Raw genomic sequence first — 72,089 nt, forward strand, 5'->3', positions numbered from 1 at the left:
CTTGATTGCCATTAAATTAATCTCACCGCTTTCATGTCGTGTACTTGGTGACCAATGCGAAATTCTGCCAAAATTTCGTTAAATTTAAGAAAAGATACTTAACCTTGATGTATGAATGATCGAAGACGTACCCGAATCAAATAAACATGAAAATGCAGTAACTAGGAAGTGATCCTAGGTCGTTTCCCAACGAGCAGTGACACACCAATTGTTCATAATATACTTGCAGTAACAGTAACGATTGGGGGGGGGGTTTGTTTGTTTTGTGATTAAAGAGCAGAACAAGTAAACTAGAATACGAAACTACTAACATTAAAAACGGGTTGTTTCCTTTGATTCAGAAGCCATTCTCTTATCCTGGGTTATGGAGAATTCGTCCCTAACAGTCAACCACTTAATCCAACCCTATTTCAATTTACTAAGCGAAAATCAACTTAGGGTTGTCAATACGTGATTAGGCACCACATACACCAGTTAGCCCTTCGTCCATTATGCATGAACGCAAGTTAGGCTCAGAGGCAATTAATCGAACACGAAGCGTGCACTGATTAATATTCACAAATTTGGGATAACTGGTGAAGGGAGAACTGCCAGGGAACCACATTACAAGAGAAACCTCAAAGAGAGTTGGGCTTCGTCCTCAAAAGGAAACAACACCAGAAAATCTAGCCTTCCATGGATCCAAGCAGAAAACGCAAATGAAACATGAAGCAGAAACGTAAATGAACAGAAACGTAAATGAGACAGAAACGTAAATGAAAGTAGAAGAAGAAGCAAGAATGAACTTGTAATTAGAAGCAGAAAATGGAAATTTGCATTAAGAACGAAAACCGTAACAAGGGAACAGAAAAACGTGAAAACCTAAAACCAAAGCTCTGAATAATGAAAATAGCATAACCGAATGCCCTGCACGAATCCCAAGGCAGCTATTTAAAAAGAGTCACTCAAAGTCATTGGGCCCTATTACAATACTCTGGCCCAAAACGAAATAAACATTGAACAACATAAAATAAAATTGCGAAATTTCCTAATTAGAAATTAACTAAGGTAAGCGCTGCTTTATTTGCTCTCTTCAAGTCCACAACCAAAATCCGGATTAAGCCCAATGTTTCATTAATTCCTGAAATTAGATTAAAAACATCAAATTAGCTAAATGAGCCCAAATAATAAAACTGCCTAATTAATTGACAATTAAGACCAATCAATAATTAAAATGGTGCAAAAAGGGTTTAGAAAATAGAAGAAAATGATGGCACATCAATGAATGTACTATAAAAATATGTCTTCCTGAATGGGATAGGGCCACACCTTTAATGAAAAAGTGAGATTTTCATGCATTGAAAAAGTGAGATTTTCAAAGAGTTAATAATTAAATGAACCGAAGCTGGGTGAACGCAAGTCACATGAGCCCTTTGTATGAGCAAGGCGTGGAATAGATCTTGGAATTCGCCTTCGAAAGAAGTCGACTAAATGAGGATGGAAAATATTTTTGTCCTTGTATCAACTGTTTGAACGGGAGACGACAACTACTTTACAACATACGAGAACATGCAGAGGGACATGGATATGACATGGTGAATTGATAAACATGCAGAGGGACTCCCAATCTGAACTGGTTGATGTAAAAATGGGAGATTGCTTAGAGGAAATGATTTGTGATCTTGGACAAGAATCTTTTCAGCAAGCACAAGCCCGTATGTATGATACATTGCAAAGTGATTCCAAGAAGCCTTTGTATTCAGGGTGCAAGAAATCTTTGTAGTCATTGACGAAATCTGGGAGCTTAATTATGTAAAATTTACTATATGTGTTTTCAAGTGTAAGTGGGTAGATAGTAATACCGGTGTGCGAGCCGAAGATTTTGAATTTACTTTGGTAGATCTGATGAAGCTTGCATGTCAGAATGAGCCTTTCATCATGGCTGAATAAGCTAAACAGGTATTTTATGTTGAAGGTCCTTGTGATGAAAGATGGTTAGTGGTTCTACACAGAAAAACAATTGGTGTTAATGTTGAAGATGATGATTCAACCCTTGAAAGTTGTCTCACTCTTTTCTCCAAAAAAATGTCGAGGAACGTCAACGGAGAAGAAGAAGTTGATGACATCCTCGCAAATCGTAATGATCATGATGAAGGAGAATTAATTAACATCGTGTAATCTAATTTATTTTATATTTACTTGGTTTGTTAATTTCAGTTACACAACTTAATATAGTTTTCATATGTTGTTTAGTTAATGTTGTTATTTTTTGATAGGCACATGGTTACACCACCCAGCTCACCTCCTCCTCCTCCTGAGTCAGCAACACCTTCTTCATCGTCTTCGTCAAAGAAGACTAGAAAAGCAACACAACTTAGATCATTGGCTACTAGACCAATTGAGGTGAAGAGAACAGTGGTTCATGTTGATCCTGTCACTAGGAAAGTCGATGGTCACAGAAAGAAATTAAAAACATATTTGGGAATTGTCATTTGTGATAAGATGGATGTTACATATGATAATTGTAAACAAGTCTCTATCACTCAAAAGGATCTTATCTAGGAGGATATTCAAATATTCCAATTAAATGTTGAATGTTGTTGTAATATGTTGTACTAAAAATCATAATTTGTAATTTACTAACTACAAAATGTATTTATTCTATCGCAAACTGAATTTGATATCCCTTAATCATCCGATTTGAGGACAGAAAAAATACTTTAGATCGTAGGAGAGCGATGGAGGCAGATTAAGTTAAATCTGACCTCCAAATGGGCCCTGACACATAGCAAGGAGGGCGAGGATGATAAAGTCTATGAGAAGTATGAAATAAGAAAAGAAATTGTAGCCAGTTTTGTTAGAGCCATAGAGATCCTTCATGGGAGGTTAGTGGATTTTCAATATTTTTAAATCCTCATATTTTTTTTATTATTGTCAACTAGACCAATTGTTGTTATGTGTTATTGTCAAAGAAAGCACAGGCCATTCAGGAACAAAACACTACACCTCAAGTGTTGTCTCGTAAGGGATATGATTTTCTAGAAATAAAAAGTTGGTGGAGGAGAAGCAAAAGAAACGATTGGAGGAAGTAACCCAATTCGGGAGCACTGACACAGTCATTGATCCTCCACCTCCCATCAGATGACACGTGAAGTAGAAGATGGTCCACATGAAGAAAACTGGTCAAATGACGTCTAAGGTTACATAGGAAATTATAGAGAGGATTGTAAGTCACTTTCATTTGTCAGTGGTCATTTTTTGTAACAATTGTTGGATGAGTAAACCAATATTTTTTTGTCTGTTGACTACAGGATTCATTGGAGGAGCAGGCCTCACAGGGAAGCTTTGTCACCCATGGACGTCAGGATGTACTGACAATTGCCATTAATCGACCAAAGCATCCTAGTCATGTCCATGCCACTGAAGCCAATGTGATGATCAAATACTACTTTGGACCGGCTCCAAGGGGCTCCCGCACCTCTTCCTCCATGGCTATTGAAGACCTAGAGCAGCTGACACAAAAGATCTGAGACCAACTAGAGGAATCGATCACACAAAAAGTGACTCAAATATTAATGATGTCATTCGACCAAATGCAATCACAGGGACTCGCACTGCCTCTTGAGGTTAAGGTTTATCCTTTTGTTGCTCGTGTCAGCATAAAAGAAAGTTGTGTCGATCCCACGGGTCAGGACCCAGAAACAGGAGACTCAGACAAATGTGGCTTGTATGTCGATGACAGTCCTCCCCGACTGGTTACTGTTGGAAGAGTTTATGAGGGGTCCACGACTATCCACAACATTCCTTTGGGCAATGATCAACTCAAGGTTGGAGCTAAGGAAGTCCGAGATGCTGATGCTCGCATTCTATACCCACTCAAGAGGTCAGTTAGTGGGGCAGACACTTAACACCTTCCTTGCTTGGCTGACACATCTTGTAAAACATTTTTCAGAACAGGTATTTCATTTTGTTTTTTAATAATTATTAATAAATTATTTGTTAAAAATCAAGTTTTGACTGTCATTTGCTTAATGTTTATTAACTGTGTAGGATAATCAGGTAGCTAAGTGACTGGCGAAACCTATAGATATGTCAGATCCTAGCGTCGATTCGTTGTACCTGATGACATTGACCATTCCACAGCTTTTCTTGAAGCCATTGCAGGTGTCATAGGATACTAGCGTGTTTGGGGTGTACAATGATATCTTCCCATTGTACATAAAGCATGAAGATCTTTTTGAAATAGCTCACGTTGGTCAATGTCTGAGCATCTCTGTTATACAATTATGGATTATGTAAGTTACTTTACATTATTGTAAATTACCTAACTGATTGTTTTATATTCATGCATAATGACCGAGACAACAATGTGAGCCGGGAATGCCGATGTGTATGGATTCCTCGAGCCACAGTCTATACAAAGATCTGGACAATCGCAATTTGAATCAGAAGATTATATTAAAAAATGGATGCAGAATTAACAAAGAGATGTGTACCTAGGAGCCTACTTGAATGGGTAAGTTGAATTGAAAAAATCAATTTAAATCATGTATGCTTTACAATAACATAATGTTCTCTAATGCAATGCACATTGGCAAATGGTTGTCATTTTGCCTAAGGATAATGTTGTCATCTGGTTTTGTTCCTTGCACAATAGGCCTGACAACTACTTGAAAGGAATTATTAACAAGTCAGTTATATTTTATAATACATTTACTTTATTATTACAATTTGACTTCAATATTTTTATCTTATAATACACATGAATGTTTCTCTTAATAAGTGCTTTGAAAGGATTCAATGATGTAGATGCAAATGTCTTTGGTGTTTTGATGATGATCATGATGAAGAAAAGCAAATGATGCAAATGATTCAAGAATACAAGCCACAACATCAAGATGATCACTAGTACATTAGGAAGGAAATTCCTAATTGATATAGCAAAAGGTTTGGCCAAGTAATGCATGTTAAAAAGTGTTTTTCAAGAGATTTACTCTCTGGTAATCGATTACCAGAGGATGTAATCGATTACCAGTGGCCAAAAATGCTTTACAACAGCTACTAAATATTTGAATTCAAATTTTAGACTGTGTAATCGATTACACCATATTGGTAATCGATTACCAGCAGTTAATAAACGTTTTAATTCAAATATTAAAGCCTGTAATCGATTACACAACTATTGTAATCGATTACCAGAGGAGATTTTCAGAAAATAACTTTCAAGGGTCACATCTATTCAAATGTTTTTATGAATGGCCATCAAAGGTCTATTTATATGTGACTTGGAAACACGAATATAGAGAGAGTTTTTGATTGCCCAAAAAGTTTTATCCTCTCAAAAGATTAAGAGAGTTTTTCTAAATTGAAATATCTTATCCTCTCAAAGATTCCTTGGTCAAACGCTTGCATATTCAAATAAGGAATTATGATTGATCTTCATTGTACAATCTGTCTCTTCCAAGAGAGATTTCTTCTTCTTTTCTTTTACTTCTGAAAAGGGGTTAAGAGACCGAGGGTCTCTTGTTGTAAAGGATTCCTGAACACAAGGGAAGGGTTGTCCCTGTGTGATTCAGACTTTGTAAAAGGATTTTACAAAGAGAGTGGAAAATCTCAAGTGGGTTGCTTGAGTACTGGACGTAGGCACAAGAAGTGACCGAACCAGTATAAATCAAGTTTGCATTTCTCTCTTCCCTTAAACTTCTTTTATTTATTGCTATTTATCTTTTGCCTTTAAAGAAGTTTATTCTGAATTATCTTTTGAGTAATTCATGTTAAGGATGCATTGTTAATCTAAAGAGAGAGAGCAAGATTTAAATTGGGGAATAGTTCTTGTTATCTTAATTCAACCCCCCCCCCCCCCTTCTTAAGATATCTGAGGCCACAAGGTCCAACAAGTGGTATCAGAGCAGGATTCTTGTATAAAGTTTAAAAACTTCAAGAATAGATATGGCCTCAACCAAATTTTCATTTCTTGAAGGAAATTTTATTAATAGGCCTCTTATGTTCAATGGCGAGGGTTATCACTATTGGAAAACCCGAATGCAGATTCTTATTGAAGCCATAGATTTAAATATATGGGATGCCATTGAAGTTGGTCCTTTTATTCCTACAAAGGTAGTGGGAAATGTAATTATAGAAAAACCAAGAGAAGAATGGAATGATGATGAAAGAAGAAAGGTTCAATACAATTTAAAGGCCAAAAATATAATCACTTCTGCATTAGGCATGGATGAATTTTTTAGAGTCTCAAATTGTAAAAATGCAAAAGAAATGTGGGATACTTTGCAAGTAACCTATGAAGGCACAACCGATGTCAAGAGATCTAGAATAAACATTCTTATACATGAATATGAAATGTTCAGAATGTTTCAATATGAGACCATAGAAGATATGCAGAAGAGATTTACTTGTATAGTTAATCATCTTGCATCTTTGGGAAAAATATTTCCTAATGAAGATCTGATTAACAAAGTGTTGAGATGTTTAAGCAGGCAATGGCAACCAAAAGTAACAGCAATTGCAGAATCAAGAAATCTCACTAATATGTCTCTTGCCACTCTCTTTGGAAAACTTCAACAACATGAAATGGAACTTATGAGACTTCATCACCATGAAGAGAATGATATAAAGAGAAAAGGAATAACACTCAGAACCTCATCATCTTTTATTCAAGAAGAAAGTGACAAAGAGGACTTGACTGAAACAGAAGAAGATGATGATGATTTCAGACTCTTTGTGAAAAGATTCAATAAATTTCTGAGAAACAAAAGAAATAAAAGGAAATCAAACATGAATACAAAGAAGAAAGAAGAAGACTCCTCCTTAGCCCCATCATGCTATGAAAGTAATCAACCTTGGCACATGAGATCCGATTATCTTGTCTTTGAAAGAAGAATTGAAAAATCCGACAAGAGGAATCTCAAAGAAAAGAAAGAAAAGAAAGCATAGATCACTTGGGAATGGCATACATCAAAGTTTATTCAACAAACAAAGGCCACGTGAGGTCACTTGTCATTGATTGATTACTTTGATGATTCTTGTCCATAATTGTTAACTTTTGATTGAGTTTTTTGATGCTTGTTTACTCCTTAAGTATTTGATTGTCATTAATGTTTTTGATTGATAGTTATGTGGATTGTTGTCTTTGATTATGTTTTGATGATTGCTTTTGTTTGACTGTGTTTAATTGTAAATATTTGATTATATTTGATTGGTGTGTGTTAATTGTTTGATTAATACTTGGTTGAATGAATTAAATACATATTAGTGATGATGATTGATAGTGTTAGATGTATTTAGCATAAACATAGGTTATTTTAGAGAAACTAGCCTAGGATAGGCTCTGGTAATCGATTACCAATCAGTGTAATCGATTACACATGAACAGGCCGCCTGTAATCGATTACAACATCCTGTAATCGATTACCAGAAGGCTTATTGGGCCTGTAATCGATTACCAATACCTGTAATCGATTACAATGCGTCATCTTCTATAAATACTCACGAAATCGGAGCTCGTGCGCAGCCAAAGCTTCCTCCACGTTTTCCTCCATACCTAGAACTTCAAACCTTCGATTCTCACTCGATTCTTCACCAAATCACGTCCCGTAAAGCCTAATCTTCCTCTTTTTCACTCCTCTTTCACTTCCACCGATCAAAATCCAGAAAAACTTCATCAAATGGCAGAGCCATCAAAGAAGAGAAAGGGATCATCTTCCACCGCCACCGCTGCTGCCCATCGCCGTCACGGCCCATCCGGAGCACCCACAGCACCTATTCCTCCTTCTTTGTCATCTCCAAGATCATCAACACTGTTTTCATCCGATGATCAACGTCTACGGTACCTTTCTCAGTTTTCTTCTAGAATAATCTTAGACCCTAAGTACCTAGACGTAGAGTTCTTTAATGATGAAACGTTTGATTGCTATCAAGTGTTTCAAAATTCTGGTCTTGTTGATTTCATGTCATTTAAATTGCCATATTATCCTGAACTTGTAAAGGTCTTCTACTGCAATTTAAAAATTCAGGATGGTATTATTATGTCTGAGGTGCATGGTACTTCTATGGTCATTGATCAGTCACTTTTCTTTTCTTTGACTCATTTACCCAGTCAAGGTGCACCTTTTGAGGGCACCATTGTTGATGACTGGAAATTCGATTATTCGAGTCATGATGCTCGTCGCATGGTCTGCAATGATCAAGCTGACATGACCGGTAGATTGTTGGCCGGGTCATTAACTTTTGATAATCGCATCATGCATTATATCATTGTTAGAATTTTGCTTCCTCGGTCTTCAAATTTAGCACAAGCCTCTGAGGAGGATTTGATTCTTATGTGGGCTTTTCTAACCGGTCGTCAGATCGACTGGGCCCATTTGGTTCGGTACCGAATGCATAAGGCATTACGGGCCAATGCACCTCTTCCTTATCCACACTTGATTACTCTGTTTTTGCGTCATTTTCAAATTCCGCTTGATGATGAACCCTTTGTTCAAGTCAAGCGTTCCTTTGCAATTGGTGCTGGTGCAGTGACCTCCTTTGGGTATCGTAAAGATCGGAATGGACAATGGCTGAAGAAGGATGCACTCCCTCCTCAAGATGAACGTACTCCTTCACCTCCTCCTCAACGTGAAGATTCCGCACTCATGAATGAAGTCCTCTCCGAATTACGGGGTCTTCGTTCGTATGTTGGTGACCGCTTTGACTCGTTAGATTCACGCTTTGCCGGTATGGACATTCGTCTTACACAGCTTGAAGAGGATGTCGGATACATTCGTCAGAGTTTCGATCTTCCACCACCTCCTCCGTCTTCTTAGCTTTAGATTCTGATTATTTATCTTTTATAAGCCGTGTATTTTGGCTTTTAGTTTCTTAGAATTTACATTATTATGCTAAGTACTTTGCTTATTTATCTTGTGGATTTTAAATTTCAGTCTTGGATGTTTTGTGGTTGTTGACATTTTCAGTTATTTGGATTCTGGTTTGATTATTTCTTGTTTGTGAGTTTGGCTTATTGTATTTAATACTCTGATGCTTATATCTTGCTACTCCATTGTTGTAACTATGATGATTTCCGAGATCTTTGGCTTTTTGATGTTGCCAAAGGGGGAGAGAACTTGGGTTAGAAATCAATTAAACTACTCATTATAGTTAGGCATAGGCATACATGCCAAAAGATAGGGGGAGTAAGGGCTGTTTGAACATGCTATCATCTTGTATATGGTTTGTCTTGATTTCAGGGATTGTCATCATCAAAAAGGGGGAGATTGTAGAAGATCTTTGGTGTTTTGATGATGATCAAAGAGCTTAGAAATCAAGTGATAAAAGTGATCATAAATTCCGAAATATAGGGGGAGTAAACGCACATTTTATCTATACACAATTGGTTGTTGCTTGCTTGAATCTTGATCTCAGGTATTGTATTGTCATCATCAAAAAGGGGGAGATTGTAGATGCAAATGTCTTTGGTGTTTTGATGATGATCATGATGAAGAAAAGCAAATGATGCAAATGATTCAAGAATACAAGCCACAACATCAAGATGATCACTAGTACATTAGGAAGGAAATTCCTAATTGATATAGCAAAAGGTTTGGCCAAGTAATGCATGTTAAAAAGTGTTTTTCAAGAGATTTACTCTCTGGTAATCGATTACCAGAGGATGTAATCGATTACCAGTGGCCAAAAATGCTTTACAACAGCTACTAAATATTTGAATTCAAATTTTAGACTGTGTAATCGATTACACCATATTGGTAATCGATTACCAGCAGTTAATAAACGTTTTAATTCAAATATTAAAGCCTGTAATCGATTACACAACTATTGTAATCGATTACCAGAGGAGATTTTCAGAAAATAACTTTCAAGGGTCACATCTATTCAAATGTTTTTATGAATGGCCATCAAAGGTCTATTTATATGTGACTTGGAAACACGAATATAGAGAGAGTTTTTGATTGCCCAAAAAGTTTTATCCTCTCAAAAGATTAAGAGAGTTTTTCTAAATTGAAATATCTTATCCTCTCAAAGATTCCTTGGTCAAACGCTTGCATATTCAAATAAGGAATTATGATTGATCTTCATTGTACAATCTGTCTCTTCCAAGAGAGATTTCTTCTTCTTTTCTTTTACTTCTGAAAAGGGGTTAAGAGACCGAGGGTCTCTTGTTGTAAAGGATTCCTGAACACAAGGGAAGGGTTGTCCCTGTGTGATTCAGACTTTGTAAAAGGATTTTACAAAGAGAGTGGAAAATCTCAAGTGGGTTGCTTGAGTACTGGACGTAGGCACAAGAAGTGACCGAACCAGTATAAATCAAGTTTGCATTTCTCTCTTCCCTTAAACTTCTTTTATTTATTGCTATTTATCTTTTGCCTTTAAAGAAGTTTATTCTGAATTATCTTTTGAGTAATTCATGTTAAGGATGCATTGTTAATCTAAAGAGAGAGAGCAAGATTTAAATTGGGGAATAGTTCTTGTTATCTTAATTCAACCCCCCCCTTCTTAAGATATCTGAGGCCACAAGGTCCAACAAATGACAGTCAAGGAAGTAAATCCAAGGCTGTTATTAGATGGATTGTAGTTAAAGTAAGTCATTTAAATAATGTTTCATGTCTTAAAAATTAAATTTTATTACACTTCAGTTAACTTTGAATATCTAAATATCTTATTGAATTTAGTGCAATAAGCAAAAAGGAAGCACTAAGTGTGGGTACTACGTAATTCATTGAATGTCAACAATGGTCCTAGGAGGTTTCAAGGATAACTGAGAAATGGTAATTATTTACTTCACAACTAATTCAACTTATTATAATTGTTATTATTTAGACTTATTTACTAACTTATGTGTTTTATTATATCATGCAGTATTTTACAGATCAAAGATCATTGGAACCAGAGAGAATGAAGACAATTCGCATTCAGTAGACAAGATAATTTTTAAAGTTAAAAATCAAACAATAGGAATTGAAGTGATTTTAGAATTGTAGTGTAGTTATTATGTTACAAATGATTTTATGTATTGACTTTCATTTTTCTTATAATTCATTGTAAATATTCAATTATTATATAGTGGACATAATTTAAACTAGTTGATAAAAACTGTGTGGTCTGGTTTTGCTTTTGAATTTACAAGTTAATTGGGGGTAATTACAAAAACAGATAGGATATTAAAAAAATACAAAAAACAACATTGGTTTTTTTATGAAAATTGATGTTGTTATTCAAAAACAACATCAATTTTTTTTTGAAAACTGATGTTGTTATTTTACTATGAAAACCGATGTGCACTTCTAAATATTTTTTGTTGTTTTTTATTATATGACATCAGTTTTGTATAAAATCGATGTTGTGTAATTTGCTTAACATCAGTTTTGGAAAACCGATGTTAATGTTGAGACTTTCAACGTCAGTAGTTTCAACATTGGTTAATAACCGATGTTGAAAGTTCTTAATAATCGATGTTAAAAATCTATTTTCCAGTAATGATTATGTTTAATATATGGAGCACCAATAATTTCCTCATACTCAGTAGCATCTAGTTCTTGAAGATGATTGGGTTTGAATATCTTTGGAAGCAAATGCTCTCTTATATTTATCAGAAGGAAAAAAGGTAATGGAAAAAGTATTCCTCCTACAGGTATCCATGTCACTCCAAAACGGATTAGAAAATACACAAACTGTAAGATTGTGAATACATCTATGGTCTTCAATGGTACTGACTCCATAAATGAGGAATGAGAACCTTCCAATATTATGCCCCAAAAGACATACATTAGAGCAATGGAAAAAATTAAACATGTAATTAGCTTTTAGAATTGAAAAAATAAAAGACCTACTCATTGGAATTTTTTTCTAGACTAAGCACCCCTAATGTTTTATTTTGTACTCTAATGTTTGATTATTAATTCTACTAATATACAAAGAAGTATTTCCATCACAAAGGAAAGAAAACTTTGAAATCCATGTGTAACATCCCATTTTTCGTGAATTAAATTAAAAAGGGTTTTTATTTAAAATAATTAGAGTTTTAAAAAATGATGAGGCTTTTGTAATTAAATAAATAAGGATAAATAACTTTATTAAAATAATGGTTTGAAAGAATAAAAATGATATTTGATTTATTCATTTGATAGGAAATAAAATAAAATATTTATTTATAAAATAATAAAAAAATAGAGTAAATAATAGACTAAGAGTATCTAGTTATAAATAGAGACATGCTAGGCTATTTGTAGGTAGTCTCTCTACGATTTCTCTTCCTCTCAGTTTCATTTTCCCTTCTCCTCCTCCCAAAACTTTCTCTTTTTCTTGCATACCACCAAACTTGTCTCAGAAAAATAAAGATCTTGGACTCATTCATCGTTGGATCATCGTGAAAATTGAGAACCAGGTTGGGAACTCATTTATGAACATTCTCACCGTTGGGAATTACGAGAAAATATCGGAGCTGAGAAAAAAAACCCTTTGCATCCTAGATTTTTCTTTTCCAGCAGAAACCCAAAACTGTCTCAGTAAAACTACGATCCCGGACTCGTTAACCGTTGGATTGTTGTGAAATTTGGATATTTGGTTCGTGATTCATTTCTACACATCTTTACTATTGGTATTTGCAAAATAACGTATGTGGAGGGAGAAATACTCATCGCATGTAGATAGTGGAATGGAGGCTTCAATCCCTTCTCCTTCTCTCTAACGTTTGGGAACCCTATCAGAGCAGTCAGAGAAAAAACTTGAGGAATCTCAACAAACTGCTAGAGATGTTGCTATCACTGTCACAATACACACATGAGCCCGCTTAGAGGTAAGGGATGAGTTATTCACAATTGGGGAGTAGTGAGAACATGTGTAGGGATCTTTAGAGTATCAATTAGAATGGGTTTTTGGGGGTGTTTTTGCAAATTTTGATTCTATCTTTATAATTATAACTATTAATTATATATGTTTGACTCTCGTTTTGAGTGCTCCTTGAAGCCTATGTTGATCCCATATGGTTAGAGCATTCTCGCAAAATAGAGTGGCCCTGACTGATCACCTTATGATTTTACTTAGTGAGAGTGACCTTATGATTTTAATTAGAATGGGTTTTTGGAGGCTTCAATCCCTTCTCCTTGCTAATTGTTTATTATGAAATTGATGAATGTTATTGCATCTTGAATAGAGTGTGTGATTCATGTGTAATGTGATTAGTGATTCAAAAATAAATTTTAAAGATAAAGTGGTGAAGTGACGTGGGTTGTATTAAGTTGAGTTATGTTATAAATATTTTCATAATTTATTTTGATTACGTCTTGTTTATTTGTTTTGTTATTTTTTTGTGTGATAACTCACTCCTTGTGTGCTATTTGTGTTTGGATCTTGTGATGATCTCAAACCTTGTGTTCGTGAGAGCAGATGACTAGGTGGATGACTTTAAAGAACCTTATGCCAGAGGACGTTGGGACACAATGCTCTGATAGGATGTGACATTGGGGATGAGTTTTTACTTTAATTGTATGATGTTATTTTATTTTAGTTTACCTCACTGATTTAACAAAACATTTTTTGTAAATTTTGACGACCTTGTTTTGAGTCGAATATGTTTTTAATAAGTCTTATTTGGTAATAGTGAAGTGAATGTGAACCTTTTACCCACATGAATTTGTTTATCAATATTTTTATATGTTTTATTTATTTACATGTATGTCAGGGTAGAAGGTGTCACACCATGAAGCAATACATCAATTTCAAAAGCATTATTTGTTGGTAAAAACCTTAATTGAAAGAATACTTACTTGTAGCACTGACTTGGTGGGATGAACAAAAGCAACATCCTTTCCCAGAATTGATTCCCTGGGAGACTATCAATTTCCATGTATGCAAAATATCCCTATTAAAGTGAAGTGGGTGTCATTTTGATTATAGAAACGAAAAAAATTGATAGGCCAATCAAAAGAGACTATAATAAGTTACTTATTCTTTGTTCATTAACTTTGATAGGTAGATATGCATCTGTGTGTTTATTAGGATCAAACTTTTCCTTTCCACCATTCTTATCATTTGATTTCATTACAACCTCCTTCAAATTCTTCAACTCTTTTGGCTGGACCAAATTTAAAATGTTAATAAATAAGTACTGATTGTTGGTGTTGTGTCCATTTCTACAAACATAGCTTGCATCTTTCCATATAATTCAGAGTTGCTTCCTTGTTGCTTAATGCATTCCTTTTCACTTTTTATCACCTTTTTTCGAATCAACTGCATATTGATACAAAAATATAAGAATATATTTTAGTTAGCATTTTAGGCTTAATGGTCTTGATGTAAAATTAAGATAATACTTACTGCCTCATAAGAACTGCCAAACTCTTTGTATGAGTGAGGGATTGAGGAAGAACTCCATTTGATGGAGGAAGGCCAAGGATACCGCAAATTAGAGTCGAAACATTAAAAGGATAGATATGTTAGACTACTAATGTAGTTTACACAGTAAAACTTTAGGTAGCAAGGTTTTAGAGAAAATAACATACTATTATTCCAAGCAGGAAAATATCATAATGGTAAAAAGATGGTTTTTGAAGATTAAATTCCTTCTATTGAGCCACCTTAGAAGCTACACTGTGATAAGAAAAAAAGTATGAAGCCGCTATCATCACAACTGGAATAAATGCCCCAAAGATATATGCCAAGGGTACCTTCCCCATATCCTTCACTTTGCAATCAACCATGTTAGATGTTTTCTAGGACAACCTAACATAAAATTAGCAATTATAGTTTACAAAGTTGAATACATGTCTTATCCAAGAACATGGTGCAAGATAGCAAGATGAAATCAACAAAAATAAGAAAACAGTATTGTGTTAAGCATCATGCACCATCAAATGAATTCATTTTGTTTCATAAGATAAAAAAAGTAAAATGTTATTTTAGGTCCTTCTAGATATGGTCAACAATAGTTTTAGTCACTACATTTTAAAAATGGTTATTTTAATCCTTTTATTTTTTGAAATGTGTAGGATTTCATCCCTAGTCAAATCAAAATAAAGTATAGGGTCAGGAACCATTTTTAAAATGCAAGAACTAAAACCAATTTTAACCATCAAAGGGCCTTATTCTATTTAATAAGAAGATAAAAGAAATTATATAATGCTTGTAATGTTACCTTTACTATTGTCCAATGTTAAGTAGATTCCTATGGAAGTGGACAAACTAGTCTTCTAGGAATAGCATATGGAATTTTTCCTTGTAGAGTATAAGATAGTCCAGTCCAAATCACTAACATCGTTGGAACCCCATAATTTGCAATGAAACCTTGTAGCCACCCTACATTGAATGAAACACGGAAGATAAAAATAAAGAAGAAGAAAATTAAGTCTCACATGAAAAGTTTAAAACATTATGTTTGGTCTTATTGGGTACATATAGATATTTCAAGTCATTTACCTGATCCATATATCCATGTTCTTGCTCCTGTTCATCATGGCAGTGAAAAGTATTCCAAAAGAGAAAATGATTGCAAGTAGTCCATTTGTATACCACCAATGGAATTGATTTTCCTCCAATGAAGGATTTCCAGCCTTGGAAATGCTTAACTCACCTATGATTCCCTGTGGATCAAATAGTTTTTAGCTTGAATCTTGAGGTGCAAAATTCACACTACTAAAAATTTAGCCTTTCACATCAGTGATTCTTGTGGAAGCAATGTCTTCCAAGGTTATTTTGATGATGCCAAAGAATCAAGAGTTAAGCAAAGTTTCCAAGCAAAGATTCAAGAATCAAGTTTCAAGATTCAAGACTCAAGAATCAAGATTCGAGAATAATCAAGATCAAGATTCAAGACTCAAGATTCAAGAATCAAGAGAAGAATCAATCAAGATAAGTATTAAAAAAGTTTTTCAAAACATTGAGTAGCACAACAAGTTTTCACAAAATCATTACCAAAGAGTTTTACTCTCTGTTAATCGATTACCAGAAGGTAGTAATCGATTACCAGTGTTTTAAAACGTTAAGATTTTCAAAATTCAAAATGAAGAGTCACATCTGTTGATGTGTAATTGATTACACCTTAATGGTAATCGATTACAAGTGACTATTTTCGAAAAAAAACATTTCCAAAAGTCACAATTCTTCAAGTGACTTGTTTTTGAAGATTTCTTCAAAAGTCACAACTTTTTAAGTGACTGGTTTTGTTAAAGAAATTGCCAAGAGTCACAAGTTTTGACTTGAGTCATCAAAAGATTATAAATATGTGACCATGACATGAATTTGAAAGACAATCAAATAATCTATCTTTCGATCTTCTCTCTCAACATCATTCAACTCTTTTCAACAGATTTTTTCTGATTCATCTTCTCTTCATCTTTCTAAAAGTTTTTGTTCAAAACTTTCTCTTTCAAGAAAAGTTCTTTAATCAAAAACTTGTGCTATTCATCTTTTTCATTCTCTTCTCCCTTTGCCAAAAGAACGAAGGACTAACCGCCTAAATTATTTTGTGTCTCTCTTCTCCCTTTCCAATAGAATTCAAAGGACCCCGCCTGAGAATTCTTTTGATTCTTCCCTTCCCTTAAGCAAAAGATTTCAAAGGAATAACCGCCTGAGATATCTTTTGTTTCCCCATACAAAGATTCAAAGGACTAACCGCCTGAGAATTCTTTGTCCCAACACATTGGAGGGTACATCCTTTGTGGTACAAGTAGAGGGTGCATCTACTTGGGAATTGTTATACTGAGAACAAGAGAGAGTACATCTCTTGTGGATCAGTTCAAGTGGAGGGTACATCCACTTGGGTTTTCAAAGAGAACAAGGGAGGGGACATCCCTTGTGGATCTTTGGCTTGTAAAGGATTTTACAAGGTTGAAAGAAATCTCAAGAACCGCAGGTTGCTTGGGGACTGGATGTAGGCACGGGTTGTTGCCGAACCAGTATAAAATTCTTGTGTTTGTCTTCTTCCCTACACTCTTTAATTTCCACTGTGTACTTTTCTTTTACACTTTACTTTTGTTTAAATTATATAACTTAGTAGTAAAGCCTAATTGAATCTAGTAACATTAAGAAGGATAAATATTTTAATTAGTCAGGGCACATAAATAATTAATTCAACCCCCCTTCTTAATTATTTCAAGGCCACTTGATCCAACAATTCTAAGACGGTTGTAAAGGATCGTCTTAGGAAGTGCGGCGGTGACATTTTTGTAATTAACAAGAACAAAACGATGATGTTTGCGCAAACTCGTCTTTGAATATTGTTCGATGGCAAACTTGTAAATTTTTTATTACCATACAAAGACAGTCTAGTCCCAAAAATCGTCTTTGTATGGTTAGTGATTACACATCATGAGTTCTCACCTAATTAAGTCTTTGAAATACTCTCGTGCCTTACCTTGCTTTAAACCTTGTCATATTGAACCTTTCATCGACGTCGTCTTCTCAAGATCATCGTGCCCCTATTGACATCAAAGACTAAACTCCTCCACCACATTACTCTCATCATTAGAAGGTATGAACCCCTCTCTTGCATTTTGATGTCTTCTTTGTTGAATTCCGTTGGGGTCAGAGTGAGTGTGGGTGTTGATGACATTGGGTTTGAGGTGTGGCAGAAGGAGCATTGGGGTTTGGGGTTGTGGTCTAGGCCATGGCAGAGGAGCATGGGGGTTTATGGTTAAAATGCACCATGCTAGCTTTAATATAGTATGAAACCATTCATGAGAGGGCACATTAAAGATTTAATATAGTATGAAACCATTCATGTGCCTTCACATAATAGCTTAAGCTTTTGGGATACTTGGTTCATAACAGTATGTTCTTTATCCTGAAATAATATTTTAGCAGCAATGTGATGCAGCTCTGGGATCTCTTGATTTCCTTGAGTTTCAATATTTGTTAGCATTTACTATTGTTTTGCATCAATTTTCTCTTCTGTGACCCCCTTATAATGTGGATTAATTGAGCAAATTTGTTTGTTTTATGCTTAACTTCTATAAGTCTTTTCATTTGCAGATATATTGTAATATTGTTACTGAGTTCTTGGTTTAAAACTAGTTATTGTTATTGTAGGTTTGTATCTACCCTTGATTTAAAACTAGTTAAATTTATGAGATACTTTAATTCAAAAGGGAAGATAGATCTAGACTTGATACACATTTTCACTTGAGAGAATCCAAGTTTGTGTGTAATCATTGCCTTGCCTTTGAATGGGATTAGGTGATGGTTTTTACTCATGTTTATGACTGCTATTATAAAACTACAATCAAATAATGTTGGTATGATACAACTCATAGAGTTTGGAATCAAATAAAAGCAGTGTTAACTAAATGCTCTATCTACTGCAATGCACCCTCATTTTATTGCCAAAACAGAAAAATATATGGGGCAATGATATTGGTTAATTAATTTTTATATGGGTAAGGGCTTAACTAAGGCTAGCTAGTTGTAGCAGAGAAATGCCAATATGGGGGAGAGTGTACACTTATTTTTTTTTTACTTTTAGTGCCATTGATTGAGTGTGTTGTGGATGGTCCCCAACCATAAGGTAAGAAAAAGAAAAGCAAATGGCTAAACTAAGAGAAAATGAAAAACAGACCCTGCCCTGCAAGCTCTCTCCTGCCACTGCCTTCTCTCTATATAATATAACCTCAACTGCCCATACCTTCCTTTCAATTCCCTCCCTTTTTCTTTCAATTCACTTCTTTTTTGTCCTAAATAATCAGTATCTTTTCATTCTCACCCAATTATTTACTATAAACAAATGAAATCTAATAGGTAAGAATTAACTATCTTTTCCAAGCCAACAACTTCTTCAACACCTTATGAACCAATACTTTTCAAGAGACTTATTCATTGTCTAATCTATATTTGGATTATGAGATGATATTTGACTCGAGCTTATAGATAGGAATCATAAAATGATCTCAATCTCATTGTCAAACACACCCTTGGGGAAAACTGCAATGTATGTCACAAATATATTGCTTGAACCAAATGTATTTTCCATAGGAGGCAACCTGAGTTGGATAGAATCATCATTATGGACAACAAAACTCTCATTGAACAACATATCTTGAACTCAAATTCAAGACCATTGGTTAAGCTGAAACAATCCAATGTCTCTTGATCCACTCACATCTCTTAATTTGTTTTCTGCTTTACATTTCACACGAACTAGTTAGAACATGAGCAGTATATGTGCTAATTGTTCTAATTATCTATTCATGTAGTTTATATGCATGTACATATACAGACACACAGACAAAAAATGGAAATTTAATCATAAACTTTGGGGGAAAATAAATTATTTAAATATCAGAGTGCAACTGTACAAAACGTAAGGAATCAAAGGGGGTGCTTAAATGCCATTCTCTTTGCTTTTTATTTAGTGGTCTTCCTTTCCATGCTTTCTATCTGTTGACTTTTACATCTACTAAACCCTAGGTGCAACATTTTGTTTCCATGTCAAAGGATTCAAGCCTGAAGACACCATCACCTTCTGCAGCTAGATTATTTAGATCATCATTAATGGCATATCTCATATACATAGGTCGGTCCTTGAATCAATCTAGGTCATCTGGAATCCAAACTATTCTTTCAACACCAAGAGAACACACCTAAAGGAACACATATCAGAAACACGCTAATAGAACCAATAACATGAAACATTGATGATCAAAATTTCTATCCCTTAGCATCATCCCTCAAAATCTAGAGGGTAAAACATAATAACCTTTGCCCTATAAGTAGTGATGGATCCCAAAATTTTAAATTGTAGGAGCAATATTCATATATATAAATTTGTGGGGACAATATACTTTTTTACTACATTTCACATTATGGGAACAACTTGTAGTTATACATATTAAAAAATAAAAATCTTGGGGAGCAACTTCCCCCAAACCTCAAAACCTAGATCCGTCCATGTCCATAAAAACATTGTCCATAGCTATCTATGGATTTGATTAAGCCACACATGAAAGTAATAGGATAGAAGAGTACTTCATAATTGGTGCTTATAAATATTGATCATACTTGAAATGGTACCTCCAAACATATATTGTCAGGAATAGATTTGGCAAGTTCTACTTCATCTAATTTTGTTCTATTTGTTGTAGAGAAGGCTTCAATATCTTCCATGCTGGGGAACCAGACCTATAGGCAGAACTCAACAATTAAGCCAAGCATCCACTATAATAGCAAGTTTAGCAGCAGATTAAGCATAAATGGAATATTAATTCGAGCCGCAAATTGCATTGTGTGAAACACCAAAAGGTATGCAATAAGGGAATTGTCTAGAATGACATTATGATTACAACTATTTAATGGAACTTCATTCTTTCTAGCAACCATGTGAGGACCCTAATATTGATGACAATTTAATATAGTTGCCAAAATATATTCTCAATTGCAAGTAGTAAGATTAGGTCTCAATCAGTTAATTATTACAAACCATATGCACTACATAACAACTAAGCGTTGACAAACCTACAATTCCTCCTAATTTCCCCCTCATTTCCTGTAAGAACATTCATGTTTCCCATTTTAATCATAGATTTAGCAAAAGAAGCAAACAAAAGTTTTTCATTAGAGGCGTAAGCCCACACCTGCTCTGTAATCTTTCCATCTAAGTCATGGCTGCTAAGAACATTGTCAGAACCTAACAAGCCTTTCCCTTCCAGAATGTTTATGAAGTAGTGATTGTCAAATCTTTTTTGGGGTTTGAAAATCCAAGGGTGCAAATTTATTGTCCCTTCCCTCAACAGGGCATATGGACCGCAGGATTTTCCTGAAACTTATGTATCATTTGTAGTTATCATAGCCATAGTGATATTCGTCTTTTGCATCATATATGCTCTGCTTGAAGCTTACACATCTTGCTCTTCCTATAGTATGGCTACATGTATTTTGTCAAGCAAGAACTCTACGTGCTTAATCTCTTCTTCCTTTGTCAGAGCCCCAAAATATTAACATTTGATTAAACTAATTTGAACAAATTATAAGGACAAAATTAGAGTATTTATAGGTATTGTTTGTGTTATTCATCAATTACAATTGGGGTTTTGTTTGTGCTATTTTTCAATTAAAAATTAGTTTCATTTCAATAATTCATTAAGGTGGGTCACTATTTTTTTTATGAAGATGTGGGACACTAATTTTGATTAGAAAATTGTGCTAACAACAATTTAGAAAGTTGTATATATATGTTGTCAAAATAATAAATATACCAGATAGAGTTACCAATTCTTCTATGTCGAGGCCTTGATGCTTAAAATTATCTATGAGAACCCCCAAAGATGAATTTGGAGCAGGAATTAATATGTTAGCTCCACTGAAACTTAACTCGAGAGCATCCATCCTTCCAAGCAAGACTTCCCATCTTGGTCCTCCTCTCTTCAAAAACAAATGATAGAAATTGTTGTAAAGAAAAATAAAAATAAAAATATAACTACATTCATTTGACCCCTGTGACAAAGCAGTGTTTACCAATTCAACAGCATCATGTGTCGACATGGCAAGGATGTCAGCACATGAAACAGTAATATGACATTCTTCTTCAAGCAAATACTTTATCTTGTGTTTGACCTCAAATCCACGTAAAGAGTTTAGATTTGGTCCAGCCAGCTTTTCACTTGTGATGCCCTCCACATTGTCCAAAATCAGCCAAGGTCATTAATACATGAAAATCAATGCTCAAATCAATATTATTTTACACAGAACCTGTGCACTGTTACAGAAAAATCACCCCACCCCAATTGTTTATTGTCCAAAAATATAAAATAAATGGGACACATGCGACTGATGAGGCTAAAATCAAATAATGATTGTTTACTAGGTATCAAAAGAAGAAAAAAAAAAAGCCATCCTTTTGTATGACTATATACAGTTTACTATTATAACTATCTCAATGGCTTCCTATGCCAAAATAGATTGGCAAAATGCTTCATATCTCGGTTAATCACCTCACAATGGATTCTTCGCTCTTAGCTAACTTGAGAAGAGTGCTCCTTGAATTTGATATCTTGAGGCTCAATTTAGAAGAGAGTACACCAGTTTAGTTGTCTCTCATTCGCAACATGACTTCAATGATAGCCAAGATTTTAACACCATTGAACTTGGTAGTAGAATAAAATAAAAGAGAATGAGGGTAAATTACAAAGCATCATTGTTGAATCTAGCCATTCATTAGCACAAATCTCATATTTTATTAATAAAATTCTTTGCAAATATTTTTAATTCAAAATCAGGGTTGTGGTTTCATCACAATCATTCCTATTGCAGAAAATTGTAAACAAATACATCTAATGCAACCCCAATTAAAATTTCCATGAAGTTGTGGAAACCCAAAAAACCTTAACAATGCAATGATAGGTATAATTGACCCTTCTTTAAAACCTTTCAACACCAAAGAAGGACACATAAAATGGGTGCTCAATGAGAAAAAACATGATGAAGAACCTGCATCCAGCAAAATGCATGTACAAAACGCATTAGGAGATGGCAAAGTAATAAAAAAACAACAAAATCATGCAACCATGGTTTAAAAAAGGGTTCATAACCACAATTCCGATTGTGGTGAAGGTTTTTTGACTTTCTGCAACTACAATTTGTTTCAATCATATTTTACCATAATATCAAGGAATACGATGATACCATGACTGTGATTACAATTTATAACCTTGCATGTAATGTAACCATGAGTTTCATATATAAACCATGCACGTATGTAGGCACATATATACAACATTTAAATTTGCACAAGGGAAAAGAAAGAAAAGAAAATGCATGTGCAAGCCTTCGGACCCTCAGGGCCTTAAGTTGTAAAGGGACAAGGAAGAGCAAAAGGGCATAAGGGTTGAGGTAATAAAGAAAAACAAAAGGAAGAAAAGGTCACTAGAGGATCCAAATTAATGAGAGTGTGGCTCTTTCTGGGTGATTTTCTCTCTCTTACACTCAAAAGAGAGAGAGAGAGAGAGAGAGAGAGAGAAAGAGACATAACTCATCGAGGGAGGGAAAGGGGTTGGAGTTGAGGGGTTGCATGCATGCATGCAAATATTAGAAAGGGCTGAAAAGGCAAAATGAGTTTTGTGGGGTGCTAATAGAGCAAATTCATTTGCAACTTCCTACTATTTCAGATATTTTTATGATGTCATGTGTTCCTACCAACCTTGCTAGCTCTTTGTCATTATTCTTCACAAATTCCTAAGGATAATTATTTCCTTTGAAATGTGATCAGATCTCAGTGCATCTACTACACTTCACATTAAACTCTTAACATTCCAATTTTTTAAAAAACCACTATCGGAAAAGCGCATTCAATGACGGTTTTTTGACATATTTAAAGATGATTTTGAACTGTCTTTGAAGCCAACATCGTGGAAAGTCCATACTTTCCACAACGGTTCCTAAAAAATCGTCTTAGAAAAGCTACCATTCTAAGATGATTTTCTGGCAAATAACCGTTCTAGAATGATACCCTTCTAAACAGGTTTTATGTTGAAAACTGTCTTAGAATGTGCTTTTAAAAAAATGAGGATCTTTCTAAGATGGTTCTTTGAAAAATTGTCTTAGAATCCTTATTTTTTTAAAAGAAAAATAAAAAAAAAAATTGAGAGTTCTAAGATGGTTTTTCAAATAACCGTCTTAGAATGTACACTTTCTAAGACAATTTTTCTAAGAACCGTCTTAGAATTCTTTTTTAAAAAAATTAAAAATTCTAATGAAATAATAAAAAATGAAAATTCTAATAAAATAATAGAAAAGGTTAATAGCAAAAAATTTATATCAATTCTAATAAAATAATACATGCATGTACGTACCTATAAATTCATATAGAAATCCCTAATGACCTTAATATTTTGAGTATTTAGCTTAATGGGACTTTTGATTGATTTCATGCCTATCATTCAAAAGTTTTCTATTTATGTGTATTTTATACAACTTATTTTCAATAAGATAATAGATTTATTTTCATTATATTTAAGGAAAATGAATTTATGAAGGTTGGGTATCATAGTAATATAGAAGCCATATGATCATACTGACATTCTCGACGAAATTGCCCGAAGCCTACGTTTTCTTGAATCCAATTGTGGATATTATGCCAGTAATACCTTTACCCTTTTATCTTTTAGCTTTTGTTTGGCAAGCTGCTATAAGTTTTCGATGAGATCTATAATTTAAGTAATGTCTTAAAAAATTAAGAATTTATCACAAAACTAAAATTTGAACATTTTAACAATTTAAAAGATCAAATAAGTCCTACTATGTGAATTATCGATTCCAATATTGAAATTTTTGGATATATACGAAAATTCATTTGATGAATTTTCTCTAGCTCCCTAGGATCAATAACTAAAACTTAAACACCCAACTACATTTTTGTCTTTTGAAGATTGAAATCAAGACAAGCAATTCTTGCAAGGGCAACCCTAAGAGGCATTCCCTAATCAACACAGCCAGTATTTAGAGCATAACCATTCATCAAAAAGTTGTCTCTAGCTCTTTTTTCCATGAGCTTTCAAGATATTGATTCCCTGGAACTTGAGGCATAAAAGAAACAAGAAATTAAATCCATTCAAATCCTACCATATTGCTTAAAATTGCCATCTTTTATCCAGGAAAAGAACTAAAATCAAAGGAATACTACTACCAACCTTGATTAGGTATTTAACTTAACCTCGAGCATTGGTCATCTTTACAGCTTGCACTGCATCTACAACCTATGTAAATTGCATACATAAGTCAATTTCATTACTAAAAAAATAGGGCCTACCTATACCTACAGTCTACAGGAAAAAAAGAACTTTCCCAAGATAGCAGTTAGCATCATTTTCACAACTAATCAATAACTTCAAAAAACAACCCCTCATAATGAGAAACAGAACTTTCAAAAATCACAGACCATATCCCCAAATTCAATTGATTGATTTTAAAAACTCTCCTAGTATCAACAACAAAGTTTTTATTTCAGTTTCACTCATACTACCAAACCAAATATGGTCAACAATAAACAATTTTACACATTCAACACACAGTAGAAACTAATGAAATATTGATACATGATGCATATAAGCTTCATTCGATTGGATATGCACTAGAATTTGCAGAAGCAGCAGAGCATGGTGTGAATCAATCATGTGATATAAACTCTCAACATTCAATATATAGCCAATGCAATTACAAACATAACAAAATGGCAAAGAAGTCATTATCACCAGCTATCAACTTTAAGGACATACTGGTCTTGGCACAGTTAATTAGTGAGTCTTTTCCTAGCTTTTCAACCTAAAAGTCAAGGGAACAATTCGGCTTAGTAACACATGGTATACAACAATTTGCAAATGCATTAATTAGAATTTGTACATAACATAACAATTATCATATGGCCCAAAGTAAGCTTTTCAAAATATAAAACAGGGAACCAATAACCAAAAGATGCAAGCTTTTGTCCTCACAACCCAAACTTCTTTTCGCATTAGTTAATGATTTTAACATTGATGCAAAATGACAGGAACAATCAGCATACATATTGATAAGTAGTGTGATATTATTGGGCAATGGCTTATTCAAGGAAATCAAATCATTAGAACTCATAATGAATGGGATACAACATATAATGAGTTTACACATCCATGACTGCAAAATAAGTGAAAGAAAAATCATTATGGAACTAACATCATTGGCATTCAAATATTCTAACAATGACATCTAGTGACAATCACAGAAGAGAAGAGACCAGAAAAAAAAAAGGTTCAGTACCCTGATAACTTAAGCTTAAGAAAATGTAACATCTTGAAACTATTTAACTATTATGTTTAAAGAAGCAATAATTGTAAATAAAATAATCGAGAATTACTCTTCAATTTAACTAATGAATATTCCCCAAAAAACAACTTTAATCTTTCACGATTAAAATAAGTTCTTAGCCTTCTGGCTCAGACCAATTTTGAAATTAACATAAATTTATTTACAAAACTAAAGTGAAAACAAATCATTTTACTGATCCATTACTATATTTTGTTAATATAAATTTTTTAACAAAACAAAAAAAACAATTAATCAATAATAAATTATGAACTTCGAATGAGATTGACTATTTTGCTTAATTGTACGTATATAATTTTCAACTGTCAGTAAGGTTAAATCATTCCTATAAATTCGTCATACATACGATAACAATTTTAGGCACATTTCAGTTATAGAGTTTACAAACCAAAATATTGATTCTAACTAATCACTTCTTTTTACTAAAATTTTATCACATCTATGTCTAATACTCTACACTTTTTGAAGAAACAATAACTTATAAAATTAGGGTTTTGAATCGGAGGTGGTGAGCCTGAAACTCCGAGTTGGTATCTGAGTTGAGAGCGAGAATTCGATGATGAAGCGTTTCAAATTCGATTCATTGCACTTTGCTTAAAAAAGAAAAACCAAAGGTTGAGGAAGACAACAGTAGTGTTGCGGTGAGGAAGAAAGAGAAAGATAAAAGAAAAAAGAAAGGTTTAATTACCCATTTAGTCCCTATAGCTTTCAAACTTTTCCCTTTTAGTCCCTATAGTTAATAAGTGGATTTTTAAGTCCTGTAGTTTACCTTTTAATTCCCAATAGGTCCCTACCATTAAAATTGTTTAACTCCATTAAATAATGTTTGTCAGGACCTTTTGTATAGCATGAGTTTTTAATTGGGAGGGAACTCAATAGTTTTTAAGCGTGCAAAGGAAGGAAATCCCACTAAGAATTCTCACTCCAAACTCTCACTTGCACATCAGTAGAACGCTCACTGGCGACAGGTATGTTTTCGTTGCTCTTCTCGCACTGCACTGACTTTTGATTGCATTTTCAATTCATCTCACTCTCGGCCACTCAAAACTCATTGCGATTTTTGTTGTTGAGTATTATTTTTGGTTGCAGGTAGTTTCCTGCCAACTCGATTGAGATTACCAACGCCACTTGTTTGTTGTTATAATGTCGATTGTTGAGGATAATGTCGACTACCGAACAACAAGTAAGTTTGGATTTTGTTATCAATTAGATTTTTGTTTAATTTTCTTCATCTCTATTTTTTGTTTATTATATTTTTTTGTTGTTGAATCATTTTGAAGCTTGTTTAGGGTATTATAGCATGTGACTGCATCATCTAATCATTGATTGTTGTGCTCATGGTATAGGCTTGTATCCAAACACTTTTTCTGTTACTATATATCATGGTGGTCACTTTGTGAATATACCAACAAAGTCACATGGTCTTGAGTTGAATTATGTTGGGGGTAAAACCTTTCTGATGAGTAAATGTGATCCAGATGACTGTTCATTGCAAGAGATAACCTTGAGCTTTAAAATGGGGTTATAAAGGTTCTGTTTAGATTTTCTATCGCCAACTTGGAATAAGGTTGGATAAAGATCTTGTTAAAGTTTGGAATGATGATGGAGCAAGGAAAATTGTTAAGATTGTTATGGATTTGATTCAAAAACATGTTGAAGTATATATTGATCATACTTCACACATGACAGAGGGAGTTTTGTTGACTATTGATGAGGGGGGAAAACCCATAGTTGAAGGAGATTTAGGGAACGATGTCATTGATGGAAAAGACAGTGATGGAAAGGTTGACAAGGTTGACTTGGATGATAGGGATAAGGAAACTGATGAAGATAAGGGAGATGATGATAATTATGATGAAAATGATAGCGATGATGAGGATGACTTGGATGCTAAATATGATACTGATAAATTAGAATCTAATATAGCAAGTGAAGAAGATGATGATTATTATGCACTTACTATAGCACCAATTAATGGTAAAGATATATCAATAAAACCAGTTTCCAAGAGATTTCAACCTCATGAAATGGGAAGAGATTTTAATTTTGAGGTTGGTATGGAGTTTGATTCAATTAGTCAGTTTAAGGCAGTCATCAAAGAATATGCAAACCTGCATGGTTTTGGGGTGAAATTCAAGAAAAATGACAATGTTAGATGTAGGGTGATTTGTCAAGATGGTTGTCAATGGGTGGCATATGTGAGTAAGGTTGGTGGATCAACAACATATAGCATGAAGACTTACAATGAAAAGCACACATGTGCCAGGTCTAGTGGTGGTAAATTGGCATCAAGCAAATGGATTGCAGAAAAATTGATAGAACCTTTGAAGTATACCCCTAACATGTCAATTAATGCAGTGATTCAAAAAGTCAGTGAAAGATACTATGTAAAAATATCTAGTAAGAAGGCATATTGGGCAAGAAGGATTGCAAAGGAAAAGGTGCAAGGAAATTATGCGAAGCAATACAATAAATTGTGGGATTATGCTAATGAAGTTAGAAGGTCTCAGCCCGATTCAATGTTGTTATTATTGACTGAGCCATCTGCATATGGTAGTGGAGAATTATTTATGCGATTTTATATGTGTCATGTTGTAAAGCAAGGATTTCTGCAAGCATGTAGGCCTATTATTGGTCTTGATGATTGTTTCTTAAAAACACCTTTTGGTGGTATATTGTTGGTGGCAATGGGTCAAGATCCCAATGACCAGTATTATCCTCTTAACGTGGTTGTTGTTGAAAGCGAGAACAAAGACTCTTGGAAGTGGTTTCTACAAAACTTGTTAAATGATATTGGTCATGAGAAGAAGTGGGTCTTCATTTTAGACCAACAGAAGGTATGATCTTGTATGCTTTCATTCAAATTTTATTTTATTTGGTTAATACATGTCTGATAACAAGTTATTGCACAGGGATTGGTCCCAGCTTTGCAGGAACTGCTACTAGTTTTTGAACATAGGGTGTGTGTGAGGCATGTATGCAAACATGAAGAAATATTTTGGAGGTGGTGTTATTCTTAGGGACAAGATGTTGGCAGCTTGTAAAGCTACATATATAGGAGATTAGGAGCAAAAAATGATTATGCTAAAATAGGTATGACTTCTAAAAACTGATTAAAGCATGCCTTCTAATTTTTATTCTCAATATGACTTCTAAAAATTGATTAAAGCATGCCTTCTAATTTTTGTTCTGAATATGACTTATAATTTTACGTTCTAAAAACTTATCTGAATATAGGTTCAAATTTCTTATCTTAATTTTAACTTCTAAAAACTGATATGCATATTATAATTTTAATTTCTAAAAACCGATATGCATATGACTTGAAAAAATTGATACGACTTGTAATTTTAGGTCTCTAAGGAGGCACATGATTGGTTGATGCAGCTTGACCTAAGATTTTGGTCAAAGGCTCACATGTCAGAGTACTCCAGGTGTGATATGATCATGAACAACATTGTAGAAGCAAGCTTCATCATGATGAATCAAGTATGATTCAAGTAGTTTTGATGATGACAAAAAGCCCAAAAGAACGATGTCAAGATTGAGTCAACAAGTTCAAAATCAAGATTGATTTCAAGATTCAAGAAAAGACATCAAGAAAAAACAAGATTCAAGAGAAGATGAATTCACAAGGGAGGTATTGAAAAGGATTTTTCAAAAACCAAACATAGCACAGTTTTGTTTTACAAGAAAAGTTTTCTCAATTTTTTCTAAGTTACCAGAGTATTTACTCTCTGGTAATCGACTACCATTTTCCTATAATCGATTACCAGTGATAGAATTTGATTTCAAAAAGTTTTAACTAAATTTTCAACGTTCCAAATGATTTCTAAATAGTGTAATCAATTACAATATATTGGTAATCGATTATCAGTGTATCTGAACGTTGAAATTCAAATTCAATTGTGAAGAGTCACATCTTTTCATAAAATGTTTTGTGTAATCGATTACATGGTTATGGTAATCGATTACCAGTGACAAGTTTTGAATAAAAAGTCAAGCGATGTAACTCTTCCAATGGTTTTCTCAAGATTTTCTCAAGGTTATAACTCTTCCAATGGTTTTATTGACCAGACATGAAGAGTCAATAAAAGTCAAATAAAAGTAAGACCTTGACTTTTATTTTAAATAACAACTAGAACTTCTTGAACAACTTTTGAGAAATCTTGAAACCTTTGCTACTCATCTTTCTTCTTCTTCCTTTGCCAAAAAGCTTTTTAAGTTTTTTGTTTTTCAAACCTTGTTCTTCTACAAGTGAAAATTCTGCAGAAAACAAAAGTGTGCTATATCTTTTCATTCTCTTCTCTCTTTGCCAAAAAGAATTCAACAAGGACTAATCGCCTGAATTCCTTTTGTGTCTCTCTTCTCCCTTTTCCAAAAGAACGAAGGACTAACCGCCTGAATTCTTTTGTGTCTCCCTTCTCCCTTTCCAAGAGAATTCAAAAGGACTCAGTCTGAGAATTCTTTTGATTCTTCCCTTTCCCTTAAACAAAAGATTTCAAAGGACTAACCGCCTAAGATATCTTTTGTTTCCCCTTACAAAGATTCAAAGGACTAACCGCCTGAGAATTCTTTGTCTTAACACATTGCAGGGTACATCCTTTGTGGTACAAGTAGAGGGTACATCTACTTGGGTTGTTGTAACTGAGAACCAGAGAGGATACATCTCTTGTGGATCAGTTCAAGTGGAGGGTACATCCACTTGGTTGTTCAAAGAGAATAAGGGAGGGTACATCCCTTGTGGATCTTTGCTTGTAAAGGTTTTTACAAGGTTGAAAGAAATCTCAAGAACCGCAGGTTGCTTGGGGACTGGATGTAGGCACGGGTTGTTGCCGAACCAGTATAAAATTCTTGTGTTTGTCTTCTTCTTCCCTATACTCTTTAATTTCCACTGTGCACTTTTAATTATCGCTTTTACTTTTGGTTAAGTTTCAATTATTGTTCTTTACTTTTTTAACTTGGTAGTAAAAGCCTAATTGAATCTAGTAACATTAAGAAGGATAAGTTTTAATTAGTCAAGGTACATTAATAATTAATTCACCCCCCCCTTCTTAATTATTCTGAGGCCACTTGATCCAACAAACATATCAGAGGCTTTTATTGGTAGGATTTTGGAAGCTAGGGAGCAACCCATCGTAGCTATGCTAGAATGGATAAGAGTGTATACAATGACTAGATTTGCAAAAAATAGAAAATTAGGAGAGAAACAAAAGGCAAAGGGTCAAAAAGTGTGTCCAAGGCCCATGAAGAGATTAGATCAAGAGGTGTTGGCATATTCAAAGTGGAGTGTGGTTTGGGGTGGTGGTCCAAAATTTGAGGTTCAAAAATACCCACTTGCATTCAAGGTCGATCTAGATGAGAAAAGTTGCTCTTGCAGGTTTTGGTAGTTGACTGGAATACCATGTAGGTAGTTATTCAAGCTTCTTAATTTCATGAAATGTTTGACTATAAGACAATTATATCTAAGTATGTAATGTATTTTGTAGGAATGCAATGGCAGCAATGTTTGACCGTAGATTGCTACCATCTGACTCTGTTCATCCATATTATCATGTGAATACTTATATAAATTGTTATGCACCCATTCTGGAACCAATTAATGGAGAAGATATGTGGCAGCAAACTGGACTCCCAACTGTCTTACCCCCTCAAGTTAGAGTCCCAATTGGCATACCAAAGAAGGCTAGGAGAAGAGAAAATGATGAAGCACCAAAACCTCATAAGCTAAAGAGGACAAACACATCTTTGAGGTGCAGTAGGTGTGGCACATTTGGGCACAACAAAAGGGTGTCAAAACATGACAATCCCTAAATCAAATGCTCCTCCAAAGAAACCTAAAGTTGCGACATCAATAAATAAGAAAAACAAAACCACTTCAACAAGTCAGCAAACCCAACCCTCCAGCACTCAACAATCTCATACTCAACCACTCAAAACAAGCAATATGCACACTCAACAATCTCAAACCCAAGCATCAACAACTGCAAAAAGCGACTTTAGGCCCAAACTATAGATCAAGAGTAAAGGCCTCCAATGAAGGGAAAGCAAGCCATCACCCTACAACAATTGCAAGATGTTGTGAAGAATGCATCTTGGAAGAAAACTGATTGAAATTTTAGATGGTCACTGTGTTTTATTTTTTGGGAAAAATGTATACTTGTATTGTGGGGTGTTACTTTTTTGTCTTTAAGTGTGGTTTGCTGCCCCCACATGGCTTGCATAGTGTTTAGGGACCACTATGTAATTGGCTTGCATACTATTTTTTTTGTCTTTTATTATTATCACACTCCAATCTTGTTTAGGGGCCAATGAATGACTTTAATATTCTATCAATTGTTCACATTTTCTCTTTCAATTATGTTCAACATTAGCGAATTCTTCAGTATTGGATTCAACATAAAATAAACATTTCATTAACTTCGATAAATTGGTTGCACTACATTACAATACAATGACTTTCTTTCAAATCTAAAATACCTAATTTTACTAGCTATTTTGATACACTTGTTTACCCATAAATTGAGAAACAAGAACAACACCGAACATTACAAACAAAAAAAGGCCCTAAGGATAACATGATAACATCTTCAAAACAACAATCTTTTTCTTCAAGTACACAATAACTTGTTCATGTTCTTCAATCAATTGTTGCACATGTTCAGACCTTGTGATGCAATCCTACCCCCCAAGGGCATTGGATAGAAGACTACAAGAAGATTGGGTCAGAGATGCAACAAAAGGCCCTAGGGTTCTCATGAGCCTTAGAGTAGATTTCGGGTTCATGGGCTAAGTATGAGCCCACTTATCTTTGTACATATTAGATTAAGATTTCATTATTTTTGGATCTTGTATTTAGGGCTCCATAATGTAGGTAGGATACCCTGAAAATGTAGGATTTTTCAGCCCTTATATTTTAGGGCATCTATACTAGTTTTGTATTAGGGGTAGTTTTGTAATTTCATATGCATTAAGTGAATATTTGATGTGTGTGTTAGAAAATAAATTTAATTGAGTTGGGAGAAGCCCAATCCAATTAAATTTTAGAGGGGGAGGTGAGCATTTGCTTACTACACCTCATTGTCACATCATATAGTCACACTTTGTACATGTCCTTCATGCTTTACATGTCTCATGACACCTAAGCACACTTAGTGGAGAATCTTTGACTTGATCTTGAATTAGTGGGCTGAACCATAGCTAAAATTCAGTAATCATAATTAGTGAAATTTTAGCTCCAAAATTTGGCTCCACAAATTTAATTTCAAAATTCAAGTAAAATTTGAATAGAAATTCAAATTTCCCTTCAATTTTGTGTGACACTTAGGCTATAAATAGAGGTCATGTGTGTGCATTTTTTCATCTTTGATGATTTGAGAATTACACTTCAAAGTTCAAACCTCAATTGAGGCACAAAATTTCGTGCTCTTTCTCTTCCTCTCCCTCCACTCATCTTCTTCCTTCAAGCTCTTATCCATGGCTTCTTATGGTGGTGAGCTTCTTCTTAACTCATCTTCTCCTTGAAGTGGCGTCTCAAATCATCTTTCTCCCTTCTCCATTCCACTGCCATGATCTTCAAGAAGCAAAGGACTCCATTAATGAAGAAGATCCAAGGCCTACAAGCTCCACATGGAGCTACATCACCTTGCCTCATCCATCCACCAGAAATAGCCACAACTCTAACTCTCTTGTAAAACACAACCCATACAAATTACAAAAACCCAAAATAGAACCCTATACATTAAATAAAAGTTAAAATTGAAGAGGAAATATCCTGTAATTTGGGCATGTGAAGAATCTGCCCCAAATTCCTTTCAGTTCATGAAATAAACAACCTTAACCTCCTTCCACACTCACAATAAATCAACCTTGATGGACTCCTTCTACTAACTAATGAAGCAAATCGCAATGAGTTTTGAGTGGCTGAGAGTGAGATGAATTGAAAATGCAATCAAAAGTCGGTGCGATGCAAGAAGAGCAACGAAAACACACCTGTCGTCGGTGAGCGTTCTACTGATGTGCAAGTGAGAGTTTTGAGTGAGAGTTCTGAGTGGGACTTCCTTCCTTTGCACGCTTAAGAACTATTGAGTTCCCTCCCAATTAAAAACTCATGCTATACAAAAGGTCCTTGGCCAACATTATTTAACGATGTTAAACAATTTTAACAGTAAGGAACCTATTGAGAATTAAAAGATAAACTATAAGAACTAAAAAATCCACTTATTAATTACAATGACTAAAAGAGATAAGTTTGAAAACTATAAAAACTAAATAAGTAATTAAACCAAAAAGAAAAAAGAGGATAGAAGATAGAAGATAAAGAGAAAGACGGAGGAGGGTCAAACACAAAATAAATATTAAGCCACGTGTTGCAAGACAGATAGACCACACATGTCATGGTCTAAACACTAAACAAGGACTATGGAAATGTCATCAATGCTCCTTTTTAGACCACAAGCAACCGAAGTATCTTACGGGTTAAAACTAGTCACTTTCTTTTATTAAAATTTTATTTCCTCTATCTCTAATACTCTATATTCTTTAAAAAAATATTAACTTTAACTTATATGCAACTATATTTGAGAAAATTCTATTCTTTTATCAAAAAGATCTTATTAAAAACAAATAATAAAAACTTTCATTCAAAAATATGTATATTTTTATATATTTTTCATTTTGCTATAAAAAACGCATTACACTAAAATATATATTTATGATAAACATAACAATGACTTATAAAATTATGTAAATTGCTCTCGAAACTAACGGGAAATCGAAGTACGCAAGGTACATGACTAGTTTTTTTTTTTTTTTTTTAAGTGTTGGAACATGAAAAGAGGCAGGGGTAATTCATGACATGTTCCTTGATAAAGCCTAGAATAGAAAACGCTGTGCTGTGGCTGAGAAGGGGAAAGGCGCGGTTGAAAGATTGAAAGCTCGACATGTCAGGGAAAGGCGCAAAGGGTTTGATAACTGCTAAGGACAAAGATAAGAAAAAACCAATTTCTCGCTCCTCAAGAGCCGGTCTTCAGGTTCCTCTCTCACATTCTCTCTCTTCTTCAAAGTTTGATCATTTTGTGTTTCCCACTTATCACGCTGTCACAAAATTTCATCTTTCTCAGTCTTTTTCTTTTGGATCCACATGTTTACTACATTTATCTTGTTTCTCTTTGTCTGAGGAATAGGTTTTTTCTTTTCTTTTCTTGATAGGGAAAGGACAACTAGAATTTTTTGGTAGTTTTATTAGTTTATGGTTTTTGAGTTCTGGTAAAAAGAAAATTAACCATGAGTGAAAATGAGGTACTTTTTTTTTTTTAATTTTACACCTATGAAGAGGTTTTCATTCTCAATTTTTCAGTTTTTCGATGACCCATTTTCTGTCTACCCAACCAAGACGCCCTAAGTTTGAGAATTAGATGATGTCTTCATCTGACAATTGCTGTGTGGTGTTGATGGTGTGCATGTTTTGTTGGGAAGGGGTTCGATCTCCATTTGTTTGTTTTTCTTCCTTTTAGTTCATGTTACCTTGATTTGTGGTTGTTTGTTTGTAAACTGATGAGTCCATTTCGTTCTGTTTGTCTGATTTTCTTGGAGTTTCAATTAAGACTAGGCCCTGGCCTGAGTTATGCTTATCTTGCATCTGTTTGTTGAATTGAAATGACGGGTCATGTCCAGATTTCCCTAGTGAACATGGAAGGTAATTGTTTTGTGTAATGGTAAAAGAAGGTTTGTGACATAAAGTTGGCACTTTTTTGGCATTGGTGTCCCTTGTTTGTTTTTACTATGTTCTACTGTTTTTTTGTGGAATACGTTGTTTGGCATTTTTGGCTATTGCTTGTTGTTCTCTAGGTCCTTGGACTAATGTTTGCTTGCTTGTAGTATTGCCGATTTTGGTAGAGGTAGGAGTTTGTGTCTATGTGCAATCCATGCTATCCTCCTTTGGTGCATTTGGTTGGAGTGTAGTGTTAGTGTCTTTGAGGAGGTTTTTTGGACCTTTTCTGGTTAATGTTAGGTGTGCCCTTGTCTTCCTTGGACCAATTTTTGTTTACTGGATTAAATGATTTTGGAAGAACTATAGAGTCAAAAAATTTATGTCAATGAGCAATCCACGTGCTACTAGTAAGTCAGTAATGTGTTTAATTCACTTCATCCATACTCCAAGGTACCATGGCTACAGTAGGTTCTTCTATAAAAATGATTTTGTTTTGGGATTGGCCATTATCTTTGAATTATGTAACTGAATGTCTGGATCTATAACTGAGTAATGACAATTTTCTTTTTAGCTCAAGATTTTTGTTTTAAAAAAAATGTTTCGGGGGTTGAATGAAGGGCAAGTGAGTTATCGCTTAACATAGCTAATGTTGCAACTTGCAAGTGGTTAATTAACGTATTTCTTTGATTCTTGGATTGCATAGTATTGATACAAATCACTATGAACTTCTGTTTGTGTTTAATACTCCCTTGTTTCTAAGCATAATCATAATCTGCTTAACTTCATCCCTTGTGTCTATCATCTTGAATATCTTTTGATGCAGTTTCCTGTTGGACGCATTCATCGTCTTCTGAAGTCAAGGGTGACAGCACATGGAAGAGTTGGGGCAACAGCTGCAGTTTATTCTGCTGCCATCCTGGAGTATTTAACTGCAGAGGTGTTGGAGTTGGCTGGCAATGCGAGCAAGGATCTGAAGGTGAAGCGTATTACCCCAAGACATCTACAGCTTGCCATCCGTGGAGATGAAGAACTTGATACCCTCATCAAAGGAACAATAGCTGGTGGAGGTGTTATTCCTCATATCCACAAGTCCCTTATCAACAAATCTTCGAAGGAATGAGGAAGGTTTATAACTTATAAGTTATTTGAATCAAAGATGAAAATCACTGTAAATTTAATTATATCTTTTACCTGTGGATAATTTGCCCCTTGCATTATTAGTTTGGTTGAACTAGAACCATCCTTCAAAAGAAATCTGAAAATTTCTGATTTCTTCATTTGAATTTTGTGAACTGATGTGCTGACTTTTGTGCTATGGTACTGCATGTTAGATGATACTGCCTGTCTGTCTAGTCTTTATTGTGGAAGATGGTTCTTGTGTCTCGTTAAAGCTATTGTCTTTTTGCCTTTTTAATTGCCTTAAAATTGTGAATGTGTGAAGGAAAGGCTTTTGCTGCCAGTTTCTTGGTGCTATTATATTTTAGCTTTACTAGATTCAAAGATGCAACTGATAAATGTGTTAGTTTGAAACCTGGAAGTATCATTATTTTTGTATACAAGAGTGGTTTGAATTAGTTGGATTATTCAATTTTTGTGTCATTATTTTTAATTTAATTAGAAGGCATCAAATAAACATTTTAATACTATCTTTTACAGTATTTTATTATAGCTTAAAGTATATAATTAAAAATTAAAACCTAATAAATATATAAATACATCATATCCCTAAAAAATTGATAAGATATAATTTTTTTAGAAAATGTACAGTGTTACAATTCCATGAAAAAAAATTAATTTCATAAAATTATTACACAAATTTAGTTTGAATTAAAATGAATAATTTTCAATACAAAAAAAGAAATAAACTGAATAATTTTTTTAAGGAAACTGAATAAATTTGTTAACTTTGATCCGAATTGAAAATTCAAATTTTTTAAAGTAACTTTCTCAGTTTCTTAATTTAATTAAAATATTTTTTGTAAGCTTTTTAAGAGGCTAAGAAAAAAAATATTATTGTTCAAAATCAATGGCCAAACATGCGCATATAACAGAGTGAAAAAAATGTTAGAAGAATGATAAGGCTTGTAAGTTAGTATTTTTTTTTTTTTTTTGATAGCAATAAGTTCATTTTCTTAATTTTAGTTACTATAAGTTTTTGTTTTTTTACTTTTAGTTTTATAATTTTTTTCATTTTTAGTCCATATAAATTTGTGTTTATTCAATTTTAATCTTTTTAAGATTTCAATTCTTATATTTATAATTTCTATAAGTTTGCACTTACCTATATCATAATTAAAAAAAATAAAAACTCACGAAGACTAAAAATAAAAACTATCTTAGCGGGATCAAAATTAAAAAAAAAAAAACACAAACATACAAAAACTAAAAATAAACAAAAAAAAAAAGTTTATGTAACCAAAATAAATAAAAAAATACAAATTTACATCGACCAATATATTTAAGCCGAATCATAATTCGTAGCTTCATAATTTTTTTTTCCTCAATGTCGCATTAGTTGATGTCCCAACGATTAAGGAAACCGTAGATAAGGAATCATAAAACAGTGTTTTAAATCCCCATTGTTGAATCATCAAACGGTTTCATCGGGTAACATTATTCTGGACAAAACGACAACTCTAAATTTGAGCAAATATCATATCACCAAGACACCAACCATTCCATCTTTTAACCAGTTAACTAACAGCTAAAAAAAACAGCATATAGATTTGTATATCATGAGCTAGTTTTTATTAAATGTACACGAGTGACACGAGGCACAAGTGACACGAGGATCAAAATAAATATTTAATTTACAAAGAAACACGTCTCAGCCTTTGCAAAAGAACCTTTAAACTTCCCTAAAACATAAAACTTTAAGGGGGGCAACTTAAGGAACGGGATTTGGATCCAAATGAAAGAGTGTCGATGAAAATTGTGGATGTGACTTGACATTTTCACTTGAGGGTGTCAAAATCTGGCCAAGCCTTGGCACCACATCAGATGATCTAACAATGGCATAAGCCCACAGGTGATCGAATAAACTGCTATTTAACATCGTTGCTAGTGTCGGTACTGTCTTTCAAGAAAGCCAACTCGGTAACCAATGCAATATGATCACTACCCCATTTCTGTACAACAGATAAGAAAAGAAAAAGTTGAAAATCAGAAGTTACACATTCAAGCAGCAGTGTGCAAAATCAAGGGATGCAGCAAGGGAAATTATACATGAAAGGAATCCAGTTCAGTTATGAACACTTATGGTTATCGTGGAAACCTAAATTGTATGAAAAAAATGGTCTAGTCAAGCAAGGATGAGAGCGCATGCCCGCCCCCTGTACATTAAACTTCTATTACTGAAAGAATCCACCTCTGAAGTCGCAACCTCACAACAATAGCCTCTTATCTGAGTTGGGGGTAACACATAATGATAACGAGTGAAAGAAAAGTCCCAAAAAACCCACTTATGAACCCCATCCATCTGCAATCATTCACACAAAACTATGAAGTTCTTACCTTAGTTGGGAAACCCGGAGTCCATTGCATGGCATGTTTAGATATCGGAGCAAGAACTCTGGTTGTTTGAAGACCTTCAGACCGCCTAAGTGACAAATCAACGGAAAGAAAAAATGCATTCCTATTAACTCCTTTCATTGAATTAAGCATGCTAAGTATACAGCCAATTATTTTGAATGCATACTGAAACTCAAATGCACATATCAGCCATGTTAATGAAAAGAATATCATGCAACTATAAGAACTTTAGCAATGGCAGCAGAGCAATTATTGTGATTTTACAATTAAAAAAAGAGCACAGCAGAGCAAAACAGTAGCAGATAAACTTGAAGAATTTAGCACCAACCAAATGTAGTCAACAGTTCCCAAGAAGCGTCTATTATAACTGGTTACCAGAGGCTCTCCATGGGGGTCTCTAGTCCCTGAACAATCCTGCATTTATACAAAGGGAGATTAGTACACAATAAGATAATATGAAAGAGCACCTAGTTTACAAGTTTTAAGGAAATACAACTTTTAAGTCTTTAACTGTAGCTTTTAAATATGAGATGTAAGATGTGATAGCTTGTATATAAAAGTGAAATTCAAAGAAAATGTGCAGAAGATCCTTTTAGATCTACCATAGCTTCAGTATATGTGCTCCTAAGCTGTAAAGGGTGCTCCAAGAAGGTGCAGTCTGCATTTCCTGTTGCAGTTTCTATCTCCATAGGAGTCCACAATGCTGGAGTATAAGTAGCTTGCTCTGAATTAATGGATTCAGAAATCTGCCTTGGAGATAAGTAATCCTCCATTTCAATGCTTTCTACGGGCAGCAACAAGTTGTTGGAAGCAGAATCTAATTCCTCAGATTGATATGGCTTTTCAAGATCTGATTTCATTGATGAGCCAAGATCAAAAGCCACTTCTCCAGCATTATGCAAGGAAGATACAAAACGGCTGCCATCTTCACTTTCACCACCTATAATGGTTTTATCCATCTCATCAAAGAATGATTTCTCTTTCATGTCTGGTGGAAAGGTAATGTTGGACAAGTGATGTAATTTGTCAACTAGATATGAAGTTGATGAGCTGTTATTTTGGTCATTATCAATTTCTTCATGAGATGGACTATCTTCATCTTCAAATACACATGAAACTGAAGTCTGGCTGGATGGTTTAGTTGAAGAAATTTCTATATTGTCTAGATCTATCGACTCAAGATCAATCCTCATCTTGGAAGATTGATCATCTTCCTGGAGAGAGGTTGGGGCACAGTCAAACTCCACATGTTTATTCCCTTCAGGCACATGCAAGTTGGATTCTTCAATTAATAATTCTTTATTTGAAGTTGGGACAGCATTTGGTATATGTTCATTGCTGCCAAGCCAAGTTGCATCACTGTGAACTTCTTCAGGAGCTGAGAAGGTCACGGGTGTAATGTCATGAATGTCACCATTTACATGATCAATATGGATCCTACCTTCACTATAAGAAGGATTAGGTTCTTTTATGCTACCAACTTCACAAGAGACCTTAGAATGGTCAACAGAAGTTTCCTGAGTATCTTTTCCTGCATATGCATCACTTTCCTTTCCACAATCAACATTTGTACAAGAGTTAACAGACATATCTGAAACAGTCTGAGTATGTTGATTATCCAAACTGTGACATTTAGTGTCCAGGTCCCTCGTGTCCAACCGAGAATTATTTTGTTCAATGTCTTCTTTGTCACCTTCAGTGGATGTTGCCTGAACTGAACCATTAGCAGATATTTCACTGCAAAATTTTAAAATATTTTAACAGATATTTCTTGAATAAAGCAAGAAATCCAATAAATGTCTCAAATGCAAAAGTCTACCTAGAATTAGGACCATAATAGAGCTTTGATGCATGAATTGTAGCAGAAGCTTGTCCTGATACCTTATTCCTATCTATTCCGGACAGATCTAACTGTGATAATATAAAGATATCATTTTTTGTGTTTAACATCAAGGTCAGAGGAAGAAAAGAACTAAAGAGTAAAGAGTAAAGAGTATACCTTCTGTTCTGATATAAAGTTATATAATGGACTCTGAGACAAGATAAAAATGGCTGATATCATAAAGGCTGTGATAACATTATACATAATGACAATGAAAAAGCATGATAGAAAAACTAACCTTGGGAGTACAATTAAAATCCCCACAGATAGCTACAGGGGCATCATTCCAGAGTTTAGAAACGGCTTTAGCCTTATCAAGCAGCACTCGAACCTGCTCGAAATAAATATAAGGAAAAAGAAATTACAAGAATTTGAAATCATATTTAGACACTACAGTATCAGAATCTTAGATGGCTTCATCAAAATGAGAAAATGTTATGTCAAGCAGGCAGTGCATACCTGGCCAAGCTTAATTTCTCCCCTGTTAGGATTGTAAAGCACATGAATGTTGCAAACCACAACTTTACTAGACCCTGTCAAGCTGCAGAATGTTACATTTAAGTTATGTTATGATATACTGAGAAGGCAAAAATTCCCATGGTAAAAAAATTAATAATAATTAAAAATGAGAAGGAAGAACTGAAGGCAATGAAACTTCTCAGTTATTACAAGAAAAGCTGCAAGCATCCTAAATTCCTAATACAATCAAAGGTCAGCTCAAATAATCCCAACCCCAGTAAACCATCCTAATATAATATGCCAACAGAATAAAATACTCTAGTGAGCCTATTTCATAACAAAATGTCTTATTTCTCAAAAAAAAAGGACCATCCAAGCTTTTTAAGCACGATTACTGTAATATTGACCTCAATTAAAACTAAATTCCATTTATTAATTTTAACTTGTTGCCTTTAATTTTTGAAAAGTAAAATAAGTTTCTGAAAAAGTAAAACTGTTTCTTCTCTATTTGTGGGATAGGTGAGATGCTAGATGAGACAGATCTTTTTTAAAAGAGGATGGAGTGGAGATTGTGGTTTTCTTACTGTTGAAACAAGCAGAAGGCGATAATTTCATCGTATGGATACTATAAATGGTTGCAGTAACTGGCCGGTACAGGAGCTTGTAGGGCATTACTTTCATTATATTTTCATTATATGATCAAATTAGTCAAATAATTCTATAATGGCACTATCCAGAGCTGAGCAAAGTGGATTGAGGCTTTTATATATGGCAGCAACTCATAGTCATAGCTGTTGCGGCCATAATACTGAAACAGGTTTCCTCTTTGCCCCCCCCATTTTGTGTTTTCCAATCTTTTTTACGTATTTCTAGGATTTCTCCTCCACTTTTGGCAATAGAAACATGATAGTTTGAAATCCTTCTTACTTGTACATTCATGCATTATGCATAATTAAAAAAAAACAAAGAAGTTAACCTCTGCTTCGAGCCAACCTGTGACCCACAGCTCACCAATATTGTGGCCAAGCCTGGCATTTTCTGACACCCACAGGTTTCTGTTCCTGTTCCTACACAAGCACAAGTCTCTTTCCATGCATGTATCTGCTCATTTTTGTTTGTGTTCTTCACTGTGTTGTGTTCCTTGCATTCACAACCTCCCTGTTATTTTTTTTAAAATTCCACTCTCTTCCTTTTTTATGGTAATTATGTTTTACTGTGCTTAGACTATGACTTTTGATTACAGGGATATATCTTTAGTTCAGGATAATTCATTGTTTTGAGTATTTATACGTATTTATATGCATGTAGTATAAACTATTTGTCTTGCATCTGTAATCTTTGTGTCTAGTACAGCAGCCATCCCACTATATCATTTATGGGGTTGACAATTCCACGCCTCTATTCAGATTTGATAACTATGCATATGATACATAGGTATTCTTACACTTTTCAAAATTTAGGAATACAAAAGGAGATATATACAAATCAAATTAGCCTAAACAACAAGAGTAATTACCTGGATGGGAGAGATCCATTTTGATTAATGAACTGTAGGATGAAAACATTGGAAGGAAATCCAAGCACGTCAATTAAGGGGTGAAAAGTAAGACAATTAAAGATTCTCAGTTTATGCCAACAGAAATTGAACAGAGCAGAGGATGGAATGAAAGTATTACGTACTTCTAGTACACATAGTTGAGCAACATTATCCCTGAGTCCCAGCTTATTAAACTCAATGCATTCTTCGTATAACAGTTTGAACCTATGATAAATCATGGTAATGAGATTATTAAGTATAAAATAAAGAAAATTCCAAACAAAAGTATCATGGAAGCATCGAGACAGGTCAGGCCCCTCGACCCCCAAAAAGTATATGGGAAAGCTAATATATAACATACAAATAATCGCAAAATGAAACAGAGCTATCAAGTATCAACAAGATCATATGAAGAAAAAAAATACATAAAAAGAAAAGACCCACCTTCGCTCAAGGTATACCAGAGGAGTAATGGTTCCAATTTGTATTTTGTCAATAAATTACTGAATGAAATTACATCTTTTTTTTTTTGGTATTATGACATTACATCTTTAATATGACAAAACTCTGGCTTAAACATCATATTTCCACACATCATTTCATTGTAGAATACTACAATTTGATAATATCATTCTAAGCTGTAAAATTGTATAAGCCAAATAAATAAGGATAAAAAAGCACACAGCCACATATAAATTTTTTTTGCAAAGGATACACATAATTTTGCATGGCAAAAAAAACCTTCACAAAATTACATGTGCATGAATTCAGTGAAACAATCACTAGTGAAGAAAACAAATTCTACTATGATAATTATGAAGTAGCATCCAGAGGAAAGTAGAGCAGTAGAGAACCTTGAGTTACGCCAAAAGATTGCACAGCCATCAACTGGATTACCTGTACGCATCTATAAGTAGACAGAATGCTATTAGACATCTATAAGAACTATTATAATGCAACAGAAGTGTTTATTTTTCTTTCAAAATTTAATTCAAATAATCAATCAAAATGAACAAGCAGCACTTAACAGAAAAGTTTAGAATATGGATGCTGATGTCATGTAACCTTAAGACAAATAGCAATTCTAAGTTCTAACCCACCTTCCAGATGCCGCTATATCCCTTAGGCTTCAACTCCTCTTCCAACTCATGAAATCTATCAACCTCCTGGAAGTGATAATATAAAATGAAAAGGAAATATTTTTACAATTCTATGGTCAATAAGATTTTCCGAGTGCAGTACCCACACATACAAATCCGGAAACAGCCTCTTTGCATATGCTAGGGTAAGGCTGCGTACAATGACCCTTCCCCATACCTTCGCATGGCGAAAGCCTCTGGGCCCTGGGGTACATTATGTTTTTGGTACCCACACGCCACAATTAAAAAATAAAGATCCCATGATCAGCAAAGAAGGCCACAGGAAAATGTTAAAATTCCTAAGACATAAATCTTACCGAGATGTTAATGTAACTGAAAAATTTTGTTTAGAAACCAATGCAAAGTTCTTTTCCTAAAAAGAGGTATAATAAATGACAAGATGTAAATTTCCAACTCTGGCATTAATTATTATAAGTGAAGATTTTCTCTTACAATATGTCATTATCTTAAAATGTGATTGCCAAGTACAACATCTGTGAATCATATCACAATTATCAGCCAGCAAAACTAAATTTTACAACAGAGCATGATCATAAACTTGTTAAATGAGCATATTTGGCCAAGGTGTAAGCATTAGGAACTGTGGAATAAATATGTGACATAAATACAATTGATCAACCTGTAAACACAAGATATCAGCAGACCACAACCCCAGCTCAAAAATTATGCTTCTCTTTCTCCACTGCCAGTCCAAAATGTGTCGAGGTATGTGAAAATAGAGTTTGGTCCGGTGGTCCAAAGCCAGGTAGTCAGCCAATATATTATAGGAAAGAACTTTAAACCGCTCTGTTGAGCATAGAAAAAAAAATTACAAGCTAAATTAGTCTGATGACATATACTTCCAAAGCAATCAATTATGAGCAACAGAGAGTGGGACGGAGGAGGAGTATTGATAAATAATCAAACCACAAGAGGGAACACTAATAAATAATCAATCTCAACATTTTTATTTATGTACATTCAGTTCCTACTTCAGATTCACTTTAAGCAGAAGATTGAAATTTTGAACATTACAATTCTTCCTACCAACAACACGCCCTCATCTTTGAATCAAACTGACCAAATTCACAAGTGAAGCGAGAGCGATTTATCAAACAATCTATCCCAAAAATTGTTCCTTATTGGCGTTTGATTTATAGAATAAATAATAATTAAAAATCAAAAGTCAGAACCTAAAGCTAGTGCTTGCTCCACCAGAATTCATAGTAAACCACTCAACATTACGTTTTCATATCATAATCTAACTGGCTGAACAATGCAATACAGCAACTTTTGGGAAACAAACATTAGCCTTCACAATACGCCTAAAACAACTTCTTCCTAAACCCTAGGATTGAAACGGAAGCCACAATCACGCAGCACAAGAGTGAGGTTACCACAATGAGGAGGCGGCGGCGGAGTCCAAGCAAGCTCCCAGTCTCGATAATCTGGCGGTCGTGGCCGAAGATGCTGCGGCGGACGAAACGCCGGCCGGTGATCAGACGGCGGAGGCGGACGAAATTGCATCGGATGCGGACGAAACTGCGGCGGAGGCGGACGGAACTGAGGCGGATATGGACGGAACTGAGGCCGATGATGGTGAGGCGGCGGCGGCGGATGAGGCCTCGGATTGTAAGGCGGATTCTGATGGTGCGGCGTTTGGTTCAGGAAGCTTCCGCCCTCGCCACGGCGGAGTCCTAAATTGGCGTCGCGGACGGAGCGTAAGTGCGCGTCGCCGGAGTAGGGGCGGCCGGAGAAGCCTCTGCCGCGTCCTCGGTGCTGCGAAAAATAATAAAAAGTGAGCGTTTATGTTGGTGAGTGCATGGATGTGTGGATACTGTGATAAGCACATGTGTGAGGAGAGAGAGTACAAGTGGGCGTGAAGACATTGAGGTGGCGGTGGCTGCGGCGGTGTCGGTGGCGGCGATGAAATGGATGGTGGGAGGAGTGCGTCGCATTGTAGGAGAAACAGAGAAGGGAGAGTGAAAGTGTGCGCGAGTAAATGAGCTGGCGCGTTCATGCACGCCCGAAGGTGACGCGTGGGCATGGCTTATTTATCTTAAGATAATACATCTTTTAAGTGTTAAGAAAAAATTAAAAAAAAATCTCAAACTCAAAAATACTAAGAATATTTTTGAAAGAATAACAATGATATTTTAAAAATCAATATTTATAAAACATTGTATTATTCATATGATAAACATAAAAAAAATATTAGTACGTATTCACAATATCATTTATAAAATAATATTATTATCTTAAAATAAGTAGAAAAAGATAAACTCAAATAATGTATCTAAAGATAAGTAATATATTACCTTAAGAATAAGGTTTACTTAGTTTAAGATTTTTATATTAGTAATTTTAATTATAAGCAGGTCGAATTGGGATTTGATCGGGTCCACAACTTCAAACTGGTCACCCAATTCAATTTTAAATGGATTCATTAAACTAAAATCAAATCAATCTAATAATATTCAATTCACAAAAATCTAATAAGATTTCTTATCATAAATGATTTTCTTTATAAAAAAAATGAATTATGAGTCTAAATTGCTCTGTCCAAACACATTTAGATCATCATATTAGTCTTCCAAAGATTGTCACTAAAACTATTCCTTCAAAGATTTAATGTCACCAAATTAGTCCCTTAGAGATCTAGGGCATTATATTACCACATAGGTCCTTATATAGGACTAAAATGATGATAAAAAAATCTTTAACATTGTATTTAGATAATGCATTTGAAGAGAACAATGTAATTTTCAACGGGATTCTGATTGTTATTCAATAAAATCTCTCCATCCCTTTTTCTTTGTTGTTGTTAGCCTGTCACAGCATTAACCCAAGTTGAGTCCCTTTATCTCCATTTCCGCATTGCCTCATTAGCACTGCTAGAACCACCATGTCTAGCACCCCATATAGTCATTATCCTCCAAACAAGTGTACTTCCATTTCCAAGTCACGGATCTCCTAAATAGGCCGATAAAAAAAGAAAACAATTTTCCTAAATAGGCTAGCTACTAATTCCTTAGCTTTTTGTTCTATTTGGTCGAACCCAATACCTACGTTTTGAATGAAGTGACAAAAACACCTCAAGAAGGGGGGTTGAATTGGAGTTTTACAAAATTTTAAAATCCTAGAAAATGAAGAACTATTCTGAGTTTAGAACAAAGATGCAAGCAATTTTGGAGAAAAAAAATTCTCTACTCAGAGCTCTTGTTTCAAAAAGGTTGTTTATTTGAAAAGATTTTGATAAACTTAGTTCAGTTTTTTGTGTATTGTGAAAGTTTTTTCTGTTTTAAAGATTAACAAAACTAGTAAACAAATTTGTTCAAAAATAGTGCAAATAGGAGAAAGAAAAAAGAGTGCACATTGATTTTTATACTGGTTCAGCCCAAGCTTGAGCTACGCCTAGTCCTCGCCCTTTAAGATGAGATTTCACAAACACAACCAACCACTGAATTTCAACAACCTGCTAATACTTCTATTAGACTTTCAACCTAGCCTCAATTAGACCAACAACACTACTGGATTTTAACCTTGACAACCATTGTTTGACTTACAACAACAAAGGGGTTTTTGTGTTTTAAAGTGCACGGACATAGATTTTCACCTCACAGAGGGTTTCCACGCAAGAAATATAGTCTCTCACTTCTATCTAGCATCTATTACAAATTACAAGCTTAATACAAAAGTGAGTCACTCTCAATATAGAGGGTTGAAGCAGAAAATATAAATTTCTCACACAAAGATTAAGCATGAGTTTCTCTTGTTGGAATGCTTCAACTTGTCCTCAAGATGCCCCTTGAAAATCCATTTATAGCTCCAAAGATGACCATTGAAGTGAAGCCCACTCAACTGATAGGCTTCTGGAGCAAGTAAATAGTCATGATAGTTGTCATGAAATGATAGCTTGCAGAACCATTCTAATGTAGTAATTTTAAGGAACTTTTCTAATGAGCATTCCAAAGTATCATCAAAATAGTCATTTTGATGTTTGTTGAGAAAAAAATTCATAATTGTATAGATTCTTTTGATGAAGTTCAACTTATATGCCTTTTTGAAGCAACACAACTTCATTAATCTTAACGCATCTTCATAGCACCAAAGCATTCTGAAGAAGTTTGCTTCATAGATATTGAGTAAAGGTACAATTATTGGTGTGTTAGTGTACTGCCCAAGGTCAGATTGTGCAATTTCTTCAGTCTTCTATTATGATGCTTTTCATCAGTACTTCGCATGGACAACTTCAACTTTCAATAGGTTTGCATCTTCAAATGCAATTACCATTCATTTTCTAATATACCCTTAGTGTGTGTGACAATATGTGGAAAGTGAAGTGTTGTCAACTTCAATCTTTTGTTGTGCCCTTTATTATATTTGTGGCATTGTTAGGTCAAAATATATTTATGTCTTAAGACAAATCAAGACCCTTAATTATTTTGATTAAATGTAAACAAATACAAAGGTTAAAAGTTATGTCTTATGCGTTATCAAAACATGTTCTGCAAAGTCTACAATTGATGTTTCAGATGGTAGCAAGATGGAATCATGATCTGATACGACATTAAAGTTTACATTTAAGACTTCATTTAACACTTTGTGTCTAAGATCTATTTTGTAGAGACATTCTCCTAGGATCTATCGAATGTTATAAAGAATAAATGAAGCCAAGCTCTGAAATTCCTCAATTTCCATTAGAAGAAGAGCTTTGTTGCATAGACATTCTCTATGAAGATACTTGATTTTATCTCGGATTGGAAGAGTCACGTTCTGCTTTGGAATTCCTATTGACTCTAGAGAAGTACGATGAGCGGGGCAATATTCTCTTATACAACATGCAATAAGTATACCTAGTGGACCATTAAGGCATGTTGTCCAAGGAGATCGAGGAGTACTAGAAATTACTAAGGCAGTTGGAGCAAACATCTAAGGAGGAGAGTGACAATTCTTCCGAGAATGTGTCTTAGTTAGTTATGTACTTTTAGTGTGATAAGTGGTCTACTTTGGTCCTGGTTTTCTTTACTGCTTTGATGTATTTTGAGAGATATTTTCTCCACAGATATGTTGTAACAGGGATGTAAAAATATATTTTATTTATTATCACACTATTATGGGTAATATCTGTATTTCCCCATGACACTACAGGTTTTATTTTATTTATGTATGGAAACTGAATTACTATACATTTGCATTTATTTTAATTAAATGTAAATATATAGCATTTTTCATCTAACGCGTTTTGTTTTTAAAAAATATAGGAAGATGTTTTTATTATTTATAAGTAACAGTTGAAAAAAAAAAGACGCATATTCTAAATAAATTAAATCAAAGTGTCTTTAAGCTATATTTTCGGTCTAAAATTTGAGGTGTTACACTCATTATTTCATTCTTTACGCAAAAATCTCTCTATGTAAATTCTTGTAAAGTTTAAAAAAGCTCTAAAAAAACTTTGTTCATCTTTAGAGAAAAGATTAAGTGTTGAATTTGTTTATCCGTCTATAAAACGATAGAGTGTTAGTCATTATGCAATCAAACTAACAAATCTTCTGATTTGTGTTAGAGCCAACAATGGCTTGGAAGGACAAAGAATACTAGTCATAACAAGCTTGGTGTAAAGGTTGAGTTAAAGAGCCAAAAGTGACATTGATAAATACTTTTAACTTGCTGAAGTTAGTGAAACTTGATGATTTGTAAAGAACTAGACATAGTCTTGGTGGTTGAGACAAATCAATATAAATACTTTGCATCTTATTATGTTTATTTTCTCTTCCATTATTTGAACTAACCTAGGGTTTAGATTTGGTCTTTGCTTTTTGAAAAACTCTATTTTTTTTACATAGATTTGAAACTATTTTTTGATCTTTCATGCGAAAATTTATTGTTAGTTTTTCTTAAGTCTCATCAGATGATAACTTTGTTGTTTTAGAAAAAGGTTTTAAATTTAGTAAAAATCACAATTCAATCCCCATTCTTGTGATATTACAGGCATCATATGGAAGTCATGAATTTTTCCTTGAGTTGCAATTTGAATCATTCTAAACTTCATTTTGAAGTTCAATTCTTCAGAGTCAAATACTTCATCATTCTGATGTAGACTCTGGTACATCTTCATTCTAATTTTGGATGCTCTTCAGAGTCAAATACTTGTAACTTCACTCTATTTGTTCATTGCTTTGCGAAAAAATCAAATACTCAGATGGCAACATTCTTCATCAAGCAGATGGGCTTCAAGAAATCTTTTAGGTTCTCAACTCTTTCCAATTGTTTGAAAACAACCTTTCTGAGCATCATTCTAAGCACTTCAGCATGAATGAACATATTTGTTGCTTAAGACATTTAACACTAAAACATTTAAGCAAAATGTTAGTCAGCACTTAAACCCACAATCCTGTCAATTTGCATTGCTAATAGTTTGTCATAATTAAAATCTGGGATGTTGATACAACACTGAATCCCAATGGAAATCCCTGTAAAGTTTAATAACTTACACATATGATTGCTTGAATAAAAATTCAATTGTTGTGCATTTCAAAATCTTTGACATTATAAAACACTTCATCCAAACTACTAGGGAGTAATTTGGTGACCAAATTTTTTGGAAGATTAATCTCTATGTATTTTGACCCAAAATATACTCTATTATGTTAATGTCATTTGTTTTGAAAAGGACTTCACTATGGGAAGACAACAACATTGAACTCCTTAAACCAAAGATTTCTAGATGATTAAGCAAGGTATTGAGATTCCAATATAGTGTGAGTGAACATTTGGTTGAGGTTTTTAGTGGCAACCAATTGTGATTTTCCTCATCCATCGAAATGCAACAAGTCTTAGTGGAGGTCTGTTTTGTGGAAAATTTGTAATGTTAAGCAAAGGCAAAATTCAAATTATTGGATTTGTTTCTGTTTTCTGATGAATATGAAGATTATGCCTACAAATGTCTATTATTCTCCCTTTTCAAAGTAACTAAACTTTATCCCTTCAACCATGATTCAAGAATTGAATTTCAAATCTTTCCTTCTGTCGACAAAAATGAAGTCAAGCACCATTGAACTTGGTAAGACAAAGGGTCCAATAGCATGAAGAGCTAGAGATACAACTATTATTTGTTGTTTAAGTGTTTCTAAGAAAGAACCATGCAACTCAACAAACATGTCATGCGTGGGTAAGGAATAGCTAGAAATTGAATTTTTTTTTTAAAAAAAGAAAAAAGTAAATATGGTTGGTGTTAACATTGCCCTTTTTCAATTATATCAAAAATTGGTATTTGGATGATTATCGAAAGACGAAGATCAAAGCCATCTCGATGGTGAAGATTGAAGACAAAACTATCAATGGTAGATAACGAAGACCAAAGTCATCGACAGTAAAATTGAAGACAAAGCCATCAATAGTAGAGATCAAAGACTAAAGTCATTAACGGTGAAGATTTAGTGGAAATTTGTAGTGGTTAGGGGTAGTTATAATTTGTCTCTGTAAATTTAAAACTTGTATATTGTAATAAGGGTTGGAACATGTAACATCCTCATATCCTCTTAAGTTCATGCGACACTCATAAGTCCATGCGACACTCATAAGTCCATGCGACGTTTACAGATTGATGGATTAGGACAATGTTTTCAACCAACATTTCAATTCCAATTTTTATTTTCCTCTAAATCCTTTACTTTTTCCAATCTCTATTTCTTCTAAAAAAATTTACTATTCCAATCCTTACTTCTTATTATTATCGAAGTTATTATCAAAATTTCTATTAGAACTATCATCAAAATACTATTAGGATTATCATTGGAGTCAATATTATTGAAACTCATCACTCTTTCATTTATAATTTGTTCCAATGATTTATCTTTGATATTGATAGAAGTTTAACACATAGACCCATGACGAAGGGCTTACCAGGAGGATAAAAGGTCTCCAAAGGAAGAATTTTCCACTTTCTCAAATATACCCATGGGATTATGTTTGTTAAAGAAAACAAGTGCAGATATCACGGTTAACAAAATGGCGCACTAGGTAGAGGGGTCCAGAAAATGGATAGTATGTGTTAAATTTTTTGTTATGGCCATTAGTTATTGGCCAACATTGTTACATTTGAAATCCCATCTATCTACATTCTTAATGGTCAATATGATTAAATTGAAGGCCTACGAAGGGTAGATCTATTCATGCTTTTGATATTAATAGAGGCCATATACAATACTTTACTTTTCTTTTAATGACCGATGATTATTTATCAATCACCATTCACAAAAAAATATTGAAAACACCGGTGATCAATGGATTACAAGTCATTGAAATATAATTGGACATGACTTGAGTTTGAATGGTTTAATAAAAATGGTTATTTTAAAATCAAGACTTATAAAGAAATCTGGAAAAAAAAGATGTTTCAAAATAAAAAAATTAAAGTGCAACGGTTTATTAACAATTATTGTTGTTATACTCTAAAATCAGTTAGCATTTTCTTGCACTTTTCCATAAGAGACATCTAAAAAAACAAAATGGCAGTTTTTGAATTGTAGAAGTTATAATTGTCTATTCAAAATTTATTAATGGCACTAAAAAGAAGAAAAAGAATGAAATGCCATTTATACTTTCGGTGAAACCATAATTGGCATGGAATGAAATCTAAATTTGTGTGTCAATATTGTTTGATAAAATATGCCAATCCAATATGTTTGATTTGAAGACCAAAGGTTATGCCCCTGTAGCAAGTTAGTTTACACTTGTTAGTGATGATAATAGGGGGGTATAACCGAAGAAAAAAAAAGATAAATAAAAATCAATAATATGCCATTAAGTGATAAAGGCTATGGAAGTTTGAATTTTGGATTGAAAAGGAAATGATTATCGAATATTGGCCAAAGTGTTTCTAATCGAAAGATCAAGAACAACCAACATGGCTTTTAATTTCTATCAGTATATCAAAGTTGAATAGAAAAATATAAAATGATCAAATTCTTTGATAGGTGGTTTTCGGTATGCAATTCCAATTAATTATAGTGGAAAGAATCAAAGATGCATATCTCGAAAAGTTTGATTAATTCTAATAAAAAAACAACTATAGAGATTCAAAATTTAATACTAATGTTGAATTTAGTCTACTCGATTAGTATTTATCTTTTTCTACTTCACTCAAAATAAAAATATTGGGGGGATTTTGTTAACACTATCATTTTTGGATTTTATCAAAGATTGGTATTTGAATGATTATCAAAAGACAAAGATCAAAACCATCAACAGTGAGGATTGAAGACAAAACTATCAATGGTAGAGATTGAAGATCAAAGTCATCGATGGTGAAAATTGAAGACAAAGCCATCAATAATAGAGATCAAAGACCAAAGTCATCGACGGTGAAAATTAAGTGGAGTCTATAGCGTTTAGGGGTAGTTATAATTTGTACCCTATAAATATAGAATTTATGTTGTAATAAGGTTGGAACATGTAACACCCTCATATCCTCTTAAGTCCATGTGACGCTCACAAGTTCACATGACGTTTACGGATTGACGGGTTAGAACAATGTTTTCAACCAACATTTCAATTCGAGTTTTTATTTTCCTCTAAACCCTTTACTTTTTCCAATCTCCATTTCTTCTCAAAACTTTTACTATTCCAAACACTAATTCTTATTATTATCGAAATTTCTATTATAACAATTATCAAAATACTGTTAAGATTATCATTGGAGTCAATATTATTAAAACTCATCACTCTTGTATTTATAATTTGTTCCAATAATTGGTCTTTGATATTGATAGAAGTTTAACACATAGACCCCATGATGAAGGACCTACTAGGAGGATAAAAGGCTTCCAAAGGAAGAATTATCCCTTTCCTCGAATATACCTATGGGATTATGTTTGTTAATGAAAACAAACACAAATTTCACGGTTAACAGCTAGTCAACAAAGATACAACATAGATGTAATTTGATGAAATGTATGGCATCTTTTATGTTTGGCTACCACTAGTCTAAGAACAAAGATAAATATCGGTTTATTGAATGGGATTGGAATGTAAATTTTGAAAATCTTCCCCTCATCATAAATTTGAGAAGATAACTCCAAGGGAACATTTGCGTACTTTTCCCAGTTATCAATGTAGGATTGGGAGTATGAAACTCATAACAGCCAAAATATCTAAGTTCAATAATTGAATACAACAATATTAAAAATCTTATCTTACTAGGTGAAGTTTGCTAAAAGAATTGCAAAATGTTATTGAGTTTGATTAAATTAAAGACTAAATTTTAAGGATATTATTGAGTTTCATCCATTATGTTTTGCACTTGTTTCATTTTAGTATATTAAGTTTTAAAAGTTTTATTTTGCTCCTTTATATTTTTGAAAGGTATCATTTTGGTTCTTTCTTTCATTTTCCATTAGAAACATTAGTGTTTTTGTTCTTTTGTATTTTAAAATAGTTAGTTTAATTTAATGGTAGCTAAAAATCACCACAATCTTAATTTTAATTTTATTTTATATAACACAAACCTTTATCCTCAACCTACATGCTAATCCTAATCTTCCAAAACCCTCTCCTCCCCCCCCCCCCCCCCCCCTCTCCTTCTAACACCCTCCACCCTACCCTAATACCTTCCACCTCACAGCCTCCTTCACACTAACATCTTCCTCTTTCTCCATTTATGGTGTCAAAGTTGTTGAGCCACCATAGAGACAATCTCTTTTTCTATGGTACTCATCGTGCACCCTCACCATCCCAATGCTACACCGCTGCCTCCAAAAATGACGTTGTTTCACTCCCCACCACCATCACATAAGTTGTCGAACCCAACAACTCAGGTTCCCAAGAATGTTGTCATCGTTGATGCCAAAGCGAGAGCTTGCAGTGGGCCTGGTGCCATTGATGGACACAATGGTGAAGGTCTTCTATGTCAATTTGGTGGACGCAGTGTTTATTTGGGTTTTTTATTTGGATATGGGATTTGGGGTTTTATTGTTGCTTGTTTTTGTGATGAATATATTGTTATTGTTCTGAGATTGCTTGTTTAATTTGTCAGGTGAGTCATGATTCAAACCAATTTTGTGCTCGTCAAATATATAATTAAATCTTGGTATAAGTTTCAAGCTTTTCAAACTTCGATGGGAAAAGTAAACTTCTATTAACATGGAGTATGGGGTTCATATGCAGATAAAATCCACTGTGTTTTAGCTTGGCTATTTGTAAACTACATCTCTTGATTTGTGGAATGAAGATTGAATCTTAAGGATGAACAATCATTTTTAAACATTTAATAAAAAATTTATGGGGTTAAAAATTGCAATAATGTTTAAATAATTATATTTATAATAAGATAGTTAATTCTAAATATTATGGCAATTTTTAACTACCATTATGATACATTGGTAGTTTTAAAATTTAAATGTTAACAGAAGAATGTTTCAAACGAAAAATTGAAAAAGGACTAAAATGATACGTTTCAAAAACATAAAAGACTAGAATGAAACTTTTAAAACATAATGAACCAAAACAAAAAAAATGTGAAACATAATTGAATACAACAATATTAAAAATCTTATCTTACTAGGTGAAGTTTGCTAAAAGAATTGCATGATGTTATTGAGTTTGATTAAACTAAAAACTAAATTTTAAAGATATTATTTACCATAAATACCTAATATATATGATCTCTTTGTCAAATTATAAACCATTTGGAGAAAAGTTTTTGTCATGCAAATGCTACTTATTTTTAAAACTTTGAAGTAGATGTTTTTGCCTAAACCAATCAAATATATTGTATCAAACAAAGTTGTCACATTATGGTAAAAGGATGAACCAATTTTTTTTCAAAGTTTAAAATTACGAAAAAAAGAAGGAAAATATTTTCAATTCATGTAAATTATATTGATATATATCATTTATGTAAATAAAAATAGTAACAAAAATTAAATGTGCATTTATGATAATTATATAAAGAAACCAAACACAAAAATTTAAATTAGATTTAATCATTTAATTTATTATTATATTATATAAAATCTTATGATTAGAATTTATAGTTTTGATTATATATTTTTTAATCTTTATATTTGATTTAAATTATAATTTAAAAATAATTCAAATTTAAAAGATTGCTGGAATCTCAAGTAAATTAATTATTTAATTAAATGGAAGAAAATAAATTTTAAAAAATATCTGGTGCAAGATATTTCTCCAAATATTATCATAAAGTAATTTAATAAATATGAAAATAAATTAATAACTATTATTGTTTGAATTTCATAATTGGCAGAAAAAAGAGTAATCCAACGTAATATATATAAAAAACCATGTAAATATCTTTAATTTATTTCTATAATGATGTAAAATAAATTATATACAAAGGGGGAGTAAAATTGCAAATCAAGTCTCATTTTATGATGTAAAAACGGATATTGTTCCATGGTAAAAATCAACTTCACATGTCACATACATGTGACAAAAAAATATAATCACGAGAAGGATGACTCAAAGATCATAAGCCGACCACAAGATCAAAGGACCGACTTAAACAATAAATGTCTTAGTGGCAAGCCAACTTTATATGTATTTGACATAACCCTTCAGATAGGGTGCTTAATGCAAAATTTCTATAACAAGCCACGCGTACAATAATGTCATGGAGACAAACACTATAAATATGTATTCTGTAAGCATATTTAAGGAGGCTTTTGAACATAATTCGACACCACGAATACTCTGAAACTCATTCTCTCTCACTTCTCTCCCTTTCTCACTTCTTTCTCTCATTTCTTTCTATTTACCTCAATCTCTCTTATGCTGCTCGAACCAAATTGCATTTTGTGTCCCACACCGTAACAATGCCCCCATCTATGGGAAACATTGATTCTCTAGGATAAAAGGATCCATCGTTAGTGGATCTTTGTTATGGTGAGCATGCAAAGAAAAAAAAAGCTTCAACAACAGCGACACACTCTTCTCTAGTGACTAAAGCCATGGCCTCTCCAACAATGGAAGAGAACACAATGTTTATAAACGTGCAATAGACTGAGTTGACGGAAATGCTCAAACAACAAAAGACAGTGCTCTAGGAGCAACAAAAATTGATCACAGATTTGCAAACATGAAAAGAAGATGCACAAAATGAACATTTGAAACCAATGGAAGACGAATGAGATTCGAAGGCAAAGAAAAAGTGTAGTGAGAATAAAATGAGCAAGCAGAAATCGCAAATTCCACTGAAGTCCAGGAATGAAGAGTCTCTGATCACTGTCATCATGGAGACAGAGGAAGAAGTGGATTCTAACGAAATCATTCCCTTCAATATGTCATTCTCCAAACGCGTAATAGAAATTCAGGTTCCGATATAGCTATGATAACTATTGATGATGGATTTGTATAATGGATCTACTGATCCAAATGATCATTTATTGACGTTGAGTATGTGCTGTCGTACAAGGGAGCTTCTGTTGTGATAATGTGTCACATGTTTCCACTATCACTAAAGTCTATCACATTGAAGTGGTTTCAGTCTTTGCCACTGAGATCCATCAACCTATGGCTTAATTTGAGGGAGAAATTTAGATCTAGCTTTGCAACCAACAAAGAGAGGCCAAAAACAGTGGTCGATGTGAGATTAATACGGCAAGGACCTGATGAGTCGTTGAAAGAATACATTTCACGGTTCAACAAGGAAGCAAGATCTGTGGGTAACATACAAACTCGGTGTAGTGTTGATGCTGGCAAAGGATGGTGTGAGGGAATGATCTTTTTTTATATCTCTCTCAAAAACTTAACCAGGTACTTTGTATGAGTTCCTAACACATGAGAAAAAAAATACATCAATTATGAAAATGACTTGGAAGCAAAGAAGCTAAAGTTGGCCAGAAATCAAAATGCGCAAAAAGTGATAGCATAGAAAAAAGGATAAGCCACCTAAGTTAGACGAAAAGGCAACTTATAAAGTCAAAATTAAAAGTTATGACTATTTTACGCCCCTAAACGCTTCATGAGGAAGAATATTGAACGAGATCATGAAAGTGGAGTTCAAAGATGTCGACCTTAATGTTCCTAAATGACTAAGAATCGAGAACAACATAAGAGATCAGTCAAAGATTAAAAGCAACATTCCTTCAAAGAGACTCATAAACTCCATCAGTTATCAAAATACCTTCAACCATTTAGAACAAAGAAAAGTTCAAAACAAAGTTTAAGATATTTTGGATAGCAAATGAAGAAAAAGGCCAATAGAAATTAAAATAAATAACAAAGTGAGCAACAACCTTTTACAGGCAAAAGATGCAACCAACTTTGATACTAAGAATAATGAAAAACCAATTAGAAGAAAATAGAGTTAAAAGTCTTAGAGATCCCCACAACTTTGACATAAGAAGTCGTAAAAAATTTCACAACTTCTACTTTTTAAATTTTTTTTTTAGTGAAGTTGTAGAAAACTTCATGACTTTTGCAATATTATTTAAAAAAAAACATTAACTAAATAATATAAAGTCAAAAATTTCCAAGACTCTAAAGTCGTGCAATGTTATATATAATTTCTTTTTAATTTCACGACATCTACAAAGTTTATCAGTATTAGTTTCATTTCCTTAGAAGCGAAAAAAGAACCTCAATATTCAGGTCCATATTTTATGTCTGATCCTTCGAACGATGAGACGATACGTCAGGAAGGTCAGTCACTAATCGTATACATAATGAAATGGACAAACCAATTCTAATTAAGCCTAAGAAATGTTCATTGTGTAAAATTGAATAACATGATCGCAATAATTATCCATATAAGCAAGTTGACACTTAATATTGTGTCTACTTTTTTTATTTTATGTTTGTGATTAATTTGTATTGTTCAATTTATATTAATGTATTATGTTGTTTTCATTTTAACAACTATTTTTATTTGTAAATTATTTTTTATTCTTAATATTAAAATAATTTTATTAAATGAAATTAATGAATAATATCATCAAATCAAACGAAATTATTAGTTTACTTAATTGATAAATATAAAAAATAATAATAAAAATATTTGAAGCAGACATTATTCAGTTAATTTTTTTTAAAAAAATAACATTGCATGACTTTAGAGTCGTTGGAAATTTCCAACTTACATTGTTCAATTGAAAAAAATAACATTGCAAAAGTAAAAAAATTTTACGACTTCAATAAAAATAAATAAAAAAAAGTAGAAGTCCTGAAATTTTTTATGATTTCTTACGTCAAAGTCGTGGGGATCCTACGACTTACCTCCATTTGGGAATTAATTAAAAAAACCACCCCCATTTGGTAACTTCCAAATAAAATTGCCCTCTTTTGGTCAAAAGGCCCAGAGAATGGTAGTAAACGTTATCAAATAAAGGTATAGTGAAAAAAAAGCGGTGCATGGAAATTAGTTTCCATGGAAATAGTTAAAGATGTAGATGCTCAAAGGACATGAAATAAAACCAAAGTATCCAAAAGCGAGAAAGTGTTCAAAAAGGGATAAGATAGTACTATCTCAATACAAGCAAAACCGACATATTGATCCTTCAAGATGTTTCACGATCGGCGTTAGTTTTTGGAGTCTGGCTAAAATCATCAACCATTACGTCATCAGGAGTCCTTGAGTATTCAGTCTCCTAAAACACAAAATCTTGATTCATAATGCCAGGAGCCCAGGACGAGTAGGAACAAGCGCACCATCGATCCATATGCAGAAATCTCCGTTAGAAATTTCACAAATAAGATTACAAAGAGATTTATTAATACCAACCTTGGGATGGAAATATTCAACTTGCCTTAGAGCAATGTTAAAAGAGTCCCTGGCAACCTTTTTGAAATTTTCTTCCCATTCATCTGTGGTCGACTCAACTTCAACAAGTTTTTAAGCCAACTAATCAGTCTCTTGTTTAAGATGGGTGTTTTCATCCTTAAGAAAAATATTTTCTTCCCATTCTCCCTATTGGGAAAATACCCAAGTCCCACATCGGCTGCCTCAATCCTTGGAGTGCAGCTTATATACCTGTTGGGCAACTTCACTTAATGCCAATTGGTTTTAAGATGAAATCTAACATGGTATCAGAGCAGGCTCTAACCCTGGGACCTCTCATTCGCTTCCGCTGCGACAAGCACCCACCATTTGTGGTTCACGCACCAAGCCCAATAAGTGCTGGGCGTGAAGGGGGTGTATTGGGAAAATACCCAAGTCTCACATCGACTGCCTCAATCCTTGGAGTGCAGCTTATATACCTGTTGGGCAACTTCACTTAATGCCAATTGGTTTTAAGATGAAATCTAACATGGTATCAGAGCAGGCTCTAACCCTGGGACCTCTCATTCGCTTCCGCTGCAACAAGCACCCACCATTTGTGGTTCACGCACCAAGCCCAATAAGTGCTGGGCGTGAAGGGGGTGTATTGGGAAAATACCTAAGTCCCACATCGGCTGCCTCAATCCTTGGAGTGCAGCTTATATACCTGTTGGGCAACTTCACTTAATGCCAATTGGTTTTAAGATGAAATCTAACACTCCCTGTGCATAAGCTTCCAACTCATCGGCACCAATTTTCAGCTAGTTATACTCTTCAGATAACTTGGCAACATCCTCATATGCCTTCTTCATATTGGGAAAATACCTAAGTCCCACATCGGCTGCCTCAATCCTTGGAGTGCAGCTTATATACCTGTTGGACAACTTCACTTAATGCCAATTGATTTTAAGATGAAATCTAACATGGTATCAAAGCGGACTCTAACCCTGGGACCTCTCATTCGCTTCCGCTGCGACAAGCACCCACCATTTGTGGTTCACGCACCAAGCCCAATAAGTGCTGGGCGTGAAGGGGGTGTATTGGGAAATACCCAAGTCCCACATCGGCTGCCTCAATCCTTGGAGTGCAGCTTATATATCTGTTGGGCAACTTCACTTAATGTCAATTGGTTTTAAGATGAAATCTAACATGGTATCAGAGCAGGTTCTGACCTTGGGACCTCGTCTTCACTTCCGCTGCGACGAGTACCCACCATTTGTGGTTCACGCACCAAACCCAATAAGTGCTGGACGTGAAGGGGGTGTATTGGGAAATACCCAAGTCCCACATCGGCTGCCTCAATCCTTGGAGTGCGGCTTATATATCTGTTGGGTAACTTCACTTAATGCCAATTGGTTTTAAGATGAAATCTAACACTTCAAAGTGGCATTTTTCTCCTCAAGCAGCACCAAAGGGTTAGCATCGCCAAAGGAATGCTTTAATCTCATAAAATCTTTATAACCCAGCGCAACATGAGTCAAATACCCCTTCACTTCAACCAGAGTCGACATAACAAAATCTAACTCAGCAAGACCCTTCTTTTAGAAAGCTTCCCAATCTTCCGACATAATGATACAGTCAATCTCTAAGCCAGAAGACATCCACATAGGAGGACCACTAAGCTTGTTAGTTGGGACCAAGCAAGTCCTGGTTGGTCTTGAATCATCTTTAAGGTCGACAACTTTCAACTTCTTTGAGGGAAGCTAAAGATGATTGTGTGAAGACTTAGAGAGAGCTTCAGTGGTGGAACTTTTACCTTTGTTGGTCGGCTCAAAATTGTTCCTCGAAAGCATCTTTTTCTTGTCACTATTGTTGGCAGCAAGAAGAGCGACAGAGGAGATGGGCTTCTCCGATGATTTACCCATGATCGATTCTACAAGTAAGGAAAAAGATTGCCAGTATTAATTTGACTTTGATCAAAGAAAAGAAAATAAAACAAACAATAAAGACACCTAAACATGACTTGGATCTTCATCAACAGTTTGCAAAATAGATTTGGAAGGGATGGAATCTCCAATTTTGTTAACTAATTCAACAATAGAATTTGCAAAAGAAAGTTCTTCTAGAGATAACACTTTTTATTCCTTCCCATTAGAACTGGCTAGTCTATTTTAATGGGTGGATGACCAATAAAGTTTGAAACAAGGTTTAAATTGGTCACCATTCCCACTTTTGTTAGGGACAAATAAGTCGTCCCAACAATCTTTTAAAGGTTGTAGCTAGAAATACTTCTCTTTTAAATCTCTGAATGTTTCTTCAAAGGCTTTGAGGATTGACATGTCCTTACGACCCTTAACCAAAAGGCAGGGATAACTATTGCTAATAGACCTCTTGCCATGCTAAGGAGAGAAGAAGTAAAGGAATATGTTGGTCAATGGGAAAAGTTATGATGGGCGCACAATCTCTCAAAAGCAAGAATAAAACCCCAACCATTTGGATGAAGTTGGAAATGAAAAATTCTAAGGTGCTTTAGGACTTCAATTAGAAAATCGCTAAGGGGGAGCCACAAACTGGCTCTATCAAAATAGTTAGCATAAATGGTAAGAAATCCTTGTATGCTTAACCCATTTCTCTTTTTTCCTCAGAGGTAGAAGGCATACCTACATCCTTTATTCTACCTTGAGAGCATATTTGACCATCAATGTCAGGCCATTCTATATGGCACCCACCAACATTATTATCCCACATGAGTGGAAATTGAGGAGTAAACATAGCAAGGACCGGGGGAGTCAAATTAGAACAGATACCACAGACCTGTTTGTCAACATACTAAACATCTTCTAAATTGGGTGCCTCATGGAGTTCTAGTTTGGAGGCCATATCCCTGTCACAAATAAAAGAGGGACCAGATTCGTTGTTAGAACCAATCCCATAGCCATCCAAACCAATAATTTGTCTCCCCACCCTAACAACTTCAATACGATTTATCTTGCTTCCCTTAAAACCAATGGATTTGAGAAATTGACTGGTCCTCTCTATGGCAGCATGAGAGACTCGACAAAATTTGTCTAAAGTAGACAATTTATTCAAGGGCTTGGGAGGGATTATAAAAGATGAACCCTCATCGTTTTTCATATACTAGGGATACAATAAGGAAGCCTTAGCAAACTCTAAAACATCCTCATATGAATAAGGTTGCCCTAAAGATTTTAGGTAAGAACAACAAAGTTTTACTCAAGAAAGCAGAATAACTTCGTCGTTGGGTTCCTCTGTCAAAGGGTACTCTTTACAGGAAATATATTTCCTGACACCACCAACTTGGGCTTGAGACCGAGAATCTGTATTGGATAAAGGAGTGATTGTTGCCTCACGAGGATTCAACCATCTTCGAGGGCACAACTCAGTCCCTTTTTCCCACCACGTACTTGTCATCTCTAATAATCTAAGCATCACTACCTTTACCGCCAGTGGATATATTCCTAGGGTTAGTGGAACTACCATGAGAGCCACGCCCAAACAATCCCCTTGAATTAGACTTTCAAGAAGACATCTTCAAAATAAAACTAAACCCCGGACACCCCCGAAATAAGGAGAACAACAACAACAAAGTAAAGGAAGAAAAAAAGGGGAAAATCAAAAAGGAAAAAGTAATACACACCTCGAAGTGTCAAAATGAGAAGGAACTTAATGAGTATAGAAGTTGCAATAGTTTCTTATGAAGATTAAAGTCCCAAACAAACACGCAACAAAGAGTCTGTTATGACAGAATGAAGTGAACAAAATAAATGAAGGGGCACTAGCACGAAACAACGATTACAATATTTCAAAATTCAAAACAGTCAAAGGACCATTACTTAACAAGTCTCGCCTAAATGGTAGGTTTCTGATAGATATTTAATGAGAAGACATCCAATAGTCACACATGCACAAAAGTACCATGTAGCAAGCCAATATTGTCTATTCGAGACAATATGGACTCAGGGACAACTACTGTTGATTAAATATCAACTACATGTGCCACGGACACATGTCATAAAAACATAATCATGACAATGACGACTCAAAGATCATAAACCGGCCACAAAATCGACTTCAGCAATAAATGCCTTAGTGGCAAGCCGATCTTATATGTATACTACATAACCCTTCAGATTGGGGCTTCTAAACATAATTCGACACCACAAATACTCTGAAATTCATTCTCTCTGTCTCTCTCTCTCACTCACTTTTTTCCCTCTTTCACCTCTCTCTGTCTCTCACTTCTCTCTTATGTTGCTCAAACTAAATCGTCTTGTCTTACACCATAACAGATATAGATTAGGCAAATTAGGAAAATGATGTAAAATAAATTAAAAGTATTAACTAGTTGAAAAATAAATATTAATTAAAGGTAATAGTTAAATATAATCCTATACATAATTTACCAGTGCATCATCGTACCGGATACACACAAATTTACTTGATTGTGATTGTGCTAATAATAATGATAGTTAATTATAAGATTAAAAAAAGGAGAAAATTTGAAAATATATTTGTACAATCAACAGTAAGATTTAATTTATTATATATAAAAACTGACAATAGTTGCCATTAAATTAGTAATTTTATATTTATTAACTTTAATTATTGGAAACTTTAGAAATGCTTTTCTAAAATATTAAATTTTTAATAAATCCCTCTTGAAACTAAAAATAATTAGATTATATAACTAAATGGAATTTAGTATTTTTTAATTATTTAAATTTAAATTTTTTTATAAATATTTTCTTTAAATTTAAAATATTATGGGTTAAATTAATAATTTTAAATTTAATTACTTTAATTATTTATAATGATCATAAAAATAATTTGTTTAAATTTGAAATTTTATAAAATTTTATGACAGGTTACTTGAAATTGAGAATAGTTAGAATTTAAATTAATAATTCCAATCATCTAAAAAAATTATAAAGCCTTTCTGAAAATTTTTAAAATACTATAAATACATTTTCAAAACTAAGAATAGTTGTGTATAAATTAGTAATTTCAAATTAAATGACTTTAATTATTTAAATTTTTTTATAAAATTTTAAAATATGTTATAAATGTTTAATTGAAATTAAGAATATTTGAAATTAAATAATCAAATTCATATGTACTATTAGTATTAGTATATTATATATATAAAAAAAGTTACTAAGTGTGTTTGTTAGCACAGGTGTTAAAAGGAAGGATAATATTTTCATTCATGTCAGTTGTATTGATATATATCATTTATGTAAGTAAAAATAGTAACAAAAACTAAATGTGCATTATGATAACTATGTATAAAGAAACCAAACACAAAATTTTAAATTATATAAATTCTTCTATAATTTAATTTATTATTATTATAATATTATATAAATGCTTATGATTATAATTTTTAGTTTTGATTATAGTTTTTTTAATCTTTATATTTGATTTAACATATAAATTAAAAGTAATTCAAATTTTAAAGATTGTTGCAATCACACCTAAAATAATGATATTAAATGGAAACAAATAAATTTTAAAAAATATTTGGTGCAAGATATTTGACCAAATATTATCATAAAGTAATTTAATAAACATGAAAATAATTTAATTACTATTATTATTTGAATTTCATAATTGACAGAAAAAAGAGTAATCCAACATAATATATATAAAATCATGTAAATATATTTAATTAATTTCTATGATGATGTAAAATAAATTATATATAAAGGGGGAATAAATTTCAAATCAAGTATAACATTTTATGATGTAAAAATAGATATAAATTAAGTAAATTAGGAAAATGATGTAAAATAAATTAAAAGTATTAATTAGTTGCACAATAAATATTAATTAAAGGTAATAGTTAAATATAATCCTACATATAATTTACCCGTGCATCGGAAAGGAATGAAACACACATTAACTTGCTTGTGAGTTGTGATTGTGCTAATAATAAGGATAGTTAAATATAAGATAAAGAAAGGAGAGAATTTAAAAATATATTTTGCTAATTTTTTTATAAGTTTTTAATTTATTGTGTAGTTACATTATTTATTTTTTAAATAATAAAATTATTTTTTTCATTATTTATTTTAGTATAAAAAAGAAAGTTCTTATATGCATTCTAAGATATAATCTAAAGTAAGATTTAATTTTTTACATATAGAAACTGAAAATAGTAGTGATTAAATTGGTAATTTTATATTTATTAACTTTAATTATTTGAAACTTAATAAATTTTTTTTCTAAAATTTAATTTTTGAATAAATCCCTCTTGAAACTAAAAATAATTAAGATTAAATAATTAAATTTAATATTTTTAATCATTTAATTTTTTATAAATAGTTTCTTTAAATTTAAAATATTACTGGTTAGATTATTAATTTTAAATTTACATACTTTAATTATTGATAATGATCATAAAAATCTTTGTTTAAATTCAAAATTTTATAAAATGTTATGACATGTTACTTGAAATTGAGAATGATTAGAATTTAAAGTAATAATTCCAATCATCTAAAAATTATTATAAATGCTTTCTTAAAATTTTTAAAATGCTATAAATACATTTTTATAACTAAGAATATTTGTGTGTAAATTAGTAATTTCAAATTAAATGACTTTAATTATTTAAAAATTGTTATGAACTTTTAAAAGATTTTATAAATGTTTAATTGAAATTAAAAATAATTATAATTAAATAATTAAATTCATAATTACTAACTTTCATTGTATAAAAATTGTTTTATTGAATGTGATATCTGGTCAAATTTAACACAAATATTGTGAACATAATATTTTACCGACTTTTATTCATTTAAGTATGTATTATTAAATTTATATTTCTTTCATTCATTTACTTAATTTTATTTTCAATAAGTTTTTTTTTATATAGGATGCAAATAATTGATCTTTATAAAAGTGATTATAATGGAATAATCTGAGATATTTTGATAAAAAAAAATAGTTTGGGTTTTGTTTTGTAGTTCATTTGTTTATGCAAACTTCTTTGATTTTAAGAGAACAATATTATCAAAATTAATTTTATTGTTGTATTTCAAATTATTTACATTCAAATATCTTAAGTTATATATAGATTTTTTCAATAATTTAAAAAATCAATAAAATTGTTAATATAATTTTTTTTATATAATTGTTTTAAAAAAATCTTTCAAATTTATCCGTCAATCGTACGGGTCCTATGTAGTAGTTTTCTAAAGCACACCAAGAACCATACCGTTGTATTTTGAATCTAAACTTCAGGATTTCCTGAAATGTTGGAAAATTTGCTTGTTTTACACCATTTTCGTGACACGAGATTTCCACTTATTAGATATCATGTGTGCCTAAAGAAAAAAAAGATATCATGTGTTATTTGAAAATTAAAAAATGCAGCATGGCAATCACAGGCCTTTATTTAATTTGTGAAGGTATCACGAAAATTCTCATATATCTATATAATTATACAAACAGGTTCTGACTACTTTTTCTCTGTCCTGTTGACACTGTCTACTGTCTCATTCTATGTCCTGTTGACACCTGTCCAATTGTAGGCCTTCTTTTGCTCATCTTTTGCTCATTGCCGTGTTTAATGCTTCTTCTTTCCTCATTCCTGTGTGTTGCCATCTGTCCTGTTGATTGCTCACTTCAGTGCACGTGTACTGTCTCTTTGTTTATGTTCGTCCGTCCTGTCCCTTTTTGCTTCTTCCCTTTTTTGCTTTCCATTTTTTTCCCATTTCTTCTTTTCGCATTTTCTGTGCTCACTCCGTTCACTATTTCTCTTCTTTGTGTTTGCTTTCTGAACTTTTGGTTTGTGTTGCATTTGCTTCTTTTTTTTTTTCGGTTATGTGTTCATTGTCAGTTTAGCTTTTTTAGTTTCCTTTGGACTAAAGTGTTGAGAACATGCATGAGCTTTGCCTGATTCTGATTTACATTGCTACTGTTTATGCCTTTCTGTTCGTTTTGATGCCTACAACTGTTTCTATTTTGTTTTTTTTAAACAGGTTTGCATGCATATGTTCGTTTTGGCCTTTATGTTCGTTTGCATGCATGTCTTAAAAAACATTTACCTTTGTGTTTGTTTTTTATGTGTATTGTTTTGGACTCTTCATTTTCCTTCATGTTTAAAGCTTTGCCTTTGTAGTTGGGTTTTTTTTGTGTATATTTGCTTTGTACTGAAAAAAAATATATACTTGAGCTTTGTCTCATTTTTATTGTCATTTAGTTTCGTTGTATTTGGTTGTATATTGTTTTGGACTGAAAACAAATGTTGTCTCATTTTGGTTTTTTCTTTGGACTAAAAATAAATGTAACCTTTGTCTCATTGTCATTCTCATTTTGATTAGTACTGTTTGACTTCTTCTATATCCAGCAGTGAAGCTGTCATTTGATTCTTCTTTTTCCAGGTTTGTGTATGGTTATTGTGTTTCTGTCCGTTTTCATTGCTGTGTTAAAATCTTTTATTACTTTTGTATTTGTTTTTTTTATTTCCTCTGTTTTTGTCCATTTTTTTCCCTGTTACCCTTTACTTTTTTGTTGGGCTTTACTGACGTGTGTTGCTATTTTCTTCTGTTATATGCAGGTTTTTATTTTCGTCCAACTTTTTTTGCCGGATTGCTCCTGTTTGCTGATGTTTGCAAAACCAAAAAGGTTTGCTAATGTCTGCTGTTGTTTTGTTCTTACCACATTTTGAGTTATGCATTTCTGTTTGGCGGGGTTTTTTGCAATTACAAAAAGGTTTTTAATGTTGGTATTGTCCCAACTATTTGTTCCTATTGAATGTGATTCCTATTTTCTTTGTATTAGTCTCTCTTTTTGTGATTCGCAATGGTCTTGATTATCTGTGTTGTAGTGATGTCTCGCAAAGAAAATCTGATATCTGAGTTACACACCAGAAAAGGAACATGGAAAATAGCTGTGCGTATCACTGATCTTTGGCAAGCTCGAAAGCAAAATAGTAAACAAACAATTGAGATGGTGTTGATGGACCAAACAATTATTGTTTTGTTCTTTCTGATTGTTGTTATTACTAATTTGTATTGTATGTCATGTCACTTCATTTTATGATTTAAGTGTTTCAGGGTTCAAAAATTGGAGCTACTCTATGGCAAGAACTCTTCACTGAATTGCGGGACAAGTTATAATGTGGTTCTTTGTATTTGATTCAGAACCTGAGGATTGTTGACAACCAATCTGAATACAGAGTCAGCCCAACTCCATATTTGGTTTATTTCCTAAAAACTACATCTGTCAAGGAAATTCACCGTCCAGAAATTCCTTCTAATGTTTATCTCATAACTCCTTTTACTGATATAATCTCTGGCCTCGCACCACGCCATACTTTAGTGGGTCTGTTTGTTTAGTTTTTTGTTTAGCCAACAATTTTATATGCATCTTTGTGTCAGACTAACACTTGTCTTGCCTGACCATGTATGACAAGATATTGTTGGTGTCATTGTTAATCTGATCGATGTTAAGACAGTTAATCCCCCTCACAAGATGACAATCAGACTCAGGGATAACAGGTATTCAAATCTACTAATTTTACATATACATGTCCTTATTATTTTATATGATGATATATGATATATGATGATATATGATATGATGAATGGGTTAGCAACAACTAACATAGTGATTATGATTGTTTGGTCATAGTAACTGTGACATTCTAATAATTGTTTGGGAGGACTATGCTATTCAGCTACATGATGCTATTGACAAAAACCTTCTGCTTCAGGAACCATTGGTTGTTATGTTGACCTTAGGTAAAATCAAGGATGCTACAGGTGTGTCTGGTGTTGGTTAGTCTTTATTATATAGATTGATTTACTCTGGGTAATAAATATGTATGTTGTTGATGATATTGATGGATATCATTCCAGACAAGTATCCCTTAAGCGTGCAAAATATCAAATTTGGATCTAAATTGTATGTCAACACTGATATTACAGAGATACATGAATTTTGTCAAAGGTTTGTCATTAAATTTGCATTTTAACAGTATTGGTATACTACAGCGTTTATGCTTTTTAGTTCCTTTACATTTTTTATACGCTTTAATGGTTGAACTCTAATTTTTTATATTGTTATCCATTCAGTTTATCTGTGCCATTTTATTCTGGTGGGATGATCAATGATAAAGATGGTTCTCAGTCCCAATCTAGCCAGAGTAATGTGGTGGAAAAATTTCTGCAGAATGCTCAAGTGGTCAGTATAGGTCAAATCAACAATCTCAGACAGGTTAATAGTTGAACAATGCTTTTGTTAATATGGCCTCTACCACATGTTTGTTTCCTCATCTATTATTCACCGTGTTATAGGATTGTTACTGCTTAACTGTTGGAACAATTGACGAAATCATTATTGATGCTCCATGGAGTTATGACAATTGTCCTAATTGTACAACGACATTTGATCCATCAAAAGGTGGCTCAGCTTGCCGTTCTTGCCATACCAGTGTGGTCGATACAGTTCCACGATTAGCCATGATAATTTTTTGTACTAATTATTTATTTACACGCTTTGCTGTTTTAGCAAATTTCCTTGAAATTTCTATGGATGTCAAGGTATAAATTAAATGTTAGGATGGAGCATAATGGGGACAAAGGAAACTTCCTTCTCTGGGATGCAACATGTATCAAGCTGTTTGGTAAAACTGCTGGAGAATGTCGAGATGAGTTGATAGCGGTATCTTTTACACAATTGAACCATAGGTTAAATAATGATTCTGTGATTTGTCATTGATACCATTTATTTCACCTGTCTAGGCTGGGGATGATATTAAGGTATTTCCAACGTGTGTTGATGAAATCCTATTGAAAACTTGGGCTGTCAGATTTAAGTTTCGTTCACAATTACGCCAATCATCTGTGTTGGATGTGAGTGAAGAACTCCATCATATTCAATCATTGATAGTCACCCTTGGGTTGAAGGTAATAACTAAATAAGTTTATCACATTATAAGGTTAACAACAATAAATGGTGTTTCTCCTGTGTTAATATTTTTCATGCAGGAACAATTAAGTAAGGGAAAAGGAATAACTGTTGAGCCAGAAAGTTCACCACCAATTTTTGTTCCCACGGTGGGTCTTTTGTTTCAATATTGCATCATGTCAAATATTTACTTATGATATTGTTCTTAATATATATATTGGTAAATGTGTTCACAGCCATCGTTGTCACAGTCTTCTGATTACGATCCTGGAAATTCTACCTGTTTAACTCCAACCAAAAGGATTAGTTGTCAGCAAACCAGTTCTGATTTTGATTCTGATGAGCATGCACAGTATCAGTTATCAACTAACAAACATATCAAGGCTGAGTAATTGGGACTTTGACAATCTTGTGGCTTCAGCTTCTATGTTTTGTTTAACATCAATTTGATCATATTGAATCTGCTCACTAAGTAGATATGACTATATATTTTGTGCAGTCCACCATCATTTCATAGCAAATGATGTATAAACAATCAAATATCGAATATATATGATATATGATAATTTTTTTATTAAACTTTAACTTTTCATTGGTATTCATCCGTGTTATACTCTTTACCATCGTGAATACCATGACAATTTCACAATTATTAATTAAATGAATAACATATAGCTATATCAATTAACTATTCAAATTGCGATACCGTAGCATATAAATCGATTGGGTTTGCTTTATTTGCATATTACTAAGTCAAGTTTGATTGTATGACAAACAAAATACTTGGTTTCATGCAATAAACTGCTATTGTATTTTATCAATTAGTTTTTAAACATCTATGAGGAACAATCAACTTTAAATTCTTACAATCAATCAATTAATTTTAAGATTTTAAACATGAAACAAAAAAATTTAACTTATGTCATTTAATGGTTTAATTTATTTATTCTTATATTCATATTTATTTATGTTTTTATATAAAATTATATATAACAGGCCAGGAATAACACTTATAAGAGTGTTTCGTTCCTTTTTCAAGCATATGGCAGGGTTTGTTTTTTGCTTTCAAATATGTTGCCATATTACACTGGAATATGGTTTTAAATTTTAATTCAATTAGTATTACTATTATTATTATTATTATTACTATTTTAATAATTATAATAAATAATAAATTATACTAATTATATTATAATAATAATAATAATAATAATAATAATAATAATAATAATAATAATAATAATAATAATAATAATGATAATAATAATTTTAAAAAAATTTAACCCATGCTTAGCGTATGCCAGACATCCATAATTTATTATTATTTATATACTATTATTCATATATACAATATTCAATGCACTGATTTTTTTAATACTTTACAATTATTATTATTTTGTTACTGA

At 33.3% G+C, this 72,089-nt stretch overlaps 3 protein-coding genes and 2 pseudogenes across 4 annotated transcripts; 2 read left to right on the top strand and 3 right to left on the bottom strand.

The window, feature by feature from the left end:
* Positions 1–11,444: 11,444 nt before the first annotated feature.
* On the bottom strand, positions 11,445–20,082 carry LOC114383869 (annotated as a pseudogene).
* Positions 20,083–20,339: 257 nt separating this feature from the next.
* On the bottom strand, positions 20,340–21,600 carry LOC114384212 (annotated as a pseudogene).
* Positions 21,601–27,452: 5,852 nt separating this feature from the next.
* Positions 27,453–31,584, top strand: LOC114383870. The gene is made up of 3 exons (XM_028343592.1): positions 27,453–28,607; positions 29,125–29,204; positions 31,260–31,584. The coding sequence occupies exons 1-3, from the start codon at positions 27,453–27,455 to the stop codon at positions 31,582–31,584; spliced, it is 1,560 nt and encodes a 519-aa protein (XP_028199393.1).
* Positions 31,585–34,484: 2,900 nt separating this feature from the next.
* Positions 34,485–36,872, top strand: LOC114383069 (probable histone H2A variant 3). Of its 2 annotated transcripts, none has more exons than XM_028342660.1 (2): positions 34,485–34,802; positions 36,306–36,872. In XM_028342660.1, the coding sequence occupies exons 1-2, from the start codon at positions 34,713–34,715 to the stop codon at positions 36,600–36,602; spliced, it is 387 nt and encodes a 128-aa protein (XP_028198461.1). In that variant the 5' UTR covers positions 34,485–34,712; the 3' UTR covers positions 36,603–36,872. The 2 variants fall into 2 exon arrangements, with proteins under 2 accessions (XP_028198461.1, XP_028198462.1); XM_028342661.1 differs by lacking the exon at positions 34,485–34,802 and adding an exon at positions 34,884–35,249.
* A 1,308-nt stretch (positions 36,873–38,180) lies between these two features.
* On the bottom strand, positions 38,181–46,048 carry LOC114384822 (carbon catabolite repressor protein 4 homolog 6). The gene is made up of 15 exons (XM_028344622.1): positions 45,902–46,048; positions 45,428–45,809; positions 44,671–44,837; positions 43,992–44,057; positions 43,746–43,798; positions 43,035–43,116; positions 42,871–42,902; positions 41,355–41,436; positions 41,134–41,226; positions 41,013–41,045; positions 40,833–40,924; positions 39,616–40,750; positions 39,342–39,427; positions 38,996–39,080; positions 38,181–38,610 (listed from the first exon to the last, which is right to left on the bottom strand). Exons 1-15 carry the CDS (start codon positions 45,986–45,988, stop codon positions 38,527–38,529), a joined length of 2,559 nt encoding a protein of 852 aa, XP_028200423.1. The 5' UTR covers positions 45,989–46,048; the 3' UTR covers positions 38,181–38,526.
* Between the last annotated feature and the right edge of the window lie 26,041 nt (positions 46,049–72,089).

This window comes from Glycine soja, chromosome 14 (genome assembly GCF_004193775.1).
Source record: "Glycine soja cultivar W05 chromosome 14, ASM419377v2, whole genome shotgun sequence".
NCBI lineage: Eukaryota > Viridiplantae > Streptophyta > Magnoliopsida > Fabales > Fabaceae > Glycine > Glycine soja.

What these genes read in the sequence shown, in the direction of transcription:
- LOC114384822 (XM_028344622.1), bottom strand. Translation starts at nt 45,988, where the DNA reads ATGCGACGCACTCCTCCCACCATCCATTTCATCGCCGCCACCGACACC. An exon ending in GCCGCCGCCTCCTCATTGTG is followed by an intron (nt 44,838 to 45,427) that starts GTAACCTCACTC and finishes TATGCTCAACAG; the next exon opens with AGCGGTTTAAAGTTCTTTCC. An exon ending in TATTATGGTCCTAATTCTAG is followed by an intron (nt 40,751 to 40,832) that starts GTAGACTTTTGC and finishes AAAATTTTGCAG; the next exon opens with TGAAATATCTGCTAATGGTT.
- LOC114383870 (XM_028343592.1), top strand. Translation starts at nt 27,453, where the DNA reads ATGACAGAGGGAGTTTTGTTGACTATTGATGAGGGGGGAAAACCCATA. An exon ending in TCATTTTAGACCAACAGAAG is followed by an intron (nt 28,608 to 29,124) that starts GTATGATCTTGT and finishes TTGTAATTTTAG; the next exon opens with GTCTCTAAGGAGGCACATGA. An exon ending in CACATGTCAGAGTACTCCAG is followed by an intron (nt 29,205 to 31,259) that starts GTGTGATATGAT and finishes TGTATTTTGTAG; the next exon opens with GAATGCAATGGCAGCAATGT.
- LOC114383069 (XM_028342660.1), top strand. Translation starts at nt 34,713, where the DNA reads ATGTCAGGGAAAGGCGCAAAGGGTTTGATAACTGCTAAGGACAAAGAT. An exon ending in CCTCAAGAGCCGGTCTTCAG is followed by an intron (nt 34,803 to 36,305) that starts GTTCCTCTCTCA and finishes CTTTTGATGCAG; the next exon opens with TTTCCTGTTGGACGCATTCA.